The 68,254-nt window shown below is 47.5% G+C and overlaps 8 protein-coding genes across 11 annotated transcripts; 6 read left to right on the top strand and 2 right to left on the bottom strand.

The window, feature by feature from the left end:
• Positions 1-99: 99 nt before the first annotated feature.
• On the top strand, positions 100-4,524 carry LOC101772827 (cytochrome c oxidase subunit 6b-1). Its single transcript, XM_004984092.3, has 5 exons — positions 100-255; positions 2,425-2,673; positions 2,758-2,840; positions 2,939-3,020; positions 4,106-4,524. Exons 1-5 carry the CDS (start codon positions 220-222, stop codon positions 4,157-4,159), a joined length of 504 nt encoding a protein of 167 aa, XP_004984149.1. The 5' UTR covers positions 100-219; the 3' UTR covers positions 4,160-4,524.
• Positions 4,525-5,891: 1,367 nt separating this feature from the next.
• Positions 5,892-8,636, top strand: LOC101773505 (histone H3.3). The gene is made up of 5 exons (XM_004984093.2): positions 5,892-6,043; positions 7,684-7,755; positions 7,845-7,921; positions 8,014-8,104; positions 8,208-8,636. The coding sequence occupies exons 2-5, from the start codon at positions 7,684-7,686 to the stop codon at positions 8,376-8,378; spliced, it is 411 nt and encodes a 136-aa protein (XP_004984150.1). The 5' UTR covers positions 5,892-6,043; the 3' UTR covers positions 8,379-8,636.
• A 358-nt stretch (positions 8,637-8,994) lies between these two features.
• On the top strand, positions 8,995-11,983 carry LOC101774186 (uric acid degradation bifunctional protein TTL). The gene is made up of 6 exons (XM_004984095.3): positions 8,995-9,276; positions 9,417-9,490; positions 9,803-9,860; positions 9,944-10,045; positions 10,455-10,611; positions 11,375-11,983. The coding sequence occupies exons 1-6, from the start codon at positions 9,133-9,135 to the stop codon at positions 11,836-11,838; spliced, it is 999 nt and encodes a 332-aa protein (XP_004984152.1). The 5' UTR covers positions 8,995-9,132; the 3' UTR covers positions 11,839-11,983.
• A 9,023-nt stretch (positions 11,984-21,006) lies between these two features.
• Positions 21,007-23,187, top strand: LOC101772425 (transcription factor bHLH18-like). The gene is made up of 3 exons (XM_004984090.3): positions 21,007-21,575; positions 21,658-22,032; positions 22,788-23,187. The coding sequence occupies exons 1-3, from the start codon at positions 21,009-21,011 to the stop codon at positions 22,869-22,871; spliced, it is 1,026 nt and encodes a 341-aa protein (XP_004984147.3). The 5' UTR covers positions 21,007-21,008; the 3' UTR covers positions 22,872-23,187.
• Positions 23,188-27,543: 4,356 nt separating this feature from the next.
• Positions 27,544-29,205, bottom strand: LOC101772022. The gene is made up of 4 exons (XM_004984089.3): positions 29,016-29,205; positions 28,679-28,927; positions 28,448-28,598; positions 27,544-28,356 (listed from the first exon to the last, which is right to left on the bottom strand). The coding sequence occupies exons 1-4, from the start codon at positions 29,067-29,069 to the stop codon at positions 27,797-27,799; spliced, it is 1,014 nt and encodes a 337-aa protein (XP_004984146.1). The 5' UTR covers positions 29,070-29,205; the 3' UTR covers positions 27,544-27,796.
• A 2,922-nt stretch (positions 29,206-32,127) lies between these two features.
• Positions 32,128-33,990, top strand: LOC101771619 (E3 ubiquitin-protein ligase Os03g0188200). The gene has a single exon (XM_022823001.1). It carries the CDS (start codon positions 32,206-32,208, stop codon positions 33,769-33,771), a length of 1,566 nt encoding a protein of 521 aa, XP_022678736.1. The 5' UTR covers positions 32,128-32,205; the 3' UTR covers positions 33,772-33,990.
• A 6,816-nt stretch (positions 33,991-40,806) lies between these two features.
• On the top strand, positions 40,807-45,135 carry LOC101770418 (phospholipase D alpha 1). Of its 4 annotated transcripts, none has more exons than XM_004984085.3 (4): positions 40,807-41,066; positions 42,384-42,443; positions 42,538-44,431; positions 44,517-45,135. In XM_004984085.3, the coding sequence occupies exons 1-4, from the start codon at positions 40,965-40,967 to the stop codon at positions 44,960-44,962; spliced, it is 2,502 nt and encodes an 833-aa protein (XP_004984142.1). In that variant the 5' UTR covers positions 40,807-40,964; the 3' UTR covers positions 44,963-45,135. The 4 variants fall into 4 exon arrangements, with proteins under 4 accessions (XP_004984142.1, XP_004984144.1, XP_004984143.1 ...); XM_004984087.3 differs by having other exon boundaries at positions 40,808-41,060; XM_004984086.3 differs by having other exon boundaries at positions 40,808-41,060; positions 42,535-44,431.
• Positions 45,136-50,877: 5,742 nt separating this feature from the next.
• On the bottom strand, positions 50,878-54,395 carry LOC101770012 (transcription factor bHLH144). The gene is made up of 4 exons (XM_004984083.4): positions 54,151-54,395; positions 53,058-53,452; positions 52,827-52,970; positions 50,878-52,738 (listed from the first exon to the last, which is right to left on the bottom strand). The coding sequence occupies exon 4, from the start codon at positions 52,710-52,712 to the stop codon at positions 51,771-51,773; it is 942 nt and encodes a 313-aa protein (XP_004984140.1). The 5' UTR covers positions 52,713-52,738; positions 52,827-52,970; positions 53,058-53,452; positions 54,151-54,395; the 3' UTR covers positions 50,878-51,770.
• Between the last annotated feature and the right edge of the window lie 13,859 nt (positions 54,396-68,254).

Genomic DNA, 68,254 nt, shown 5'->3' with positions numbered 1-68,254 from the left:
GGCCTCCGTTTGGAAGTTTGGATGCGATTCGGCGGCCTACTTCCGCTCAGATTTTGAGCCCATTAAAGTTTGGAGGCCCACTCTGAGCGCTCTGTTCGTCGTAACCACCACCGCCTGGTCCAGCGTCCTCCTTTTTCAATCGCTTCCGAGCCCGTCCGCCGCCTCCTCGTCACTCTCGCAGCCGCCACTTCTAGAAGCTTCTGCGCTGCTGCTGCGCCCATGGCCGCGGAAGCCAAGACGCCGTCCCTCGCCGAGGTACGCAGAACCCCGACTCCTGTAGCCCCTTCTGTCCTCTGGTGCACGCAGTTCCCGATCTGGATTGCGCGACCCGGTGTGGGGGCGGATCTAGAGGGCGGCCCCAGATCTGCGGTTCTCCGATGATCCCGTGGGGGATTGGGATTGGATTCCCGTACAGCGTTCGGGTCTAGGTCTGGTGGCAGGGGTCGTTTGTTTGCCGCTGTCGATTCCGAAATGGCGATTTGGTTGGTCGGGAAAGTTTGGTGGGATTGAGGACCTGTGTGCGTAGGTGGTAAGGTTTTTAGTGGAGGAAGATCAGGTTAGCTGCTCCTAGTTTGAATTTTGTTTTGGAAGTAGTGTTAATTAGCTCCTGTTGAATGCTGCTAGATTCGAACTTTGTGTTCGTTATGCTGTAGTTGGTGTAGGTTGGAAGGTTTTAGTGCCTAAACGGCTAAACGTGTAGAATTTTTTGAGTGGTGCTGTAGATTTCAGGATGAAAGACCTGAAGATTGATGGGGCTATAAGAGTTTCTGGTAGTCTAGAAAAAGCAAAGACAAATACTGATCGTGTAAATGCTCCAGAGGATTTGGTGATTCTGCAACACCGTATGTGTTTCTAGGAGTCTTATGATATCAAAATAATAGGAACTTTTCACGTGATTAGATATTTTGGGAGATTTCTTGGTGGATGTTTGCTTTGTAGCAAGAGTATTGCAACTGTGCCAATTTCTTTTTTTCTTATAAGGGAATATGTTTTATTATCTGGTTCTTTCAAAATGTCTAACTTATGGAAAATTTATAACTATTTACTTTATGAATTTTCTAGTAGAGAATTTACCGTTGAAAGTTGCAATTCACTTCTTCTAGAATGTTACAAGAATCATTAGTTGTTGCTCACTCGTTTGCAAATAGGCGTCAACTTTGACTTTACTATTCAATCTTTGGCTGACAATATATTTTTTTTTCAAATACGTAGTGTAAAATGCAAAACTAGCATTAGACTTGCCATCAAAATACTTCAAGAATTATACTTCTAATGAATATGCATGAAAACTTAAACCAGTCAAAGTTTGAATAGTAGAGTCAAAGTTGTCAGTGATTTGTAAATGGAGGGGGTACTTCTCAGGAATTGTTTTAGACTATATAGTTTTAATCTGTCAATGGATTGGGTTGGATGGGAATCATAAAATAGGTCTTCGCTTACTGTTTTTAGGAGAATTGAAGCAGATGTTGGTGGTTTAAAGATAGTGTCAAAGGCTTTGCGCATGTGAATCAGAGTTTTATAGAGAGGATATTCATGTTATAGGTTTTTGGTAGGAAGCTCAATGGTGCAGCTTTTTGAATATAAAGCACATTTTTATTAACGATTTTTGACAGTACCTATAGGGTCTGTTTGTTTTTTGTATCAGTGTTTCAGAAAGCACTAGGTGCTAATTGGGCAGGTTAGACAGCGCCTATGATGGCCAATTTTTGAAACAATGTTCCATGCAAGAACATTCTCATGCGTATATACCATTTTGCTTCTGTGATCAGCATCAGTCATTGTTTATCTATTCTTATTTTGATCTTTTGCTGTACTATGCTTATTAGATCGTGGCATTGGGTGTACTTATATTTACAACTTCTATAATGAACATGATGCACATAGTTTATCTGATTTTCGTGTTTTCACTTCTTCTTTGAAAAGTTGTGTTCTTTGTTGAATTATTTATGTGGTTATATATTTTTAACAATTTGATCTGATGACTTTGGTTTTATGGGTTTCAAGTACTGCTTATAGTGATCGCTACCATGCGCTAGTTGTATGAGTCGGACAGCTTAGTCGATTATTAAGTTGGGTTAGCAGTTTGGCTTCTGCATACATTTCCCTTGAATACTGTTACACTTGCTGCAAGCATTTCTGGTGTTTGTGGCTTGCAAGAATTTGCAAGGAACCTCAGGTTTCCATCATGGCTACATGTGTATCAAAGAGGTTCCTTTCTGAAAGTAATATGCATGCAGACTTCTGGTGTGTATTGACCAAAAATCACTTGGTTTCATGTTAGATGCAAAATTTGATTCATTTTGATGTATTTTACTAGGATAAAGTTGCTTGTTGAGCTTTCCTACAAGTTGATTGCTCTTTGATCTGCTACTTTTGATTTGATGATCTAGAATCAGCGTTATTGACCTCATATTTCATCTGTAGGAATATTCACTCCCCCCAGAAGAAGTTCCGGCAGAAAAGGCTGCTGAGGAGAAGCCCTCTAGTGGTACTGAGACTGAAGCTGCTCCCTCAACGAATGATGAAACTCCTCCAGCTGTAGAAGACAAGAATGAAACTCCTGAAGTGCAAGATACTGCTGACAAGTCAGAGGCAGAAGAAACCAACCCTGTAGCAGAAGAAACGAGTGAGACTGCTGAGGAGGAAGAGGCTGAGGAGAAACCTGAGATCAAGGTTTGGTGCTGCTGAAAACAACTGATGATATCACTTCAGTCTCATGTTGATGAATACTAAGCATTTTGAACTTCCAATATACAGATTGAAACAGCCCCAGCAGATTTCCGTTTCCCAACAACAAATCAAACAAGGCACTGTTTCACACGCTATGTTGAATACCACAGGTAGGGTTTGTCATTATGGTATTTCACAAAGTCGAATATGTTATATGTGACATTGTTTTATGTTCAGCCATTCTTAGTAACTGTGTTTATTTAATCAGGTGTGTAGCTGCAAAAGGAGAGGATGCTCCAGAGTGTGATAAGTTCGCAAAGTACTATCGATCCCTTTGCCCAGGTGAATGGGTATGTATTTCTTGCTTTCACCACTATAGCTTGCGTTCTGCCCTTGTTGCCTGTTCTGGTGTTGGGGTTAAGGATGTAACTTTTTGAGGCATGTGGAGTATGCCTCAAGATAGTGAAGTCTTCCACTTTACGGTAGCAGTACTCTTTTAATAAAATAACATTACGGTAGTAGTGTAGTTTTGTTAATATATTTTTCCTGAAAAAAAAAATCTGTACTTTGTGACAAGATTGCGTATGGTAGCTCACCTTGGCTAGCAAAGTTATGGTGGAGATGCATGTTTCATCTCTTGCCTAGCCTTGCTTTTGAGTCAGGTGAGAAAGAATTTCTTTGCTTTCCAGGCAAGAGTGAAATTGGCTCTCTTTTCTTAGCGAGGTTTCTATTTTCCCATTATCAAGTCTAGGCAAAGTTTACAAAGAGCCCAAACATAGCCTTAGGAGTTCATGATAAACCTACTTGTTTAGTGCTAATTTTTTTGGAAAAAAAAGTCCATAGTGTTAGTTTTTCATAAGTTGCACCCGTTGTAGCTTGTTAAGTTGAATATGTTGAATTTTCATCAGTCAAAGCCTCAAAGGTTAAGCACCTGAACATAACTGGTCAATAGATATTTGAGCATTAAATATGTATGTCTAGAGATTTTTTCCTGGAACAACATCTACTCAATATAGCTTCATACAATTGTCCATGTCACTATATAAGATTTTAACGATGCTGGGCACTATTAGCATTTGAATTTGTGCAAATTGTGAATATACGAGTTCCTAGTCAACGTGTAGCTTTCAGCCCAATATCTGCACTTGTTGTTGGCTTCACTACTTTTGGCTTTGACCTGTATTGATAAAAGTGAATCGATGGTTCAGTATTACAGCAGTAGCATAGTAAATCAATGATAATGTTGCATACGCTTTCTTTTTGCTATATGCATATAATCATATTAAACAATCAATGATCTAAAGGTATTTTCTGATTTCAAACTGTCTGATCGCACCTACTACACAAATTAACCATTTCCAAATGATGCATAGTCCCTCAAAATTTGAACCTGGGGATGTTGGTCTTGAACATGACTGTAATGTTTCATACGCAGGTTGATCGCTGGAACGAGCAACGCGAAAACGGCACCTTCCCTGGACCTCTGTAATCCCATCGAATGGAGAATGAACTGGTGATGTTGCGCCACCCTCTCTTCCTTGGTGACTGGTGCCAAGTTATCAGAAGACAGAGAAATCTTCTTTTTTGGAGAACACTACGAAATAAAATGATTCTTTTTGACTTGAGAAGCATGACTTGTACTATCTAACAGTCATGTTCTGCGTTGCTGAGAAATTCGCATCACATCTATAATTTTCCTTACACTTGAAAAGGATTCCTGTTTTCCCATCTTTGCACTGTAACGCAGCTTACACATTTGATGCACTAACATTATGTTTCTCTGGCAGCAGATGGTAGTCTGATACCAGAAAAAGTAATCCGTGGCAATAAGCTTGACTGATGTCTTAGTACCCACGGTTTAGAGTTCTCAGTTCTGCACTAATGTTGCTGCTGCATTCTGTGTTTATTTACCCAATTTTCCAAATGAAATTTGGATTCGTCTTCAAAAACTTAAATGGCTTTTCTCAGTTGGGTTCAATTTATATTTAGGCAAACGAATTAGTGGATTTTTGACACTCAAATTATCACAACAGTTTGATTTTGGTCCTCAAATATAAATACCGGACAACCTTGGGCCCTCAAGCTATTCTGTGCTTAGACAATGGTTTGTAGAATGCAACCTAAGTAGCCACTGCGAACTCTGATTTTTTGAGAAATAGGCCTATATATAAATTTGACTTATTTCGAGCAGTACGTTACCTAGTTCGAAAAGTTTCACTTTCTCTGTAGAAAAAAGAAAAGAAATGCTTTTGACTCTGCCGTGGAAAATCCAGCTTTGATTAAGGCTGAACTCCGGCAGAATATGTAGACACGGCAATGATCCGACTAGAGTCCAGACTAATCCTACTCACTGGCCATCCCCTATTGAGATAGCTGTTTGAAAAATCTATGGCTAGACAACATTTTGCCAATGATCCCAAAATCTTATTTCATAATTATTGCGGAGTGCTTTTGTAGTTCCTCAATACATTAATCTCATCCTAATCGAACTTTGTATCGGGTCACAACTCCCCTCTATTTGGAGCGGGTTGGATAGATTATTGGTTTATCTAAATAGTTATTAGGAAAAAAGGTAAAAAGATCTGCTAAGCACTGTTTTTTCATCTAATTGAATTGGAAAACGGAGATCTATCAAACATGCTCTAGCTACCAATCACTTGTATTAAGACGCACCTTTTCTCTATTCTCCTCTGCAGGCCGAAAGGATCGTTTCCCCTCGAATTACAGAAGGTCAAATAGTGAATAGGATTACTCGTCTAAAATAAAGGTAAAAAATGATGAAAAAATTGTTCAGCCATTCCTGAGGTGGGTGAGAAATATGCAGGCGAACTTTCACTTTCCTGTTTTCGTTCGCAACGATATCCTTATAATTAGTAAATTCGATACCTATCTTCCTATGATTCCAGTTCCAAATGGAAGCTCGAAAAAGCAGCACATGCCGGAACACACCAGTCACCCATCCTGTCTGGGCCCCCACCAAATCCGACGGCCACTACAGCGACGCCGCAGCCTCCCCGTGCTCAAACCAAAACCCCCCTCTGACACCACAAACAACCTCACGTCACGCGCGCGAACCCAAACAAGTCCGGGATCCGCGACGTACCGGCTCCGACCAATCAGGACCCAGCGTTCCACGCTGGCGATCCGCGCCAAAAGACCCAAACCCCTCCCGGCCGTCCGATCCGCCAAGAAGAAACACACCCACAGCCGATCCGGGCCGCCCACCCCTCGCGACCCGGATATACCACGCGGATGCCGCCCTATAAATAGGAGGCGGCGGCCTGACTTGCTCATTTTTTCCGGCCTCCCTCTTCCTCGCGCGGCGCCTGCCCCGATTCGAAGCGTGCGAAGAGAGCGAAGCCAGCCCGGAGAGGTATGCCCCGCGAGCCCCTTTTCCTCTTTCCCCTCCTCGGCGGTTTCTAATTCGAGGAGGCGTCGTTGTCGCGAGAATCGCGGCCGTGCGGATTTTTTGCTTGTTTCGATTTCGAGGTTCGTGGGTTGGGGATCGGATGGGTTAGGGGCTTTGGGGGTTGCGCGGCAGCGGCTATGGGGTGTTAGGGTTTGCTCGGCTGATCTGATTCGATTTGGGCGGAAACTGCCTGCTGCGTGCTGGTCTGTGCGGTTTCGATCGGGATTGGGGTATTGTAGCTATTGCAGGGGCGATTTCGGTGTATTAGCTATTATTTCGTGCGGAATTGCAGCCCTGTTGGAACTACTGGTGAATTTAGGGGATTTAGTGCTCGTTCGCATGGTTCCCTCTCCCTCTGGAATTTAGTGTTGCTGGGAATATAACGTATGGATGTTACGAGGGCCTACTGGGATACTCGATAGTTCGTGTGGTAGTTTATTGCTGTATAGCACTTCCGATTTTGCGTTCTCTTGCAAATTTAGTGGGTTCAGTTAACAATACTTAACATTATCACCTTAATTGATGTTCCCTAGTTTGAAAAGTCCCGGTTCAGTATGAATTCGGGCTTCGCTGTGGAAACTTTATTAGACACATTGTTGGTTTGAATTGTGCATTCTTGCTGGAGTTGATACTTATTCCCTCTGTCCCAAATTACTATTCGTTTTGGATTTTCTAGGTACATAGCTTTTGATATGCACGTAGATATATACTATGTCTAGATACATAGCAAAAGTTATGTATCTAGAAAAGCCAAAACGAATTGTAATTTGGGATGGAGGGAGTATGATTTGGAGTACTCTTATATGCTATTGGGTGTTCCGATTGTGCTAGCTGTTGAGATAAGAAGTAGAATCAGATGTCATCTGTTGGCTACGGCAAGCACCATATTGTTGTGTTTGATAATTATAGCCATTAAAGTTGCTGCTGAAGAACTAGTGGTTGAATTTGAACATAGGACAATGATAATATTTGTTATTTGACTGGTGGTACTTGTTATTTGACTGCATTGCAAGAATCCTACGTTCCTTTTACAATTGTTGACAATTGTGACATGTATGTTGCAGGTTCACATGCATGTGTGATTCATTTTGTGAATTCATGCATTTTTAATAGTTGCACTGTAATTCCATTCCATGTTGATAATGTTCACTAAGTAGATTTGTATGGTTTGGCTGTATGATTCTCAGAGACCTAGACTGTAATTGTATGTTACATCTGCAATGTCATTTATTCCTGGAACATAGGTGGTTAGATGCATATATTTTGATGTTGATTTTAGTTTGCATGGGCAATGGTCACTTAGGTATTTATGCTGGCCTACTACTATTTCCCGTTTTAACTCATTACCCAAAAATTCACTGCTAGAAATATGTTTGCATAATCTGTCTGGTTCTAGTTCTATTGTACCTTTCCCTATTCTGTATCCAGTCAAAGTCTATAATGATGACCACATTGTGCATGAGTGGAAATGATAATAGCTGACAGAATTATTTGGACAAGTAGTTTATTTTCACATTCTGAAATGAAGATTTATCTGCATATTCTTTACTGATTCAATTTGGATTGTAATTTGGGGGGATGTGATTTTTTCTTTCTTATTGCAGATGGCCCGTACCAAGCAAACTGCTCGTAAGTCCACGGGAGGGAAGGCCCCCAGGAAGCAGCTTGCAACTAAGGTAAGGTTCTTCAGATATGTATTTGTTTTGTCGTAAGACTTAGGTTTCAAGCTTCAACTGAATATGACCTTTGTTGTATTGCATCATAGGCTGCCCGTAAGTCAGCACCCACCACTGGAGGAGTGAAGAAGCCCCACCGCTACCGCCCTGGAACTGTTGCCCTCCGGTTTGTAAAATAACACCCTTGGATTTTTCACCTGTCCAGCCTAGTATTTTGCTGCTTGATTGATTTGCTGTGTTGCAATTGCATTTTAACAGTGAGATCCGTAAGTACCAGAAGAGCACTGAGCTGTTGATCAGGAAGCTGCCCTTCCAGAGGCTTGTTAGGGAAATTGCACAGGACTTCAAGGTTGGATATCTGAGCTTAACTTGTATATGAGATTTGTGTTTTGGCACTTTATTATATCGTGTTATTGATGACTGGCTGATCGACCCTGTTTTTTGTTTCACAGACTGATCTGCGTTTCCAGAGCCATGCCGTACTTGCCCTCCAGGAGGCTGCTGAGGCGTACCTTGTTGGTCTGTTTGAGGACACCAACCTGTGCGCCATCCATGCTAAGCGTGTGACCATCATGCCCAAGGACATTCAGCTGGCCAGGAGGATCCGTGGCGAGAGGGCTTAATCCCCTCAATCATTGTGACAAAATGAAGAATCTCGTGTCGTAGTAGTGGCTTAATGTGGTGCCATGTTCCGGACATCTGAGTAGGGCTTGTTCTGTGGATCATAAGTTTCTCTTCTGCTGTTTGCTACTACCTTGTTGGTGTTATTACTAGGGTCGAATACTTAAATCGTCTAATGTTGGTGCCGCGTTGACAGTTTGTGACATTTGTGCTGTGGCTGATCGTTCGTTAATGTCAAGTACTGCGTTACAGTGCGTGTATTTTTTCGCCATTTTCCCTGCATATCTCATGCAGGTACTTCGCATTATCTTCACGTTTTACATTTTCAGTTCATATGCGGATATGCCAATAGCATGTCATCACTAACCCGCCCCTACGTCAAGTGGTATATGACAACCTGAGTAACCTGAGATGAGATTTGTTTGATCGGCGCTTTAAAAATGAAGAGTAAAATCATATCATTTACTCGTTGGTTAAACGGGACGAAAATACGGAAATTTGATTAGATTCGTTTTCCACTGACGTTTTTCTGCCAGATCCGCGCGTCTTCGCACTAACTCAGAAATTTTCGAGCTCAACGTGCTCTCTCAACAGTCGTAGTGCGTGGGATCTCATCGGATTAGCTTCCCTTAAACGAACGGAAAGGAGAGCAAGCAAAGCCACCTCGCGGGATCAGTCACGAGGCCCGACTGACCAGAACCACCTCCACCGCATCCCCTCACGCCCCCGCGCGCTGTCGAATTGGCCGCCGGCGAGATGGCGACGCCGACGCCTCTCACCGTGGAGGACGTGCTGCGCGTCAACGGCAGCCGCCGCTTCGCCGCCGCGATGGCGGCCGCCTCCCCCTTCACCTCCCTCGCCGACGCCCTCCTCGCCGCCCGCCGCATCTGGCTCAACGAGGTGGGTCGCCTACTCGCCTTCGCCTTGGCCTCCACCCCCTTCCTACTTGAAATTCTTCCCACCAGGCCATCTTCTCTCCGTGTACTGATGATGCTTCGCTGCCTCTGTGCGCGCGCGGCTCATCGCTCCATCGGATCAAGGTCGATGTCAACGGATGGCTCGAGGCCTTCGCGGCGCACCCGGCAATCGGAACCACCTCCCCCTCCGTCTCCAAGTCGGTGGAGTGCATCCCTCCTCCCCCTCCTGTCCACGCAATCCCACTGTTTACTTTCAGTTCTCGTCTTTCTGTTGTTGATCGTTCGAAGCTCAAGTAACTGTGGCTGTGTGTATCTTTTAACCGGCGTACTAATAATTACTCCTATATAAGGCATGAAAACAAGTACATGACATGCTTGCGCGTTATGTTGAATCCAAAGCATTAAAACGCGGAAATTGAACTGATGGATTCTTTCACTCGACATGACTAAGGACAAACAAAATGGCACCAGTCTCTGTGTTGGTAATCTCTGTTAGCTTTTTGGTTTAGGTGGAGCAAGGAAGAACAATCGGCAGCTATCTCCACAGCCACAGATTCGACTTCCCAGGTGCCTTTTACATCAGCTCTTTGGTTTCCTTGTACTATCGTATATGATCTCTGGACTTAATTTGCTTTCTCCACCTGCTGCAGGAGCTGGCAGAGTGGAATGCCAAGTACAGGGAGAAATTCGGCTTCGTGTTCATGATTTGCGCGTCTGGGAGGACTGCACCTGAAGTCTTGGCTGAGCTTAAGGTCTGCACACATCACCTCAATCTTTCAGATTCCAGTGTTTGTTTTCCACAGTAGATATTTGTGCTACAAATTTCTGGTATGGTCCTCCAGATTCAGTGTTTCGATTTTTGATAAGTCCTCTGGAAATACCAAGTTGAAACCCAAAGTATAATCAGGACCATTCCTGCACATATCTGTAATCTTTGAAAATAAAAGACTCGATGAATCTGAAATCTTCTTATCCAAACTAAAAGCTAGAACGATATTGCTTTTGACTCTGACAGGTTTTTTATGTTTAATGATTGCTTTGGTATGCTTCACTGTGTTGGTAATATCATGGTCCATCGCTGAAGGATTAACTTAAAGAATGTATGCAGTTTTTTATTTCTTTCATTGTAATCACCTTCATATTGTCCTGCTGCTATTTCAGAGACGTTATGTGAATAGGCCAATTGTTGAACTTGAGGCTGCAGCACAGGAAGAACTTAAGATAACTGAACTGCGTCTTGCAAAGCTTTTCTCATCAGAGCCGACTGTTCCCTCTACTACTACTAAAGCCCCCAACATCCAATCAGATAAAGCAGCAGGTATCAATTCCATTCTATCTGTTTCTAGGTTCTACAGAAAGTCTGCCTTTTCACGTTATTTGTTTGTGCAGTATTGTTGTATCTATCACATATCTGTAATTCTGTATGCAAGCCATCTTATGCTCACAGGCCCACACCTTGCATACAGTGGTATACTAGAAACACCGTTGAATCTGTTTGATTCTTCCTTATCCGGAAGATCTGTTATTTCATTCATATCAATATCATGTACCCCGTGCTTGAGCAGCTGAACTTGGCATTTGTTCTCCCCCTCCAAATGCTAGGGCATTGACCATTTGTGATCTATTTTGATTAACAATCACAGTTTACGAAATACTGCATAGTGCTGCAAATGAATATGTCCATGGAGTTAGTGCTAAGATCTTCTTATTGTTACCCACTTTGTTAATTTAAATAGTCTAATGAATTTTCTCTCAATAATAGAAATAGAATACTAACAATAATGCATCTACAAAGACTTAACATATCTTGCAAGAAACATTTTTGAAACAAGAACAAAATAGTTCACAGCAATATATAAACAAATGAGCTGGTGTTACTGAATGGGTGTGCTGTTTGGGAGCATTGATTTCATCTAGTTTACAGTCATACTACCATAATCAGAATCCGTACTTTCATTATCATTCTCATTGCTTCATGCGCTTTGCTAGCATAGAAAAACATTTTTCCTCTTGGGTTTAATTATTTTGCATACATATACAATTTGGTTTATTCTGCTTCTCATCAACTAAATTTTCAAAAGATCGCATACGGATTATTGGAGCACATCTTGGAGCTCTCCCCCAGCCTTGTGCCAATAAAGCTCCTGACATTACAGGTAGCTCCAACCGAAGTCGGCCCCCCATTACAACCCATGTGCTGGATGTTGCCCGTGGATCCCCTGCTTCTGGAATCGAAGTTCATCTGGAGATGTGGAAGGATGTTTCAGCTCCTCCGTCGTTCAGCAACAAAGATTTCAGTGGATGGGCAACTCTTGGCACTTCAGTTACAAACAATGATGGCCGCAGCGGTCAGCTGATGGACATTGTTGACAATGCCGCTCCTGGTTTCTACCGCATAAGCTTCAACACTGGCAAGTATGCGCCTGCAGGGTTCTTCCCTTATGTCAGCATCATATTTGAGATCAAAGAGAACCAGACGGCAGAGCACTTCCATGTTCCTCTCTTGCATTCCCCTTTCTCCTTCACCACTTACCGTGGTAGCTAAGTTGTTATGTACGTGTAATTACCTCAGCTTGTTGGTGTGTTTAAGACAGCCGTGTAAACTTGACACTTCCATTGCGATGAATAATCTTGTTCCATGTAGGCAGGCTTTAAACTTTAAATACGAATATTGTTGCTGTTGCTGCCTATGATCAAATGACTAGTACTGTCCTCTCCATCCGTTTTAGTACTGTCCTCTCACTGTTCGGTGATGTGTTCGCCATTGTAGTTGGTGATACGGCAAGGACGTCATTTCACGCAGAAAAAAGTTGGAAACATTCGCATAAGAGCGTGAATAAATGGTAAAATAATACTATGTAATGTATGCCAATGTTCCAACTTCATATTATATCGCATATTCACGTGAACTAAGAGCAATGTTTTGGCTAGCATTGTCTAAAACAGATCTTCGGTGTAGATGTCATTCATTCAAATTGTATTTGTAGGTTGTTTTGACTTTTGTAGATACATTTTTTCTATACATCTATATATATATTATGTCTAAATGCATAACAAAATATATCTATCTGGAAAATTAAAACGACATACAATTTAGAACAGAGGGAGTAGTATTTTCTGGGAAAGGAGTGATCAATTTGATCTCGACCAAAATTTGTTGCCGCTTCGGCCTCATACATTTGTTTGGCCTCATACATTTGTTTGGGCCAGATTCAGTTAAACTGAGCCTGATCATTTGGGTAACTTCAACGCAGAGATGCTTTGGGATCATGGATCCTCTGGAAACATCGCAATGCTTGTGTCTTTGATGGATCTGCTCCAAATCTACATGGAGCTCTTCAGGCCTTCATAGATGAAGCACATTTGTGGCAGGTAGCTGGAGCCAAGGGGCTCACTGCTCTGCACCTAGAAAGGGTGGTGATCTGGAGTTTAAAATAGGGGTTTAGTCCGATTAGGTCTTTTTTTTTTACGTAAGAGTAGTGCCAATGGTTTACATCCCTCATCCTGGTTCAAGGTGGGGTGATGTCCTATAATTTGGATCTTTATTCTCTCTTAATCAAAGATACGCAGCTCTCCTGCGTGTTTGAGAAAAACTTCAATGCAGAGATAATAACCCCTGTAAAACAGGAAAGTTGCCATACTCTATTAGAAGTCAATTCGTTGCACATATACCCCTCAACAAGTGGAGACTTTATCTTCCATTGATAAAAAAAACTTGATTTCCTTTTTTTTGCTACATAGATACACTTACATACATGTGCACATCGAATCTATTACAAACTACGAAGCTACTAGCAGATGTCCGATGGAAAATTTCCCATCGGACACGCCGTCAAAACATTTTAAGGCAACAACTACAACATAAAAAATTATTGTGTGCAACATAATAACCATGTATAAAAATGACTGTGTTATGCAATTCTGAGATGGAAAAATTCCCACCGCAACATAACAACATGTTTCACACAACATCCACTGAGAGCATAAACAATGTTTGAAACATCAAAAAGTGACATATGCAACATTAGAATTAAACATTTGAAACACCAAAATTATACACACAAAAATAGTTCACCTGCATCTGATTTGTGAATGATCTTCACTCTTTGAACTATCGCACCAAAAAAATAGCATGAGATGACTTCAGATCATACAAATCGAGTTTCGCTCCTATATATAAACCACAACATTAGCCACAGCTATCGAAAAGTCATGATGCAACAAGTCAAAACTCCTATTGCAACACGCACATAATACAATCTCAACATCCCAAATAATCTGTTCAAAATCGAAAAAAGCTAAGAAAATGTACTTCTACTATCATCACAATCCCCACTACAACATATCAAATCCACCTTTGCAACATCCGAAAACGAATATCAAAACATCACAAATCCCAGATAGCTAGATGCAAGCAGGAAGGGGAACGAGATCGTCGGCGACTTCCTCCCACCAGCTGCCTTGCAAGAGCATGGGGCCATCGAGGAGTGGTTGCAGGAGTCAACATATGTCGCCCGTCTGGATGGGATTGTAGCACCTCGCTTGGTGCCACACACCTCGTGGGGATTGATAACGGCGACTAGCCAGATGATGAGGAGCGAACCAGCATCACCAGAGGGAGGAGGGGGCGGCCCGGAGTAGCGGGAAGCAGATTGGAGATAGCTAGGGAGGAGCTGTGCAGTGGGCCAGCAGCACCATAGTCTCCGTCTCTGCTGTGTTGGAATAGGTGAGAGAGAGCATAGATATGATGTGATGAGAAGAATGAGCGGTGAGACGTTGGGAAAATATCTAATGAGTAGATGTGGATGTCGTGCGGCCACGTAGCGTCCGATTTTATTAGCTTCATCGGACGCACGATCGTTGAGCATTACCGTAAAAACTAATAACTTGCAATTTTTAAATGTTAAGATTCCAATCATCTCACAAAACTTTTTTTTTAAACAACAGAAACTATTGATTCTTAATTTTTCATTGTATATATATACCTAAGCTGATCACATGGACGAAAACATATAAAATGAAGAAGAGATGAAACATGACAAAAACACAACCATTTGAAATAAAAGTATTGTCCTAATATTCATCAGAAGGAGAAATATGGATATCACCATGTTCAGCTTTATCAGCTGCTGGGTCTCAGGTAGTAATCCCCTTCTTCTTCTTCTCTTTCTCAATCTTCTCATCACATTGAAAAGGGATTGCTAGCGGGTTGTTTGGTTTGAGGGACTAAAGTTTAGTCCGTGACACATCAAATATTTAGATACTAATTACAAAACCAATTGCATAAATGAAGTCTAATTCGCGAAATGAATTTATTAGACCTAATTAATTCATGATTTGACCATGTGATGTTACATTAAATATGTGCTAATCATGGATTAATTAGGCTTAATAGATTCGTCTCGCGAATTAACCTTCATTTATACAATTGATTTTATAATTAACCTACATTTAATACTCCTAATTAGTATCTAAATATGCGATGTGACCAACCAAACACCCCTAAATCTCGCCCGGGTGTTTCAGAAGCTGGGTAAGAGCAACTCCAAGAGGCTGCTAATCTTACCCCCAATACCTTTTTTAGGAAAAAAGAGAGAAAAAATGAACTCCAACAATCCACCTAAACCTTCCCTAATTTTTTAGCGACGCTAAAAAACAGCCTGCCACCGCGTATATTTTAGCGTTGGCGTTCCTCCCCCAATCCTGATTCCCGCACGCCCGCGCGTCCCTTCCGATGGGCCCAATACGATGACGTGGCCTGTGTTTGAAATATTGGGGGCTATTTATTAGCGATCTGCTGTGGACTAATATGTTTTTGGGGGAAATTTTTTTTAGGAGAACCCCCAATACATAGTTTTGGGGAAGAATTTTTTAGGATACTCTTGGAGTTGCTCTAAGAGCCTAAGAGGAAACGATCGAGAACACACTTGTGAATCATGATGACGTTATAGCTGCACCTGCTTGCCCCCACTGTTGGGACAATCTAAGGGGGTGTTTGGGAGGCATGTGCTAAATTTTAGCACATGTCACATCGGATGTTTAGACACTAATTAGGAGTATTAAATATAGCCTAATTACAAAAATAATTGCACAACCCCTAAGTTAAATCATCAGACGAATCTATTAAGCCTAATTCCTCCCGATTTGACAATGTGGTGCTGCAATAACATTGAAAGCCTTCTGCAAATAATTGTGCACTAAAAATTCCTCCCGTACTTCACCCCAGAGGTCCCCCAATTAGTTTTGTAACTTGGCTATATTGTTGTCTCGGAATGGACGATCTGTAGACATCCGATGTGACAGGTGCTAAAATTTAGCACCTGCTATCCAAATACCCCTTAAGAAGGCGATGCCCTGAACCCGTGGCATTGTTCCAAAGATGACGTTGTGCGGCAGGAGGCTCTGCTCGTGAACTGCTAGCCCCTGACATTGCCTGACGGACGTAGACGATGACCCAGGCCGGACATTGTAAGCCTTCTGCAAACAGTTGTAGAATAGAATCTCCTCCACTTCATCACCCCTGACGCCCCCCACCAACAGCCCGACGTTCCCAAGCGCGCTGTCCAAGACATGGACAATATGGAGCGGCGACGGCCGGTTCGCATGGATCACGTGCCTCAGCCGCCAATCCTGGGCGTCGTAGTCCTCCACCACCCACACCTCCACCGCCGTCGACGACGACGCTAGGCCGGCGAGGAGGCACAGCTTGCCCGCCAGCGTGCTGATGGCCTGCTGCTTGACAGCCCCGGCCTCGTGCAGCCGCGGCAGGGCCATGCGGCCGAACTCCTCGTCGGCGGCGTGGAAAACCAGCAGCTCCTCCTTGTCATGGCGAGGCCGTGTCTGTGACCGCGCCACTCGCCAGTGCAGGCGACCGTGCACGGTCACGGAGCTCTGGAGCCTGAGGCGGCCGACGACGGTCTGCAGCATGGCCGTGCCGGCGTCGCCGGACATCGGGACCTCACGCCAGGTCGCGTCGGGGGAGTCAACCGTTTGAAGCCGGAAGCGAGGCGTCGTCTGCTGCTCGCCGCCGCAGCCGGCCACGGCGCTCCCCGACGACGACGAGTGCAGGAGGTGGAAGACGCCCGTGACGGGGTGCGAGTAGGCGCCGGCGATGTAGCCCCGGTCGAGACGGCCGCCGGGCTCACCGACACGCAGGGTAGGGGCGGAGGCGACAGTGCATGCCCTGGAGATCGGGTTGAGGAGCAGGTACGAGCAGGGGACATGCTCTGCGACAAACGGCGGCGGCTGCGGCCTCACCCACATCTCCACGCACAGGATCCCGTCCCACGATCTCATCGCGCCGGAGATGCTCGGGTAACGGGCGGTGAGGACGAGGCGGAGGTCGCAGCAGCGGGATCGGTGGCCATGGTCGCCGTCGTCGTCACCGGCGGCGGCGGAAGGGCGGTCTCCGGTGCGACGGCCTCGGTCGTCTTGATCCTGGTGGATGCGGAGGTGGACGGTGCAGTCCCTCGTGTTGTCTCGTTTGGTGACCGTGTCCGACCAGGTGAGGAGGAAGGGCGAGGCGGCCGTGCGGGCGGCGTGGGCGCGGAGGAAGCTGGGCTCCGAGGCGAGGTCGCGCCAGGACCTGCACACGGCGCGGGCACGGCAGAGGCACCGGGCCGGCAGGCGGAAGAAGATCTCGCGGTGCACGTCGCCCGGGAGCGCGGGCACACCACCGCCGTTGGTGCCCACGCTAACATCCTCCATTGGTTCGATCCTTGACAGGGAAGTGTTTCTGTTGTTCCCGCTGCAAAAGCCAGGTTTTATCGTTGCTTCGTCCCAAGATGGAATCCGTTCAGTTGTCGACTTGCTCTTTCTCTCTTTGATGGAATCCGTTCCATTTTCGGCTTGCTCTTTTGTTGGTTGTTTCGTAATCAACGTGTCTGATTCGGGAACTTCTTTTTGCTTGCAGAGATGGACACCCACCCTGGGAGAAGTTAACAATTGCAGCACGATCGCTCCGGCCCCGTGCAGCCGGGACAGGGCAAGGCCGAAAACCAGAAACTTCGCCTGACCGGTGACCGCGGCCTGTGAATCCCGGACACCGCCAGTGCAGGTTGCCGTGGACGGTCGCGGAGCTCTGGAGCCTGAGGCGGCTGACAATGGTATGCAACTTCGCCGTGTCAGCAGTTTTCCACCCTAAGAAGCTGAACTCTCGAACAAACGGTCACCTTCTGAACTTTTCGAAAGCTAAAACCCTACAGAAACTATGATTACGTGGAAAGCCTAGAAGCAGTGAAATGTGAGCTTTCCAAAGTTTTCATCGTGAAAATTACCCACCTGCCATCGTTTATATTGCGAACCAATCATTTTTCTTTCCTCAGCTCCATCTCCATCTGCGCCGTCTCCCTCTCCTCTGGCGCCCGAGCCATGACCGGCGCGCGCCCCTCTTCCTACGAGCAAACGGCTATCACCACGACGATCTCCGCGCCAAGCTGAAGCCCCACAGTTGGTCCTTGACGTCTCTCCATCGCTGGAGTGCAACCATCCATGAAGGACCGCGCCGGATCAGAGCCAAGTGCCGCCGGAGCTCGCTTGGCCAATTCACTGCGACCGCCACCCGTCCGAGCCAGAAGAAGACTTTGCAAGCTTCTTGAAGCCGAGCTGCACCTGCTCCGCCAGTCGACGCCATCGATTCGCCACTGGAGGAGCCCCGCCGCATGAAGTTTGAGCCGGCCGCTGTCTTCACCGCATGCCACCGATTCCAGCCATCTATGTGAGTCTCCCAGCTCGGTGAGCACTTCCACAAGATCTCCTGTTACTCCTCTCCTTGATGCACCACCTGTCGGAACCTGTAGCCCCCTAATTGCCGGCAATTTAATCGCCCAATGCCGCCTGACCGCCATGGCTATTAGAAGTCACCGAGCGTTTTGCGATTAGGTCCCTTGGTGATCCTATAAATTTTAGAAACACTCCATCCCACCATTTCAAAAGCTAGGTTGCCAAACGGTGTTAGCTTTCCAAAAGCTAGCTTTCGAAAAACCACCTTTCTAAGGAGCAAAAGCCAAAAACTAGCTTTCTGGAAAGTTTGGAAAGCTAAAGCTCAAACAAACATGACCTTGGTTAGCTACCGGAAGATAGAAATAACCATTTAGATTTCAATACGAAGTGGTTCGCCGCGGGAGTAGTAATAACACAAGGCGGAGGTCGCAGGCTCGTAGCGGCGGTCGCCACCAGCCGCCAGTTCTCGCACACGGGGCGGGCGCGGCAGAGCAGCCGGGCCGGCAGGCGCAGATAAGGATCTCGCGCAGCGCGTCGTCCGGGAGCGAGGGCAGGCCGCCGCCATCGTTGCGCACTTCTAGCTTCAATGGAAGTCCGGATCGAGCGCCATCGGCACTCGCCGGCGGCCGGGCGAACCATGGCGTGCGGCGGAGACAGCGTCCTGCCGACCCAGGGGACGGACGGTGTTTCAGAAACTGACCGGGTGGACGGTATTTCAAATACCGTCTACCCTTGGGTGCCTACTGGTCGTCAGATCGAGCTTCTGCGGTCCACGATGACCGAATCGCAAGAGTCCCTTCCTCGCTCTCGACAGCCGTCTACAATCGCTTTGCTCGTCGGAGCTCCGCCGGCCCCACTCCTTTACCCGGTACTCCTCGATCTCTGCTGCACGGGACACTTACGCGCTGTCGAGAGGCGGGACATTGGCGACGTGTGCAACGTAGCTAGCACACGGCTAGCCCGGCGCAAGTTCTGGCCGCTGGCCGGAGTAGCAGAGCACGAGGAGCACTAGCGGAGACGCCGTTCCCGCGGCGTGACGGTGGAAAAGGCACGGCCGGCCTGTCCGCCTGCGCCAGCTCCGGCTTACAGTAGAGCGGGCGGAAGGTGTTCGTCCAAATGCCGCGTGCAGCGAGAGTCTGCCGTAGCGCTGCCGGCCGGCGCCACCGCTTGCCATGAACGCAGTGCCAAGGAAATCAAATTTGGCTTGCTCACCGTCGCCATATATTGATCACGCGTTGGAGTTGGAGCTTAATTTCGGGTTTCTGATTGAAGCCATGCATTGAGAATCTACGGAGAACTACTCTATAGTAGTACCAGTGTGGCAGTGACGACTATGCTCTTAGGTGAAATAATTGGCCCAATTTATTATCTTAAGCTCATGCAGGCTGTAGCATATCCATATTCAGACTAGAAGTTCGCTCATGCAGCATAGCTGAATGCTGATGCAACCATTTCCAATTGCAATAGCCTGAGCGGGAGTTCAGGCCACCGATGTCAGAGACTCAGAGATCCATCCCCAATTGCGCTACCAGCGCGACCCCATGATTGATCACTGTAATTATTGGCAAATTTCGACCGAAATCCCGAACCCTGATCTAGTGTGCTTTCTCCATGCATGTACGCCTCAATTTACCAATTATATGTGCTTGGTGAAGTATCAGAGCATTTCTCATGCATTTGAGCTGATATTTTTTTATAAAATCATGTATGTATGTGGCATACCCTTTTTTTCATTGCAAAACATAGTACACATGTGCGTGCTTTTTAATTGATATATACATGTCCCCTTGCCATTACGAGAACACGCAAGCACACAGACTTTACCCCACGAACACCTCCAAGAAAGTGGACTGATAGATCTTGAATTCAGAAAGTCAGCACAATTAGATATGGAGATGGTGACAATTCGATAGGATCTCAATTAGATATGGAGATGGTGACAATTGCACCATCCCCTACACGTAAAAGCGAGAAGCCCATGACAGCCGCATTCTGCATAGTGTGCTATGTATGCGTCAGAGCAAACAGTTTCGACATCTTCAGGTGTTCGTCGCAACCATAAAAAATACGGGCACACCCAACCACTGGAAGAGATATTGGAGGCGTCCATCAGCTAGCTGGCAATGCTGCTTAATTCAAGGGAGTAAACTTTTAGCTGCAGACAAAACAGCCATCGCTTTACACGGAAAGGCAGTTTTAATTATCTTTATCATTTTTGTAGCAAGTTTCATTTCCAAAACTGCCATGTTAATTATCCAGAGTGAAATGGAACCACCAAAAGGTAAGAGAGCTCAAATGAATGAGGTGGGGTATGTATACGCCTATACGGTAATTCTGGCGATTTTTACACGCACTGGATGCTCGAGTGCAGTTAAAAAAACGACCATTGGAGCTTACTGTATAGGCATACTGACATCACTATTCAAACTAGCCATTGATGTAGATACAAGTCCGGTCCTCGTATCCGGTATCTCCAGTGCACCCACGGAGCTTACTCTGTTCTAATCTATTCAGCGTGCTTTTCTACTTTTAATGAACTGACCTGTTGTGTTTTTTTTTTCAGTCAGAGTTCAATTATGATCTACGCAGGTTGATTGGCAGCATGATTGGAGTTACACAAAAAGAGTAGTAGGTATTACTGATCGATCTATGTATGGCCTAGCTATAGCCTGTCCAAACATATAGAGCTCACCTGATCTTGATTCGGATGGGACGGCAAATCAGCAAATCCTGAATTATATTGTACGTTGTATTTTATATTACCTCATTTATCACCTTTATGTGGAGGTACAAAACATCATTATCACTGGATTTTGGCCACATAACCAGAATCCAAGGGTATTTGTATTCTTTTTCGTAGCTTTTGGATATGGAGGGTCCTCGATCAGGTGGCTAAACATGACAGAGATCGACAGTACAGGAGCAGCAGTGCGCGGTGGCGCTCACTATAAAAGGAGAGATCCCCCCTATACATCTTTGAACACCACGAAATACATGGAGGACTCGATCCTGTTCATGCAGTGGGCGATGAACACGCTGCAGCACGAGCACCCGGCGCCCGCCGTCGTCGACGAGGCAACCTCCCCGTCGCTCCAACCGCTTCCCGAAGCCTCTTATGCAGCTGAGACGGTCCAGGAGTCGCTGATCACGGCAGCCCACGCACACGCAGCAGCAACAGGCTGGAGCTCCCGCGACACCACCACCCGCGGCGGCCATGTCTTGACAAACTCTGCCTGGCACGCCGCCCCGACCGGCGGCAGTAGTGGCAGTGGCACCAACAACCTTCCCGTGAACTGGAACTTCAGCGCCGTCTCGGCAGAGCTTGCCAGCGACGGCACGCCGGAGACACCCATTTTCACTACCAAACGAGGCTTGCCGGAGCTGGCGGCATACGGATCCCCGATGCCGCTGATAAGGAGAGCCGGCCTCAAGAGCACGGGATCCACGCCTACGTCGTCGGCGCCGTACGCACACGACCACATCATCGCGGAGCGGAAGCGGAGGGAGAAGATCAACCAGCGCTTCGTCGAGCTCTCCGCCGTCATCCCCGGCCTCAAGAAGGTCCGATCTTGAGTCCCAGACAGAGGTTGCAGTTTCACAGTAATTGAAGGCTAATTAACTTGTGTTGTGATTGTGATCTCAGATGGACAAGGCGACGATCCTCTCCGACGCGACGAGGTACGTGAAGGAGCTCCGAGAAAAGCTGAACGCCCGGGACGCCGGCGGCGTGGTCATCAGGAGCTCCGGGACTGTGGTTCTGGTTAAGAGGCCATGCTATGCCCCGCCAGACGACGAGGAGGGGGCGCCGTTGTGGGCGCCGGCGGCTGTGAGGAAACCGCTGCCAGAGATCGACGTGCAGCTCTCCGGGAACAATGTCATGGTCCGGGTCCTCTGCGAGAACGGCAAGGGGGTGGTTGCGAGGGTGCTCGCGGAGGTCGAGGATCTCCACCTCAGCATCGTTGATGCCAGTGTCATTCCGTTCCCGGCTTGCGCTCTAAACATAACCATCACGGCAAAGGTAGGTCTTTCTTTGTTTCTCTCTCTCCAATTTGACTAGCTGGCGGTCTTTTTGGAATTTTAGTGTGTGCTTACTATTTGGATGTACCATCATAGTTGTACTATGATGCATTTCTTAAGAACTTTATTCTGATGGGCCCTTTTTTTCTTCATGGACTGTATAATTAAAAAAAAGCTATGCTGATTAGAAATCGCAAACAATCAGTCGAAGATAATGGTCAAGTCGTCAGGATAATGCAAATTAGTTGTTAGTGCTATTATTCACCCATTTCGCTTATACATATTCCATGTTTCGGAATTCAATTTAAAGAAAAAGTAAGAGCATATTCATTATATTTTTATTTTGTCAAGAAGTGCTACTCCAAATGGCAAATGCTCACTTAGCAGTTAAATGAATTATATGTGTGCTTTTGAGGTTGGAAGAGAGAAAATACGAGTTGTTTTATGTAGTAGGACTTGTTTCGAAGTCTTGAACTCCTTGTATTGATCTATACATTCTTATAAACACTGAAACTGGTACGACATGAAACAAGGACTATCACACCGATGAGATATCATGACTAAGAGTGCTTTCCAGCTCCAAGAATTCTTAGAGCTGGGTATTTCTATCTCCAAGAATTCATAGGACATCTCAGACCTGTGGGCTCTTAATTAATCTTTTCACCATCATATGTACTATTCTCTATTTGTTTTGCCCTTGTTTCAGGTCAACATTTTTTTAGGGAAAAGGATGGACTGACTGTTGGTTAATTCCAGGTGGAGGCGACCTTCATTGTCACAGCGGAGGAGATCATTGGCCGTGTCAGCTCTGCATTATCACAACAGCAACACAGGAAATAAACTACATGCACATTGTGATGCACTGGGAAAACATGGATGTATATGAAACTTAGCATGTGGTCATGGATTTGAATGCATTCCCAATTCTGCAAGTTTGGAGGTCAATATGCATTAAAATATATTTATTTATGCACCAATATCATGTGTCACTGTTCATCATGATCTTATTGTGCATACAGCGACATTGTTGTATGCACATATTTTTGGGGTGAATATATAGTTCATCAATTAATACTCCAACCATTTTACAATATCAGATTTTCTTAGATTCAGAGCCTCTGATCTTTGTGGGTTGGTTAAGCGCAAACATTGTGGAAAGGGGATATATTATCTACTATATATTGAAAATATTATATGGTTCGTCGTCGTTGCCAGGGGAGCGTAAAGTGTCTGCTTCGGCGATATATATACTCTTCATTGTTTTCAAGAGTGTAAGGTTTATTTCTGTTTTGTTTCATTGTTGTTCACTATTGAGATTGCTGTATTTTGGTGTCTATACTACCCATGACCATAGCTGGTGTTACATCCAACATAGCACTTTACTAGTAGCGTCTTCAAACTCTCATCTGTGGCGATTTCTAATAACATTTGCCGTCACCAAATATGCAAACATGAATATGCTTATGAGTGAGATAATTGGCGAGGATGTCCACAAAAGTATATTTGCAATGAAGAAAGGGTTAACATAAATATTAAAAAATGTATGGCATTTGGATAGATTATTTTAATGTGAGACAGCATGCATTAGTTTAGTTAATACTCCATTTGGACGTTGGCCCGGTTTTTGCTCCTTATTTTGCGCGTACTATATTCTTGGTGAGCATTCATAATTGAAAATTCGACGTCACTAGACAGCCCTCCATGGTGCAGGAGCTTTTAGGTTGTTCTAAGGCTATCGTGGGGTAGCGTAAGAGTTTCATTCTCATTTAATGATACAACACATCAGCATTTTTGATGACATGGTAGGCTAATTATGAGGAGAGAGAGGGAAAGAATTTCATTAGGATGAAGCTCTGCATACATTGTTTCCAAGACTATGAAATCTGATGAAACTAGCATTGGGGACTAGAGAGTTTTATTTCATTTCATCACACCCAATGACATGCTTCACAATTAACTGGTATGTCCGTCCTATGAAACTGTGAAATGAAACTCTCCATTGGAAGATCTTGTTTTATTCATCTACTCAAATATTTTTCGACGACATGTCATTCTTGGAAACCGCAATATGAAATAAACGTACAAACATTTTTCATTTCCATTAGGGCACCAGCAATGGGGTCGAGAAGCTCTCTAGAAGAGAGCCACGTAGGAAAGAGAAAGGGTTGTACCTATCTTCGGAAGACCTAGAGGAAGCTTCGGGATTGTATGATGAGATTTTGACCGCCATGATATTGTATAGTCTATTTAGAATTAAATGGAGAAGTTTGAAATAGCATGACATTATGATGCATATTTTGGGCTTGGTTGAACTTGAGTTACATGGATGGGGTCCCCGTTGTGATCAGTTGGTCAGAACGAATGCAGAGATAAGCCCAGCGGCGGTGACTCGGCAATGAGCCCCATGATGATTTAAGTTAACTAGCTGCAAGAGTTGTGGGCTGATTTAAGTTAACTAGCTGCAAGAGTCGTCTCATTTGAAAGGGGCTCGGAAGGTGCCAGAGTACCGAGAGGATAAAACTTGCAATTCAAATTTGAAGTTGGCAGCGCCGCGGTCGTCCTTCATCCACGGAGCCATCCGCGAGAAGCGCTCGCCCTACAACGGCAGCGCGGCGGCGCTCGGCGCCCCCTTACTCCATCAGCTGGCAACCATACCTCCTGCCTATAAAAGGAGGCCCTCGCCCTCTCATCATAGAGACATTCATTCTTCACCACGCCGGTGCCCTGCTGCTTCTGCACGCCGCCGGACATCCATTCTTCACCACGCCGGCGCCCTGCTGCATCCGCACGCCGCAACTCCATTCCACTCTCTTCTCCACACACAGCACACTACACCACCAGCCGGAGGGCGCCGTGATCTGGTAAGTGCGGCCGGAGATCCGCGGGCAGTTCCTTGTAGCAGCCCGCCCGGCACCGTCGCCGCTCACTGCAACATCGACACCACCATGGCCGCCCACGTCGAAGGTGAAGTTCTTTATATGATTCAATGATCTCTGTTTAATCGAGTTGCATAGCATGTGTTACAGGTGTGGCTCACGATCTCTGCACACGGTCGATGGCGGCGGAGTACACCAGCGCCTGAGTGGCCGCGTCTCTGGCCATCTCGCTGGATCGGCGACCGGCAACAATACCTGTGCTGCAAGATGTGTCATGCAGCTAGCGGCGGCTCGACGGCGAACTCGCCGGCCGCCCCCCTTTTCATTGATGTATGCGGCCACGGCAGCCCGGCAAGAGAAACGCCCTCGACGGCGATCCATACGACGGCGCCTGGCAACGACTTTTGTTCACTAGAACGCAGCGCCTCAACGGGCAGCAGACCTGTGAAGAGCACTTGGTTTTCTGCGGCCGCGAGCGGCGGCCCGGCGAGTGTTACTCCGGCGAGATCTCCGGTGACGTGCATGTCATTCTCGGCGGCGAGCATGATGGCTGGTGACAACTCCATTCCAGTGATATGTGCGGCAGCCATAACAAGCACGTCGTTCTCAGCGGCGGCATCAGCGGCACGGCAGTAAAGGAGCCCGGCACAACTCCGGCGAGCGCGGCGGCCGGTGATTATTCTCGATCGCGATGACGCATGTGGCAGTCCACGACGAACAGGCCGTTCCAGGCAGCGGCCCGGCAACAACAGATGAGCCCCGGCAACCCTGTGCGCCCTCAAACTTCCATGCATGTGTAACAATGAAGAAACATGTAAAACATACGCACCAGCAAATGTGCATAAGCACCAGCAGCCAGCAGCTATAGGCCACGCAAGCACCAATTTGGCCCTGACAGTTCAATGCGGCCCATTAAGTGGCCCATGACGGCTGCAGTCCAGTTGATCGCTACCACACAAGTAAAATTATTCTAAGTCCCACAGTATGGTCAAAGCTAGCACAAGTGCATAAGTGCATGCCATCAAAGAGTATGAGCCGGCATACGACTAAGTGTCCCGCCGATGATCTCAGCAGTTTACATGAGGAGAAACCTCCTGAGTACAGTCTGAGCACAAGTCTACTACTCACCATAACAACCACCTTCCGCACCATCAAGACCGGGGAACCGTGTGAAGTCCTCTTTTCCCTGACCGACGAGGCTAGGATGTTTCCTTTTCCGTGACCGACGAGGCCGGAATTACTTTGTTCGCGACCGACGAGACCGAACACTTTGACTTCATTATGGGATCCGCACGACGAGGCCGGATACCTTTCGCTAGAGGCCGACGGGGCCCTAGCACTTCACCACATTTATTCTTTGTGCTTATGCATACTCGGAGATGACTTTATTCTACTCAGAGATGACGACTATTGGCATAGCTTAATCAGAGATGTTCTGCAACCCAATGCTGCAGATATAATTAACCGGAGGCCTCACGAGGCCCCGGAACCCACAAGCCACACAATTCTCTGCTGCTTGGCACAATTTATTATATACTGCAGGAAATTGTACTCTGTAAACTTACAATGATGAATAAAAAGATATTTCCCGTATGTGTTCTTGCACGTTTACTATACTTTGTATGTGAATTTATACTAGCACACCTTGTACAAATTCCTACTACGTACGACCCGCAGCTTTCTAGAAAGCTCCTTGGGGGAGCGTTTCCTCTCCGCGAAACAGGGATGATAGGGTAGCAGGTACTGGTGGCGGTCTCCTCTCCGCGAAACAGGGATGACAGGGTAGCGGGCGGTGGTGACGGTCAAGACAGCGGCAAGGTGGGACGGTGGTGGCACCGCCTGCCGAGGTGATGGTAGACAGCCGATTGGGCTGTGGAGGGATGGGGACGAACAACGACGAGTTGATGTGGGAGCGGTTGAGGTGGGCAGGGTAGCAAGCGGTGGTGGCGGTTGAGATAGCGGTGAGGTGGGCGGCGACGGCGCCGGAGTGGTGGTGGACAGCCGATTGGGCTGTGGAGGGGCGGGGGCTGGGATGGTGGTGGACAGCCGATTGGACTGTGGAGAGGCGGGGACGAGCAGTGACGAGTTGGTAACAGGAGCGGTTAAGCAGTGACGAGTTGTAACAGGAGCGGTCAAGGTCAAGATGGTGACCGCGACCGGAGTCGGATTGGACTGTGGGGACTGTGGAGAGGCGGGAACGAGCAGTGACAAGTTTGGTACATTGGACTGCGGAGAGGCGGGAACGAGCAGTGACAAGTTTGGTACATTGGACTGCGGAGAGGCGGGAACGAGCAGTGACAAGTTGGTACATTGGACTGCGGAGAGGCGGGGACGAGCAGTGACGAGTTGGTACAGAGCGGTCAAGATGATGACGGTGCATTTGGCGACCGGAGCCGAAACCCTTTTGGAAACTGTTTTGAAAGAGGAAGAAACCCTCCACACGGCTAGAACAGCCCTTAACATTTCCAGCCCTTAACATTTCCGGCCGGCTTACATTGGTGGCGGCCGACGTCGGTTCCATATTGGAGACTTCAGCGAAGTTCACATTCACGCTAGCGGCGTTGTTTCAATTTCAACGGGCTTGATCACTACAGGATAATGCATCTCTCATGCAGTTGTGGTCATAACCACTCGAAACACGGTAATTCGGTTCCAACTTTAAGTTTGAACCCAACTTTACACTGCCATGCTAAATAGCAGTAAGCAGTTAGTACATCCAAACAACTAAAACTGCAGCAAGCTAATTAAACACCTTCCTACGACAACGACCTCCTTCCTAACTATGGAGAGCAACAAAAGCGCCATCTCCATTGATCAAAGACAAAAGGCTGGAACGAGCGCACGCGCACAATGACACCACGTCAGTGGTCGCGTGGCCGGCCGGCCGGCCTAGTCCCAGCTCCCGCTCAGCAGCGGCTTCACGTCGGCCACCTCGCCGAACATCTTCACCAGGTCCGAGCACCCGGCCGCCCGCTGCTCCTCCCCCTGGCTACCCTCCCCCTCCTCTCCCTCCGCCTCCCCCTCCAGCTCCAGCCCGAGCTCCTCCTCGACGTCGTCCGACGCCGCGATGAGCAGCAGCTCGCACCCCTCGTAGTTGAGCAGGTCCGGCGGGTCCGCCGGCGCGAACCGCCGGCTCCCGAACGCGCCCTGCAGGTGCGCCGGGAACGCCGCGCGGCGCTTGCTCTGCAGCCCGCGGAACCCGCCACCGCGGCCGCCGGAGGGCGGGTCGGGGTTCTTCACCTGCACGAGGAACGACGCCTCCGGCTCCACGTTCATCGCCTCCTGCGGCTCCCCGTCGCCGCGGGTCGGGAGCTCCAGCTTGTACACGAGGTGGGTGTGCGGGGAGCGCCGCCCGCCCGGCTCGTGCCTCAGGATACGGTACACGCCCTCGCCCAGCGCACGCGCTGCCGGCCTGCGGCGCTGGCCCTGCGTCGCCGTGCTGTACTCCTCTGCATGCCACAACCGAGCAGAGTAAAAGCTTCAGATTCTTCTGTCATTTGACACCGTCTTACACTCTTACACAAGCACAGTATTTCATACCTTCCTTGAGCGCGTCCTTGATGTCCTGGACCTTGGTGGTGACGAGCTCGACGTACCCCCAGTACGGGCGGCTGTGCTTGGCCGGATCCGGCAGGCTCTTCCTCCCCATGACCACCAGCCGGAGCAGCGGCTGCTCCTCGATGTTAACCTCCTGCGCGACCAATCGAGATGCAATGCAACCACGTGCCGCAGAAACTAAATCGTCATGGCGTGTTCTAGCCGTTTACATACCTCCTTGCCATGGCCGCCTTCGTGGCCTTCCTTCGTGCTCGCCCCTCCTCCGGATCCTCCTCGGTCGCCGTCGTCCTGGTGGTGGTGCTTGCGGCCCTCCTTGCCGGAGTCCGGCGCCTGCTTCTCCTCGACGGCGCGGTCGCCGGACTCCGGGCGCAGGACGATGTACATGCGCTGGACGTCGTCGGGGCCGCGCGCCTCGTCCTTGCCCACCTTGGGCCTGTAGAAGAAGAAGATTTCGCCTTTCTCCTGCGTCCATGCATGCCACCGGTCACGGAAGAATCGCAACGGAACGAGACCGAATTACAGGTCACAGGCTCACAGCAGGCTGGCGCACCTGGATCTCCACTTTGGGGTCGGGCCGGGTCTTCACCTCCTTGCCTTGTCCCATGGCGGGTTGGATCGATCGATCGAGAGATGCTACAGTACTGCGAGCCGAGTTTGCTTGTGTCGTGCAGCAAGCCAGCAATTGATGGATGGAGACGGAAGCGATCGAGGCTACCCAGTAGCTGCGGTGAAAAGTGGTAGTGGCGATGCAACCGTTGTCGATCGGTGGCGTAGAAAAAGGACGCGTGCCGATTGATGGATCAGCTTATTACACGTGCGCACGTACGTGGCCGGCCGGCTAGAAGCGTCCAGTCCGTCTCCGGGCTTCACCTCTGTCTCACCTCACCTCGAGTACAGCGCCGGGGTGCCGTGTCACCGGTGATGATCTAAAGCTCGGTGGCGCTGCTGTGCAGAGCGCGCGGCACGTGCGGACGTACGTGCCCATGCGTACGTGTAATAAGCTGGTAGCACGTTCCGACGAGCAGTAAGTACATAGAGGAGGGGCCTAGCTAGACTTTCCAGAGAGCGAGCGCGCTCTAGATTTTGTATAAGAGGGAGGAAGATATATGGGCCACTTAAGGTTGCACTCGGAGCAACGGCCCAAAAGCTGTTTGTTGGGCCCAAACCATGTTTTGCAAGTTTTGGGTCGGCGGCAGCCTTGCCAGTGTTTGCGACGGTCCCTGTCGTCCCGATCCCCATACATGTCGTCGTCGTCTGGGCGCACGCGGCACGCGCCAAGCGTGCGGTGTGATTCACCCCGGAGCCGGTGCCCGCGTTCTCGGCGTCCACATACCAAAGTCTCCGATCCCGCGCGCCGCCACCACCACCGCGTACGAGTGGCGTTGCACGGCGCACGAACGATCCTGCGGAGACGGGAGATCTCGCGTACGGGAAGAGGGGGGCGGTACGACGACGTTTGTTGCCTCCCCGCCTCCGACGATCGATCCGTCGTCGCTCCGGCACGGCACGTACGTACTCCGTTCGTACGCGCGCCCCTCGGACGACGACACCACCGGCCCGCGTCTTCGGACCGGACACGTACACACGTTAAGTACACCGTACCGGCTACGTACTAGCTCGTCGGCTCGTCGCTCCGGCACGACGCTCGCGTCCTGTCCTGACCCGACGACCCACGCACCGGTATCCACACAGGGGGATGCCAGGGGAAGCTCCTCGTCGTAGTGTACAACGTGATCGGAGGTCATACATGATGAACACGAGTTGTACTTTGCTATACAACAAGATCCATTGAACGTCACGAGCAGCCGCAAACTTCGTTCGGACCTGAAAACTTGCCCTAGAGCTGAGCCAGCCCGATCGCCTGCTTGCCTCCTCAATCTTCATGGCCCGTGCGCACAAGCAAGCTCCACTCGTGCAGCCGTGCAGGCGTCTCCGATGGATCTGACGCCTCCGTACGTGGTGCGGCGCCACGACGCGTGGCGGCCGGAAAGCGGCGTCGCGTGGCGTGCTCGCAGCCTCCACGCACATGATCGGCATGACCCACCGGGCCGGGACGGCGGAGGCGCAGGACAGCCGCGACGACGACGTTACCTGGTCCTGGTGTGGGTGCATACGGCCCATCATGGGTACACAGTAGTGGAGCTGCAGGTGACGTCGACCGGCACGGCGCCACCAAGGCCAGGTGCCCTGTGGTGCCGCTCGCAGAAAGGGGACGCCCCGCGCGCATGAGTACGCGTCAGGGCACGCCTGGCGCTACAGCGGCTGTGGTGCCCAAGGTCACTCTCCTACTGCCGCTTCTCACTCTCAGGCCCTCAGCAGAACTGATGGTCCATCGCGAGGGAACTATAGCACCCCCCAAAAAAATCTTACTCAGAAAATACTCATTCCAGTGCTGTGGCAAAAATCAGAAACATCCTACAACCAACTTGGTAAAGTCTAATCATTATTAATGGTAATATCCATCGTTTTTTTAAAAACAGCAGCTGATAAGGTCAAAATTAGAGTCCCAAATCAAGTCATGGCATAAGAGCTGAAATAGCCCAAGTTATGGTTTCAATCAAACACATATTAAAGAAATAGGATGGTGCAATGCAATTGGGAAATATAGGGTATGTGTGTGTGTGTATGGGTATTATGCTACAAAATAAGCCAAAACAGAGAAAAATAAGCAATTTCGATTAGCTATGGGTTTTAAATTTATTCATGAGTTCACTTCTAATTTTCATGTACCATCGATTTAAATTTGAAATTCATGCGCAAAGTAGTTCTAATATGAGCCGCTCATCTAAAAATGAAAGGGTTAAAAATAATATGAGTAAATTTCATAGCCGGTCCTTAAACTATTGTGCGATTCTCATTTAGAACTCCATACTATGAAATTCCATTTTAGAATTTGTAAACTATTTAAGTTGACCATCTAGATCCAAAACCAGCCACCACACCACACCCCATAAGCTGAGATGGCATGCTAATTGTGCAACAACATGGATCCTAGCATGTGGGACCCGCATGTCAACCCCCCCTCCCTCCATGGCGCTGCCGGCATGCACCTCTCCTTGCGCAGCTGTTCATTGCCGGAGAGCAACCCCTCCCCGGTGCTCCCTTCCTCCGTCCAGGTACCCACCATCCCGATCCGCCGCCCCGCCGCTCACCGTCGGCGCCCAAGCCATCCCCCATGGGCAAGCACGATAGCTGTCGCCAAACCCTGGCCTAACGCCTCCGCTGACCGTGCTCACTACCAGCCGCCACTTCCGCCTGCCGAAGGCTGCAACCGAGCCATGCCCCACCTTCCCCAAGGCCAGCAACGTCGCCAGCAAAGCCATGCGCCCGCCAGGCGCATGAGAAGCCGCCACCAGGAGCGATTGCCTCTGGCGCGCTCGAGCGAGGAAGCCTTCGACGCGGCCGCAGAGGGGTGAGGTGAAGAGCTCGAGCAGGGTGCGCTCTAAAATAGGCCGCATGTGGTTGGACGCGCTCGAGCTTCACTGGGCAATTTTATTATGAGGATCTGGATGAGAATCGCTCAATAATTTAAAGGTCGATCATGAAATTTACTCAAATAATATCAAAGTGTTGGAAAATCTCGCAATAGCCCCTAACACAAACATTGCTGTGCCGCCTGATGATGTGAGGACAATGTGCGAGAATGAAAGTTTGGTGCCCGCGAAAAGCTTTCCCATCTACCACGCGGCCGGCTCATCACCAACCCCGGGATGTGGGGTTTGACTTTGGCCTAACCACACATGTCTGCATTGAGCTCTCTGGCGTCCTCCTGCATTAACAATGTCAAACGCAGACCCACACACACCATGGATTTGATACTCACCCCTCTTCGTATATATACTCTATTCTATGGTTGGCCTCAAATGAAAGCTCTGACCCAGGGACCCCTCCCTACTCGTCCTCACGTCACTCTCCGGCTCTCCCCTCGCACGTCTCCAGCTCTCCTCCCGCCTGGCCGCCTCTCCATTTGTTTTTCCATCACATCGCCGTCGTCACGCGCACACCGCCCCACTTCCCACCGCACCGCGCCCCACCTCCCCTCTCCCGAAGCTTCCATGGCGCCCGCGCCGCCGGCTACCACGTGGCCCCACCGCCACGGCACATTCCTCCGGCCACTGGCCCTCGTGCTCGCCATGCTCCGGCCGGTCACGTCGCAGCTCCTCCAGCCGCCTCCCGGCGCCACCTTATCCGCCGCGTTCTCGCCGCCGTCGCCGCCCGCCGACGCTGGAGGCGGCGGCGGCGGAGGGGGAAGGTTCAGCCTCACCACGTCGCTCCTCTTCGTCAGCCTCATCGCCGCGCTCTTCCTACTCGCCTTCTTCTCGGCCTACCTCCGCCGCTGCTCCGACGCCGCCACGGCCACGGACGCCGCGCGGCGACGCGCCCTGAGCGCCAACGCGGCCGTCGCGGCAGCGGCGGCGGCAGCTTTCGCGTCGGCGGCCAGCGTCGGCGGCGGCAGGAGGCGCGCCGCCGTGGGGCTCGACGCCGCGGCGATGGAGGCGCTCCCCGTGCTCACGTACGCGACGGCGCGGGCGGTCAAGGCCGGCCGCGGGGCGCTCGAGTGCGCGGTCTGCCTCTCCGAGTTCGACGACGCCGGCGAGAAGCTCCGCCTCCTCCCCGGGTGCTGCCACGTGTTCCACGCCGCCTGCATCGACGTGTGGCTCGCCGCGCACGTCACCTGCCCCGTCTGCCGCGCCGACCTCTCCGACCCGGCCGTCGCGGACGCCGGCCACGTCCTGGCCGCTGACCTCGCAGCCCAGGCAGAAGCGCCCACCGACACGATTATCAACATCGACATCGAGCCGTCCGAGTCAACGCCAGAACGGGGCCCCACATCGTCCGACGAGCAGCCAGCGGAGACGGCGGAGGAGCGGGTGGACCGGTACACGCTGCGGCTGCCGGAGAGGCTCAGACGGGAGATCGACGAGGCGAGGCGGCTCCGCCGGGCAATGAGCGCGGTGACCGCTTCGACCGCGTTGCCGAGCGCCTCAAGCGGGCGGTTGACGCCGGCGGCGGCACTACGGACAATGTCGACCGCGCGCCAGAGCCGGCGGTGGTCGGGGCTGTTCCGGGCTCTGTCGGGGTCGCGGCGGCGGAGCGAGCCGGAGGGCCACCGGAGGGTGGTGCCATTGCATACCGGCGACGGGGAGGTGGAGGTGGTGGTGGTGCAGGACGGTAACGTGGAGAAGTACTACGCGCACAGCCTCACGTTCGCTGGGTTCGTCATCGACGGCGACGTCGCGGCCGGCGACTGGAACCCGGAGGTCTTCCAGGTCTCGACGGCCGGCGCGGCGACGTCGCAGCGGTGAAGCCAGCATTGTTGTTCATTCCAGCGATCCTATAGGTAGAGGTAGAGCGATTGCGCGTGGTTTGATGAATTTGACAGCAATCAGCAACTGTACATTTAGAGTTATTAGTTGTCATCTGGTTGATGGGAAGTGCTCTCTGTACTGTACATACAGTATACAATTAAGTTTTTGAGCCTCATGGAAATACTTCTGTCATGGCAATGCAAATATGGTTACGGATTTGCTGGTTTTCTCCTGTTCATTTTTAGTTGACATGTAAATCTTCATCAGAGGCTGGCTCCACTCCAGTTCATCCATCGTCATCGCCGACGATGTTTACCTGAAGCATGCACATGTCTTTCTGTCCATGAACCAGCTGGAGTGCACGCACCAGTCATCACGGAGTTGTTTACAACTCTCGAGTAATAAAGTAGTACAAGAGCACAATCATAAGTAACAGATCCATCTTGCAAATGAGATATATGCAGAGATATATGCTTTCACAAGGCTGACGTGATCCTTATTAGCAGTAAACCATGAGACTGACACCAAATCATGTATCCACGCCAGTCAAAGACTAACAAGTTGGAACTGGAGATGTTGTTTATGCCGCTAGAGGAGAATTGACTTTGTGGCAGTCCATGAGTAGATCCATTTCCCCCGTAACAATGCTAAAAAGGAGGCTTCTTAAACCTATAATGCAAGCAAGCTTCAAGCTTTATCATGCAAGAGATGCAGATGCAGAAAAAATTCTTATAAATCATACCGACAGAGACATCTTCAAATTATGGATATTAGTATCCAGCATCTTGTGTCCAATCCTTTTAGAAAAAAATCTGTTAGTGTAAGCACATTATAGTGTTGTATACAGATGTAGCCAGTTGGATACATCCAGGTCAAGACAGCGCACTAGAATAACCAATGCAGGTCAAGAAAGACTTGAAATTTGAGTACCTAAGCAGCAAATGCAACCAAACCTGTAAGATTCTATTTAAAAAAGTCCAAGTGGCATTTGAATACATAGCGTCCTCCCATCACATAGCCAACATATAGCAGGCAAGATGTCAACATATAAGAGCAATTATATATATTCCTAACAAACTCGAGTGTCAAGTACAAAAAGACAGGTCGTTGTAGTCAGCTCCTGCGTATTTATTTTTTTTTGAACCTTGCCAAGCTCCACTTGTGCCAGATGAGTGGAGGAGATCAGCTAGGAAGTAGGAAATTTTAGTTCCCAATAATACAATTTCTCAGGTTAGAGTCAATCAAAGCTCTCTGATTACTGTACCATACTCCGGAGAGGATTCCAATCAGGACGAGCAGAAAATGAACAGACCCAGGTAGCTGCTGCCACTCGTCAGCACCTAATCATGGTGTGTGTAAAGATTAAACAACCGCACAGATTTCTTGTCCTTCTGAAGAAATCAGTAGCATCGTGCGTGCGATCTCCCAGATATTCATCACGCTGAGTCAGATTTCAATCACCTGCTGATCATATGACTTCCTGTTCCTGGAAAGAAACAGAATTGTGCTATTTAACTATACCCTAATTTCATAAGGAAATCTGTCGAATTTCTTACCTCACGGTTTTGTGAACAGATTCATACTGAAATTCTCCATGTCTCACGAACTCCATCTATTCCGGTGACACTTTAGGAATAAGGTTTTGGCCTTGTTAGGGGCTAGGGATGGTGGGGGAGGTCATGGACCCGACGGTGGTGGCAAGTGTAGAGCGGGGTAGCCTAGGCATCACTTGGCCGCGGTGAGATGGCTGGCAGGCGTTGGGTTTGAGTGGCGTCAGATGGGGGATGGAGATATGCTGGATCTTGATCAAATGGACCAAGATTTTCAAAGATTTAACCATCTAAATCTGCATGTGTAGATTGACCCAAAGAAAAATTAAGAAATGTTGTTTTCTTTGATTCCCTTCGATTATAAAAACAATTGCTAACCACGTAGAACTCCATCACAGCTCTCTAATTATTGTATTATTATGGTTTCTAGAGAGGATGAGGGGAAATGTGTACACCGGTAGGCAGATGTCGTTACTCTAGCAGCAAATACAAGATTTTCCAAATGGATTTATGTTTGTTTCTAAATATATATCATTCTAATATATTTTTTCTAAGCAAGTCAATAATTATTTCAAATAGAAATAAAGATTAACTAACTATCCACCAAAAAATTAACAATTATAAACATACAGGAGAATGCAGGTGATCTCCATTGAAAAAGATCATACATAATATTCATATTTTGTTTCTAAATATCGGAAATATTGGCATGCCACCGTGGGTAGCAGCGTACCCACATGAGGATGATGCTACGCTAGGGACAGCAGACCTTCATCAACTTTTCCTCGAAAAACGATGGCTGTAGCTGGAAGCCTCTTCACCGCCCTTCATGTTGCTCAGCAATGAGAGCACAGGGCGACCTCCGACTTTCAAGTGCCTGCCCATTTGTTCTATCGAGGCTTTGAACTCTAAATTCTAACATGTTCTTTGCATTTTATTCTCTGAACTCTAAAGTCAAGCATGTTCTCACAGGTTAAAAATTAAGTCTGACCTCAAATACAATACTTTATTACTTGCATGTCACATTTGCGACCAGCCAACCAAGGTTTGGTTTCATAGTTTGTCCTACCTTAAAATTGTTAAAGGATGGAGGGAGTATATTTTCCTTTCTCCTTTTATGCTCATAGATTTTACAGTAGTTTGGCTTCCACCTAGGACTAAGAGCTTGAGGCGCAACACAATGGCTTCGCTGGCAAAGGCGACGTTGGCCTATCGCACAAGAGGAATTTTTGAGCTGTAAACTTAAACCCTTAGAGCACTTCATTTTTCTTTTTGTTCCAAAGAAAAGTCATGAGTTTTTTAAGTGAAAAATATTCCAAGTACCATCTGATTCATCATGGCAAGCATTAAACTTCCCAGATACTCCATGCCTAACCACCACGATATGCTAAATCGTACTATGTGGGAAATGAAACTTATCTGCAGCTTGTACTGGATCATTTTTTCATGCCAGACAAGATGAACAATGATGTCTATCAATTACTACCATGTGGATGCAAAATATCATTTTTTATCGATTGACTACATTATACAAATGACTTTCAATCAAACAACAACTAACAACACTTAACTCTATCTAGATCCGCTGTCTAAGCTAGTTTTGGTCATCAAGATCAATCAACAATTTTTAACAAATAGAAATAAATATTTCTTAACAATCCATTGAAAAACTAACAATCCTAAACACTTAAGAGAACACAATCCCAATATACATTCCAAGTTGTCAGAGTTCATGAGATTTTTAGGATTTCTGTGCTTTCTCACTCCGCTCTCTCTTCAAATATGTCACAACACATCTCAACAAATGTCATGCTCACTTCTAGACTTCAACAATGGAAAAGTGTTTATCAGATTGGTTCTGTTAATATTTAATAATCAATCATAATATAGTTATCCTACCAAAAATATAAAAAAGTTACTAATACTCTTATATAACCATTTTTGAAATATATACACTATCATTTTTATGTAGCATGGAAAATATCTTTTGTGTATAAATCTTTTATCTAGAAACATCTTTAGAAGTATCAAGTTTTATATGATTTCTATATTATTTGTAAGAGTTATATATCTATTTGATTTAAATAACATTTTAGAAAAATTTTCTTAGTGAATTAGAGATTTTTAGAGGTGTTAATTGTCACGTTATCTTAAGGTGGCAATTAACCTCCTTCACTGTCGAAGGGGTGCGTCACGGCATCAGACACACCAAATCTCCAATCTTCTTCATTTCCACATAATAGTGCGCTCCGGGTGTACGCAATGATCCTCTACCATCGCTAGCCAACGTGTGCCCTTCACCCTCATGCTATTTCACTCCACAACCAGCTCGGGACAATAGTCGCCATCCCCTCCGCCCATGATGTTAAGCATGTGGAGGTAGAGCCCATCAAGCACCAATCTCTCGTCCAAATATATGCTTATAATCTTTTCTAATCTAGAGTAGTTAGCAGCGCATCATCTTCATTCAAGTGTAATAGCTTTAACCATTTACCTTGAATGAGCAATTGTGTCCATGGTGGTTCAAGTTGGGTGTGCCATCGTTTCTTCGTGCCATTATCAAATGGTGTTGATTGTTTAGCTAATTCACAAGAAGAACATAGCTGGGGGGAACTTGTATAAAAAGTGGTGATTAAACTATCATGTTGTTGATGTTGATTCCTCAGTAATACCCTCTCACCCCGTTTATCCTTAATATTAGAAGGAAGATAACATCATTATCATTGATCATACCTCATAATTAGACTGTATTCACATGTAGCTATGTTTTTAGAGTATACCGTAATTTCGCAGAAAATTGGCCCAATTTGGACCATTTACATGAAAAAAACAACATCCAACATAGAAGAAATGAAGCTCAACAACCCTAATGAGGTTGGGCTGATCATTTGGAAGGAGCCCAAGGCCGATTGGTCTAGTCTAGTCCATCACGCAACCACGTCCAGATTCAACAAATGACTATTGTCAAAGACTTGGGGTGGATTTTGAAAAGATATAATCTCAGAGATCACGTCGTAGCAAACTAGTGATTGGAAGATGATCAAATATATGAGAAGAACCATTCATATCTAAAGGGATTTCAATAGCCAGGATGAACATGCAATTGGCCAATACTTTCTGGAGGACATGGGAACAACTTGGTGGTGATGATACGTGAATAGGAGGAAAAAGGAACCAAGACGATCGGCATGGACCCCCTTCCCCTGGCTAGTCAACCTCTAGCATTCCTTTTCTCGAATTTGCACATTTATATCACGACATTTTCAAGGTATAACTACTCACCTTCTTGATCAGCGCATCATCATTCTACCCAAAAGTCAAGGAACTTGAGGGACAACCATATGTAGAAAGTTAGGATAATGAAAATTGTCCAAAGGTTAGCTTAGGCTAGACTCTGGCTGGTGTGATCACCTTGCGAAGAAGATCCATGCCGGAGTTTTGGAACTAGGAGACACAAGTTAGAGGTACGATCTAAATGGTGATCTTGTGATGAACATATTGCGATAGCAATGTAATCACATCATGTTCTGATTCAATTGCATACCATATGCCTCCTTTTATATTTTCTACTACCATGATCATGCTCATGATCATGGTTATTCTAGTATAATAACTAGCTAGATTGCTCGGACTACTTTTGTAGTCATGGTGAATAGAATTGCATATCGGATCTATCATGATAGCTAGACATGTGTCAGATGTCTCCCTCTGAGCTCTCCATGTTCATGTTTAATTTGTGGACTATCTCGTGTGGAAGGTAGGATTATCTGGACCTAATAGGACGGTCAGTACGTACTCGAGGGATAGATTGGAGGTGAAGATCTAAAGATGTTTTAAATGAGGGCAACATTTTTGCACTTTTTATATGGTATCATTATCAACTACTCAAGTTTTAGTAAGATGCATGATTGAGATAAGTAAGTTTCTGCACGTTCTTGAATGAGTTGTTTGAAGTGTGCGAAGCTAGGGATCCGAGAAAATACATTTCGGTCCTTCTTGGGCCATCGCCAACCACCCAACACAACAGGCTGACCTAATTAGGTCCTCATAGACTATTTATTTTGTTTCAGCTCAACTATATACAGCTTTAGCTCTGTTACGAGTATATCTATATGTTTATTATAGTAAAAGATTTTTTGTATCATAATTATTGTACATCCATGCAACTCTGTGTTCACCTCGCGTCGCTCAACAGCGAATACTCATGGCTTGTTCCTTTCTAAGGAAATTCTCCTGCGATCTTCCAAGGTATTCAGCAGGTCAGGTCAGCTTAGAATCTCCTGCTAAGCACAAGACTTCCTTGTGCCCAGGGTAGAAAAACTAAAGAGAAAGCACACATGGCCTGTCATCCAGTAAGGACTAGAACAGAGCTGCAGATCTCTTGGCTACTGATCGAGATCTCGCTGCCTGCCAAAAGGAGAGCTTGTGACTATTTCAGAACTGCCAAAAGGATAACATTTTTGTACTGGAGCTTTTCGACTCATGTGTCTTGAACTCCTGTGTTTTAAAATAGACCTTTTTAGCTATGTGCCTATGCAGGAGATTTAAATCCATGTAGTATTGTCATCTGGCTGTTATCATGTGTTGCTCTCGAGCTCTCTTTTTACATTTCAACTATCATATTGTCATGTATCTGAGAAATTAGCGAGAGCTCTTGCCTCTTGGTTGTTATTAAAAATCTGTTTGAGACCATGTTTGTTAGTGATGGGCTGAGACTTTATTTCTATTTTTTATATTTGAAAAAATGATTGAAATTTGAATTTTCATTTGAAATCATGAATTTAAATATGGTTCATTTGTATGCATTACAAATAATTTAGTTTGAATTGTTGTTATATGAGATGGAGAGTATACATAGTGGATATGTGGAAATAAAAGAGAAAAATAAGTAGGGCTGAGAAGGAGGGATCTTTACTGGAGTTGTGTGAAAAACAAGCTCCACTATAGAAACCTGAGAAACCTAAAGTAGAAGTTATTGTTGGAGTTGCTCTTAGTCCACTAATGTGCAGCATCTGAGAAACCTGAAGTTGAAGCTGTTAATGTGCAGCATCTTGAAAGCACGCATGTTCTGACCGGAGCTGTAAAACCGAATGGCGGGCCCCCAGAATCAAATCTTCAGCACTTTTACGCACCTAGAATAAAAAGGCGAGCCGGCGCATCTCGCGAAACCCCAATCGAAATCCAGCATCGCCTCGACGGTCGACGAACTGGTCGCTGTCGAACTTGTCCTTTACTTTTCTTGCATTGCTCTGCGCGTGCTCGTGAAGTCACGGTAGGATCCCTTGCCTCGATACCTTCCGGCAGCAAGCAGCCCTCTTTTCGGCTTCATTCCCTTCTCAGATTGTTCTTGAAGCAAGGAAGGAGGGAAAGCGCAGGTGATGAGTGACCCACAGCACCCTGTTCCTCGGCGCTTTCCTCTCCATGGATATACTTATGATATTGTCCTTCTTGCAGCTGCAGCTGGCGTGCTTTCTTGGGGTTCCGTAGAGCCCAGCTTGCTCTATCGGACGGGAAGGGCTAGTGTATATAAACTGCGCGCACACCACCTTCTTGGCCTCGTCGGCTCGCTCGGAGCAAGAAGCACAGAGGGCTAGGCCAAGGCGGCGGAAGAGGAGCTCGGAGACCAAGGCGCCGAACGCCATGGCACAGCTGCTGCTGCACGGGTTGATCGACGCCAGGATCGTGGCGGCCGACCTGTCCGTCACGTCAGATGGCCAGCTGCAGCCGACCAAGAAGGTAGAGGTAGTGCTGCTGTATACTCTGTTTTCGAGAAACCTAGTAAAATCTTACTTGAGCGTTTTAGTAAAATCTTACTTGCAAAGAAGTGTGGTAGAGAACCAGGTGGAGTTTCTGCTTTCGAGTACTTGCCTAGATTGCCAGAGAACATTTCAATTTCATCCTAAAATTCTCGATCGAGGCGGATTTAAGTTTGGACAGGAAATCAGAAGGCTCAAATAAATCCGTTTCTTTTTGTTCAAAAACAAGGATAAACCCTTAGTCTTGCTGCACATCCTAACGATGGGCTGGGTCCCTTTTGATATCATGCATGACACGCCTTGTTCTCTGCTGGGCTGGGCCTACGCACTTGGGAGGTTTGGACTGCTTTCTCAAAGAAGTACCAACTTTTGCAAAACTATGGGCTCTTTGACAAAAGTACTAGTTTAGCGACAGTTGTGTCACATGAATTACATATTTAAGCCTACATATCATAAATCCATGTGTGAATTGTCGCAAAGTACCGTCGCAAATACTTGATGCTTTGATCAAAATTTGGCCAAACTTTGAAATTTTGGCCGTCAATAGTTGTCATAATATTTAGTTTGGGAACATAAGCATCATATGCTTAGATTTTTCTTGCAAAATACTTTTGTAATCTCAAAGGTTTATTAGATATTGTATCTATATATTCTAATAAAAATATTGATCATAGTTATATATAACTAAAAGACTACAAATATTCACAAGTGTCAAAGTATTTGTGACGCGGGTGTATATAGGCTTACGAACTCTAAATATGTAGTTTAATGATAACCCAGTTTAAATATGTAGTTTTGTAAGAACAAAGATACTCCCTCCGTCCCAAATTACTATTCGTTTTGACTTTTCTATCTAAAAAGTCAAAACGAATAGTAATTTGGGACGGAGGGAGTATATACGTAGTCTTGCAAAGTCTATCATTCAAAAGAGGTATTACTATACAAGCCTTCCTCGGAATAATCATGGACCCTACTTTCTCATAGGATAATGAATATCACTCTAATTACACAAATATAAGTTGTTAAAGACACCGACATTGTCTACAAGGTACAACTCTGACTATTTATTATGAAAATGTTATTCAAAATGAAATGGATTGTTTGTCATAATGAAAGTATCTTTAACGATGAATCTATTAGCATCAATACTTATTGTTAATCTATCCACTATTTATGTATTGATGATCGGAGTTGGAAAAGTTTGACGGGTAGAAAGACGATTTTTATGATTATAAATTGCATCGCAAATCGAAAATGCCATTGGTTAACAAATTTTTCAAATTTTGATCTTGTCTGAAACCAGACTCGGATGAAGAGGAAGGTCTTCTCATGGATCAGCAAGCTGCCCTTCTGCAAATGCCAGGTTTAGCTCATCCCAGCTGGGTTGGCCATGGTACCACACCTGCCCATCCTTGCCATCGTACATAATCCTGACGCTGCTTTCGCGCTCGCAGCAGCGGCTGGAGAACGCCATCGGCCTCGGCACGGCCGGCAAGCTGTACGCGACGGTGGACATCGACAAGGCCCGTGTCGGGCGGACGCGCATGCTGGACCCCGTCCACTCTCCGCGCTGGAACGAGGCCTTCCGCATCTACTGCGCGCACGACGCCAGCAACATCATCTTCACTGTCAAGGCCGACAACGCCATCGGCGCCACGCTCATCGGCCGCGCCTACCTGCCCACCAGGGACGTCGTCGCCGGCCAGAAGGTGGAGCGGTGGCTCGACATCTGCGACGAGAAGCGCCAGCCCCTGGAAGGCGGGGACAAGATCCACGTCCAGCTCCAGTTCACGGACGTCGCCGCGGACCCCGAGGGCGGCTGGGGCGCCGGCGTCGGCGGCGCAGGGCCGTACGGGGGCGTCCCGCGCACCTTCTTCGAGCAGCGCCGCGGCTGCCGGGTCCGCCTGTACGGGGACGCGCACGTCTTCGACGGCTTCGCGCCGCACGTCCAGCTCGACGGCGGCAGGCCGTACGAGCCCCGCCGGTGCTGGGAGGACGTCTTCGAGGCGATCAATAACGCCCGGCGGATGGTGTACATCGCCGGGTGGTCCGTGAACACCGGCGTCCAGCTAGTGCGTGACCCGCGGCGGCCGTCGTCGGAGACGCTCGGGCAGCTGCTCATCCGGAAGGCCGACGAGGGCGTCACGGTGCTGATGCTGGTGTGGGACGACCGCACGTCGGGGGGGCTCGGCCCGATCAAGCGAGACGGGTTGATGGCCACGCACGACGAGGACACGGCGGGCTTCTTCCGCGGGACCAGGGTGCACTGCGTGCTCTGCCCGCGGAACCCCGACAAGGACCGGAGCTACGTGCAGGACGTCGAGACGGCCACCATGTTCACGCACCACCAGAAGACGGTGGTCGTCGACGGCGGCGGCGTCCCGGGGCCGAACGCGCCGCCGGGGCTCGTGAGCTTCCTCGGCGGCATCGACCTGTGCGACGGGCGGTACGACACGCAGGAGCACCCGCTGTTCCACACGCTGGGCACCACGCACAACAAGGACTTCCACCAGCCCAACTTCCCCGGCGCGTCCATCAAGAAGGGCGGACCCAGGGAGCCATGGCACGACGTCCACTGCCGCGTCGAGGGCCCGGCGGCGTGGGACGTGCTCGACAACTTCGAGCAGCGGTGGCGGAAGCAGGGCAGCGGCGACAACCTCCTGGTCGCGCTGGACAAAGCGTGGGCGCCGCGCGAGGCGGCCGCCGGCGACGCCGAGTCCTGGAACGTGCAGGTGTTCCGGTCCATCGACGGCGGCGCGGCGGCAGGGTTCCCGGAGAACCGCGACGAGGCCCCCGACGAGGCCGCGCGGCGCGGCCTGGTGAGCGGCAAGGACCACGTGATCGAGCGCAGCATCCAGGACGCATACATCCACGCCATCCGCCGCGCCCGGGACTTCGTCTACATCGAGAACCAGTACTTCCTGGGGAGCTCCTACGCGTGGCGGCAGAACGACGGCGTGACCGTGGAGGCCATCAACGCGCTGCACCTCATCCCCAAGGAGCTGTCGCTCAAGATCGTGAGCAAGATCGAGGCCGGCGAGCGGTTCGCCGTGTACGTGGTGCTGCCCATGTGGCCGGAGGGCGTGCCGGAGAGCGGCTCCGTGCAGGCCATCCTGGACTGGCAGCGCCGCACGATGGAGATGATGTACAGGGACGTGTCGCTAGCCATCCGCGCCAAGGGGCTCCAGGCTGACCCCAGGGACTACCTCACCTTCTTCTGCCTCGGCAACCGCGAGGCGCCGCGCCCCGGCGAGTACGTGCCGCCGGAGCGGCCGGACCCCGACACCGACTACGAGAGGGCGCAGCAGGCCAGGCGCTTCATGATCTACGTCCACGCCAAGACGATGATAGGTAACTTGCATCTTGGCCGATTAATTTCAAGAACATCATGGATTTCATGTTGATCGATCGTTGCTTTCTCGATGGCCGTTTGCAGTCGACGACGAGTACATCATCGTGGGATCGGCGAACATCAACCAGCGCTCCATGGACGGGGGCCGCGATACGGAGATCGCGATGGGTGCGTACCAGCCGAGCCACCTGGCGACCAGGAACCGACCGGCGAGGGGCGAGGTCCACGGCTTCCGGGTCGCGCTGTGGCAGGAGCACCTGGGACAGGCGGCGGCGGCGGCGGCGGGAGAGCTCCTCCTCCGGCCGTCGAGCCTGGCTTGCGTGCACAGGGTGAACCAGGTGGCGCAGCAGCACTGGGACATGTTCGCGAGCGACACGTTCCAGGGCGACCTCCCTGGCCACCTCATGGCGTACCCGATCGTTGTGGGCGACGAAGGCAAGATCACGGGGATGACGACGCAGTTCCCGGACACCAAGGCCAAGGTGCTCGGCAGCAAGTCCAACGTCCTCCCGCCCATCCTCACCACATAATTTAATGATGATTTGATGCACCGTGAACTGCAGCCTGGGGTGAAATGTTGTTCATTGTTGATGTATATGTGCAAGCAAAGTGTGTGACTGGTATTGCAACTGGTGTGTGTGAGTAAAAGATGTGGATTGCAATTTATATGTGAATGGAATAAAGCACAAATGTGATTTCTATTCTTCCTATTTGCAACCATACACTTACGATTCATCCTGAGAGGAACTATAAGAGAATTTTGTTAAAAAGAAAGTATACATCCAATTTCAAACTTGGGTCATGGGTGCACACTCACACCTCATCATCCACCAAATAAGCTAAGTTTTCAACTTGGATCGATCTAATCATACCCGCATGAGGGTGGCCCTGACAAAAAAGCATGGCACAAAAATGATCTTATAGGTTAATAAATGTATATAATGTTGGTTAGGTGAGAAGATCTATTCTATGTATTAACAAATACTCTCATCCCAAAACAACAAGCACTACTACACAAAACGTTATCACCACCGGTTCCCAAATGGCATCACCGCCGGTTTGGGAGTCTGGCGGATAAAGGTCGGCGATGATGCTCAGTGGTATCACCGCCGACCTCCAAACCGGTTGTGATGCCATTTTTAAAAACTAAAAGAAAAGAAAAAAAATACACCTGTCGCCGCTGCCGTACCCACCGTCGCCCCGCCGGTCCTCACCCACCGTCACCGTCTCTCCTCGCGATGCCCACATCACCTCGCTGCGTTGCCGGTTCTCACCCACCGTCGCCGCCGTGCCTCAGCCCCACACAGACCAGATCTGGGCATTGAGGGAAAGAGGGAAATCTGAGCGAGGAGAGAGAACTCACCAAGTGTTGCCCACCGCCGCCACTGCCCAGCGCCACTATAGCTCACCCGTGCGCCATCCTGCGCCACGCGGCTCCACCACACGTCAAATCCACCGCCGTTGCTCCTCACTAGCAGAGGGGAGAGAGTTGAGGGGGGCAGTCGCAGTGGCGCAGGGGAGGGAGGAGAGGAAGGGGTGAGAGGGAGAGAAGGGGAGAGATCAAGTTGAGGGAAGAGCGGGGTGTGGGGAAGGCAAGCAGATAAGGGAGCCGCCGGGCACGCGGGGTAGGGAGACGGGTTGGTTTCAGGACACGAGGCAAGTCAAAATTGGAGTTCATAATAATTTCAGGTCCGCGAACCCCCCATCACCGCCGGTTTGTATGACGAGCTGGCGGTGATAGGATATTATCACCGCCGGTTTTAGTTTTCACCGCCGGATCATGTAAAAATTCGACGGTGATAACTTATCACTGCCGGCTCGTCGAAAAACGACGGTGATGGCATTTTTTCTAGTAGTGAAGCCTCCTAGCATCATCTCATATTCAATTACTTTAATCTCTATAGGCCACCATGTTGTTTTCCCCTCAATGCATATACAATATGGCCATTTATTGGGCATCCTATAGTCTAACGCCGTGACATGACCTATATTGCTTTAAAAGATATTAAACATTGAATCTTTGATAAAATATTTGAACAAATTATCCACAACACACTAAATGATCTACATGGAGAGTGATAACTCCCATCACATTCTCCCTAGCTATGTATGGCAACAAACTAAGGGCATGTTTATTTGAGCTGCGCCTTTTGGAGCTTTTATGAAAAGTTGGTACTGGTTTTTTTTCTAAAAAAACAACAATAGCTTTTCAAAGATGTTTTTAGCTTTTTGAGTAAAGAAAGCTATGAAAAGCTCGGCTTCTGGCTTTACGAAAGCTGCACGAGAAGTTCGATGTTTGTTTGAACTTCTGACTTTTCACACTAAGAAGCTACCCATAATCTTGAACAAACAGACCCTAAAAACTCCTATCTGCACTTCAAGCTTACAAAATGCATTATCCCATCATAATTTCACATACAACTTGATTGAAAATCCTCAAAAAATGTAGTTGTTTACTTATTTACCATATTGTACTATTGCAAGAAAATATAAAAGAGTCAAAAAAAAATTACAAGGATCATGCAAGCATACATAGAGAAGAATACACATATTAGATCCACATACACGTTAGTGTGCCTCCTTTTTCTATCGCAACCTACAAACAATTCACTAAAAATGTTTGCATGTGCGTAAATCATAGAAAACATGACTAAAATCCATGTTGATGGATTCGTACCTATGCAGCTTCACTGGACAAAGAACTTAATACTTTTAAATTTGCTTCTAGACATAGATATTTATCTAGAACATAGACTTGCACTATTATATAGATTATAAGTTTGAGCTTAGTCATATCAGAGCATAATTATTTTAATATAAGGAACCATGTCTATTGCGTTGCTAGAATCAAGGTTCCATATTTGAAGCCAGTGAAGCTTCCCTTGTGGTACAATTATCTTCATGTTGAGATCCTTTCTCCACAAAGAAAAGAAAAAATTCTTGATAATGTAATCTCCACTATTTTTTGAAAATAAAATGCAGAAGAGTGGAGTTGAATGATGTCGGACTTCCTACTCAAATAGAAACTGATAATGTGTCGTCTCACCTATTCATTGTTGGAATCCTTAGCCATTCAAAAATCATTGTTTTCATGATTGACAAAAATCATTGTTTTCATTACCGTAGGCAAATTAAAAAAATAGTAAATATATATCTTTAGTTAATATTTTCTTTTGAATGTAAAGTATTAGAATGATATGTATTTAGGAGCAAAACATAAATGGTAGAATGTTTGTACACCCATATGTAACGTTTTGTGTTCGTCACTGACCCATGTAGAAATATGAAGAAGAATATGAGAAAATTGCAATTGAAGTTATTTCAATTTCTCTATTTCTTGTTATTTGATCTTTAATGTTATAAACTCACCTTCTAACATTCAATTAGAAGATATGATGATAGTGAGAAAGTCTCCATAACACTAATCAATAGTCAGGGATTGTGAGAAATGTGTATAAAAAATGATCATAGCCCTAGATAAAAGATCTCAGCCATATCCTGGAGAAGATATAGAGAAGTTATTGAGAAATTTTAATAGTTGTTGCTCGCAATCTCTCATCAAAATATTCTAGGTTTTCTTTGTCCATATATAGTTTTTTTTGTTGTCACTAAAGGTCCAACACTAGTATTAAAATATAAATACTTATAAATTCCAAAGCGAACATTTAGATTAAATTTCTTAAAAAATTACGAATCTAAATATTTGTATTAACCTAGAAAATGTTCCAAGTTTAGAATAAAAAATTATTTGAGCTTCATGAGAAAATGTTCCAGGTTCAAGAAAGTTCCTGTATAAAACTGTTCCAACTTTGGAGAAAGTTGTTCTAACGTTAAGATTTAATTTATTTAAAATTTAGGAGAAAATTTTCCAATTAACATGATGTTCCAGCTCCACAAGGAAAAATATTCTAACTACACAAGGAAAATAAAGATTAAAAATTAAAAAAATATCCACGTTGATTATTATTTGGTTGCATTATTCCAAAGAGCATAAAGGTTCAAAACTAATTTAAAAAATAGATGTATAATTTAAGAGGTAAAAGGAACTAAAAGTTTAACAGGAAAGAAAAATGTGTTCTGCAATAGAATTGCACGCAGCTACGTGCACGAAATATAGCACTAGCCTTGGAGGTGGGTGTGCAAAATACCAGTGACATTAACAATAAAGAAAAATAAGAAGCTAAAATGATGTTTTTTTTAAAAAAAATAATTCTCAGTTACGAATTGAGCGGAGCTCAGCTGGTTAGCTTCTTTTACCCGAAGTCTGAGAGGAACCTCAACCTACTTTTTTATTTCAGACATGTTTAATTCGCTCTCGCAGAGATTCAAACCTAAGTCTGTTGGATATTACTCATATGCTTTAACCACTAAGCTAGAGGCTATTTTGCGCTGGTTAGCTTCCTTGCAGTGGAATCTGCTCACCCGGGTGCTCACAATTTTTTAGATTTATATTATGCTATTATTTTAGTGGTAGTTGACGTGTCAGCGTCTATGGTGATTTTATCAATCTCAACTTCTCGAGGTTTATCGGCTCTGGCTCTCGTGGGGTTACTCGTAATGTTTGGGCTGCATGCATAAGAGTTGCTCGTAATGTTTGGGTTGCATGCATGTATGCGTGTATGGTGATTTTATCAATCTCAACTTCTCAATATCTGTTGGCTCTATCTCTCATGGGGTTGCTCGTAATGTTTGGGCTAGATGCGTGTATTTATAGGGATAAGTGTATGTGTGTATGTGTGTGCGAATCTACGTTTGTACTATGTTTGGATGATGATACTATTTGACTTTGAAAGAATTAGTTGGACCAACTATTTAGAAGGTTCGTAGAAATAGTGAGGGAGAAGGGGAGATGTAGTGGGCTTAGGGGCTCCTATATAGCTTTCGAATCCAGATCATATACATATAGTGGTTAACTAGCATCTTCAACAGATTAATCATTCTTCTCCCTAATACTAAAAAACTGTCATTTTGGTGATGAGAGGTGCTCCAGCAGATTACCAATCCGATCCCTATTAAAAAATAATTTGGTAATCACCAAAACACACCTCCCTCTCACCTAAATGAAGGGGGTTCATCCATGTACCCGATTCATGAGTATGAGGTGTTTTGGTACTCTGCTGCATCACTAGTTAAAAATAAGAAGTTATTGATGAGGGAAAGAGAAAATATATTGATGGAGAATGAGTAATTTGATGGAGATGCTGGCTTCCCCCCCCCCCCCCTCCCCCCTCCATTTACTTAGTACGAATTTTAAACGGTGAAAGTTTATAAGAAAAAATAGTTATACAGGATTTCAAAACTTCCGAGTAGAATACCTTCCAGCCTGTGTTATCATCTCTCTCTCCTCGTCTTCCTCTGTCTGTTGTAGTCTGTACTACTAGGTAACTGGGCCAGGCCCATCGCAAGCCTGCAGGGAGGAGACGGCACCTTTGCGGTTCCTATCTAGGACGAATTCGAGCGCAGCAACGCACGCAGCACTCAGGGAAGAGCGCTGCGGGCGCGGGGTTAATCTCGAGGCACCCCGCGCCTACGCGGCCACGCCACGCAAGTTGTGGGAAAAGGTGGAAAGCAAAGGCGCTCGGCGCTCGGCGGCGGGACGGCGGCACACGCGGGACCAAGGTGACTGACAGTGGCAAGCAAGCAGCCGCGTGCCGGTGCGGCCGCCGATCCTGCTCGTCGCATGCCAGAAAGCTGCTCGGCCGCTGCGCACTCGGCCGTCCCACGTCCCGGTCCCAGCGCGCGCTTGGGCATGCATGCATCCCGGCGCAGGGTGGGGAAAAAAATCACACGCCTAATAACTTCCTGGCAGCCTTTTTCCCCTGACCCGCCGTCCCTACAGCTGCGGGCCGACGATCTCGTACGAAGCCGAGCTCCATCCTCCGGTAGCACAGAGGCGGCGTGGAGGATCCCGATCTGGGGGCAGAGAAGGCGCGGCGGCCGGCCGGCCGGTCTTCCATGATGTCAGGCGAGCACGAGCCAGCGACGGGCCATCGAGCAGCGGATTGCTGCCACTGCCAGGATCCCTCCACGGAACCTGGGCCTTTCCCGCTCCATTCCATTCCGCTTTGGCCGGGGGGGACGGCCCCCACCACACTCTGGCAAAGCAAAGCAGAGCCGGCACTCATGCCCGTTGCGAGGCTCGCCGCACGCCCCGTCCCCCACGCGTGCTGCTGCCCCGCGCACTCGGAATCCGCTATCCCCCCATCCCGTTCCCCGGCACCGGCAGAGCCTCCCAACCTGGCGCCGCACCCTCCAAGGGCAGTGGACGAGGGGAGGAGAGGACTCAACTCATGATGCAGCCTCTCTCTTCCAAAGCAATCATGAGAGCGATGCACACTCAATGAACAAGGCTCCAACAGGGGAATCCTTTGAGGATACTACTACCCCCTCGCTGCTGCACGTGCACGCGAACCAGCGCGCCATTTTCCAACCGCATACATGTCACTACGACAGGAAACTACTGCAATAATACGTACACCAAAGGTACCAAAGCGTTTTGCTTTGGGTCCCAGCCAAGGCGTATAAAGCCGTGGCAAAGCGAGTACAGAGACGGGCACACATATATGGTAGTGGGCGTACGTAGCGAGGAGGGAGAAAGAAGAAAGCAGGGGGTTGATGAAAGGCGGTGACGAGGTTGAGCTCCACACAACACTTTGCTGAATGCAGGACCGGTTGGACCCCAGGAACTCCCCACACAACCTAACCTTGAGCTATCCCCCCCCCCCCCCCCCCCCCCCCCCGGTAGTTGGGTCAAAAAGCCATGGGCGCAAACAGCACAACAGTGCCCTTTGCATGGAATGGGCTCCTTTAGGCCCCTTTGCTTGCTTTGGATCCCGCTCAGGCTCGGCGAAAGATCTTTGTAGCTTTGCATAACATATTGCTCCTATCAACGCCATGAGGGACTTTTGAGGAGGGTGGTGATGCAAAGGCACCGAGGCACCACCGACAGGGAGTCTGGGACGGAGAAGATCACCGAAGCCCTGTGGCAGAAAGATGGTGGTAGACTAACTAGCTCACCGGAGAGTGGTATGGCGAGCTAGTTGGAACTTGTGGCCTCCAGGACTAGCACTCCACCGCAATGCAAGAAAGCATTCCATGCCTTGATTCAGTTTAAGTGGGGTTGCAATGCTGCATGTTCATTGTCCACTCAATCATCAAAGCCTCCTGTTATTGGTACGGGCCATGCCAAGCAAGCGCCACACCACTGGATCCTTTTCTTCCAGTGCATCCTCTCAAGCACCAAATTGTTCTTTGGCATCTTCACCTTATTACTAATACTGGCACTTCATATATGCACAAGCTAGTGGCTTCATTAACCAAATCACAACTGCCCAGGAGCTAGAGGGAGACAGCTCCCAGCGTCTTGACCTTCAGTTTCAGATACTGCAGGTAGCATATTGCTTCATCGAGAACAGCTGTGGCATCTTTGGCGATGCCCCCAGGAACAATCTTCCTGAGTGCAGCAACAGTCTCTTGGATCCTCTCTCTTCTTCGATTCTGATCGTCGGGGTTGTCACCCTCAGCTGCTTCACCTTCCCCCAGAAAGAACTTGTGATCACTCTCCACTTCACCAATGCAACAGGACTGTGCATCAGAGTCATTAACAAGAAGCTTCTGTTCGATGGAATGATCAAGCCTTGCTGAACTGGCCGTGTCCACAACAGACTTGTCAGTGCCAGAGCTGAGTTTTCTCTTCTTGGCCGGTCGCACAGAACCTGCACTAGCACCAGCACTGGCCACTGATTCCACACTCAAGGTGTCATTCTCAGCAGGAGATGGCTTCCTAACTCTGTTGAGTTCTTGAACCTTTTCATACCCTTCATCTGAGTCAGAATCGAGGAGTGCATTGATCTCATCTGTGTTCTCATGAATACCCTCAGTTTCTTCTGCTCCAACATCAGTTACATTAGTCTCATTGCTACCTTGGAGCTCTGGCACAGGATCCAGTGTCTGCTTGCTTATCAAAGGAGCTGCAATAGGAGTATGATTCTCCTGGTAGAAAACCAGAGATCTCTTATGCGAGGGATACAGTGCAGAAAATTCAAAACTCGGTGCCAATTTTGTGACAAATCTTGGAGCCATTGGAAGAGGTCTGTCAGCAACTGATGCTGTGAAAAATGGCACAGGTGCAGCAACAGTGTTCAGATATGTAGGCAATGCCACCGAATTGGAATCAACAAGTCCAATGTCAGGTGGGTAGATATTGCCCGCAGAGCTTTCAGTGTTGAATTTCCATGGAGGATTAGGCCAATGGCACCAAGGATTAACCTTGTCCGCCATGAAGAGACAACCACCAAAAAAATTACCTGAAATTAACAAGAAATTGAGCATTAGTATATCCATATCAAATAATAACAGGTAGCCACAACATGAACGAAAGAAGGATATCATTACCAGCAGAAAGTTCAGATGAACGGGGAATTCTCCCACTTGAATTGTGATGGAGAAAAATCTAAATCAGAAATTTTTCTTCAGCAGCAAATGGAGAGCAGAGCGAAGCTACGTCACAGGCTTGAGGAGATGGCGAAAGTACTCGGCCTACAGAAAATATGCCAAAGCAATGTCAGGACCATCAGGTGAAGAAAGGCAACTCTTAACAACAGCTGGCTTCTTTCCTCACATTACCTGGCAATTCTGCAGCGGCTGGAAGCAAGCTATAACTCTCACAGCGATTCCGTTCTCATGCTTAAACACGCGGAATCTTGTCTGAGCAGCTGCTTTCCACACCATTAGTACTCCACTCCGTTCTCCTCAAAAGCTTTGGCCAAGCAACCACAGCACCTTAACAGCAACACCAGAGACTGGATGGGGAAGTTTTGAAATGCCTTCACAAGCTTATGAATCAGGAATGTCTCCAGTATCCACAGAGGTGATTTACAGAATCACACGGCAGTAAAGGTTCAAGGAGATCCCCCAGCGGAACACGTCAACCGAAAGACCCAGCCATCGCATGCTTTCAGGGCCCCTGCGCTAGAGTGTCAAGTCTCCGGTTCTTCTGCTTATTCTGCACCAGAAATTACCTGCACGAGTGGAAATTCGGTTCTTGGTAAGTATATTGATACACAACCGCCCTGGCATATGCAGTAGACAATCGTATTTTGCACAGCAGTAATCTGGTCCCAGTATAATTTGAGAAAATGAGGCTAATTAAGTGGACTTTGAGAAGCAATGTCCAATCAATTCAGGGTCAAATTGGCTGGCAGCTCTAAGATCCAGGTGTCGTTAGAGCATAATGCGAACCCACAAGTTATCCAAACCGTCGGTTAACACAAGAATTTACACCCGGACAACTGGAAAGAAAAGGAAATGCGGAGGCTTTAGCACGTTTTCCCTCCCGTTGGACACCACACAAATTTTTACTACTGCTAGTGCTTATTGCATAGTACATACGACGCGCGATGAAGCATGAAATGGCGGCGCAACAATCCCCCGAATGAGCCCGGCAAAGTAATAAATCTTGGAAGGCCCGATTCCAACAAGAGTATACAGATCGATCTGCCCATTTAGGCAGACCCAGAATTGAGTGGAATGGGGCGGCAACGTAACCCCAATGCCGAATCCCACGAACACCTTGAAAAAACCCAAATCACCAACCAGTTCGACACCATTCTCAACGACGGCGTCGGCGAATTTGAGACCCCGAATCTACCAGTAGCCGACGAGACCGCAACCAGAATGGCTCCCCCCCAACCCCCACACAGGCAGCCAGGTCACTCACCAGATCGAGCGCGCGTGGGAAGAAGAAGCCGGATGGAGCGGACGGGAGGCGCCACCGATGGGGCGAGTCGAGGGGAGCACGCGCGCGAGAGGAGACGGGACTGCGATTGCGAGGAGGAGCGTGCGCGCCTCGGAGTCGGAGGCGAGGCGTGCGGGCGTCTCTGTGGGCGAGGCTGTGGGTGGCTCACGAGAAAGGCAGGGAGGAGGAGGAGGAGGAGGACTGGAGGAGGCTGCGGGGAGGGGAGGCAGGGCAGGGCAGGCGCGTGGAGTGGAGTCTTATGGGCGGGCCTTGACGGAAATGCCCCCGCGGCGTGCTGGTATTTGCGCGCGTGCACTGTCCGGCTGTCCGAGCCGTGCCACGACAATAGCCCGGTGGCTTTTCGGAGGGCGCCCGGTGGCTATCATTCCTCCAGCTCGGCCACACTCAAGATCAGTAGCACCGAAATTTTTCCTCAATGAAATCCAGGGAAGGTGCACGTCCAGCGTATGATTATTGATTAGTGACACTTGAACCTAGTTTGGTAACATACACCGTAGTGTATTGTTGAAACGGTCATTTGTGGGTGGCCAAATTAAACACGCGGTTTGATTTCAGCGTTTCTTTTTTTTATATAAGTTCCATCTTCAATATTTCAAAAGTTAAGTATATGTATGGTCTACTTTTATTAATTTTGATATCTTTCTAAAAATTATCACTCGTGACAAGAAGAGCTATTTAGGAGAGAAGAAACTAGTCTACCATTATTGCTAAATCTTTCTAAGGTTTTAGTTTTACTATGCTTTTTCTATACCATGCTTGAATTTGATTTCCAATTGTTTGGGCTATTTGGTTTGCATATTAGCAGGCTAGCAGCTACATATAGTCTGCCTCTACCAATGATACTTCCAAACCTTAGCTACTGTCACATAGTATTTATAGTATACTAGGAGCCTGTGGATTTACAAAGTTGGTGCACGATGGGCTAGCAATCATTTTTCCCAATTCTTAAAGATAAAGAAGCTAGAGCGTGGGAAAGATGCGGGCAACGGAATTCGTTGCTTTTCCTCTTTGGATTGGAGGAGGAGGTGGATTTGTTTATCCGGGGTGCGTAGCTAGGTTTGGTAGTGCTACTAGGTAGGAGTAGTAGCTAGGATAGTAGGATACGCATGCTGCATGGCATGAAGTCAGAGGCAAGTCTAGTTCTTCGTGGCTCCGCGGCACCAAACCGTGTCCGCACGCGCAATGGAGGTTGACGAGTTTGCAATACTCGCAACATGATGCAAAACCTGCTGCCCCCCCCCCCCCCCCCCTTTGTACGTGGTGACTGGTGAGCCACCTTCTTCTTCTTCCATGCATGCATGATGCATTATGGGATTGGAACCTTCTAAGGTACCTTAGAACTGTTATGTATGCATATCTATCCCCAACTTATTACTCAACAGATACAATGTGATATCATGGTTATGTCCAATCTTGTGATGTTGATCGAACATTCTTGTGTTGGCAGTGGCAGTATGTGGAATGTTGAACCTTGAAGGTACTGTACCAATCGAAATTGGCTCGTGGTTCCATTGGATGTGAAAAGGTAAAGTAGAACTATGCTATGACACATAAGCATCCTCTTTTTATTTTGGTCTCGAAATTTTGAGCTGGCATGAGAACCTTTATCGTATTTGTCGTATTTGGTCTCAAGAAATGGAGCACTACCTATTTAGTTTCGTCGTGTCACTCTCAAGCAGAATGCGCCACTCCAGTTAAGCCTAGCATGCGGGTGGCGGCGACACTGACAGGAGAGGAAAAAACATGAGAAAGAAAAGGAAAAGGTTTCTCGGCACTCGGCAGGACCATCCCGTCCCTCCCTCCACCACTTGTCCCGGAGATGCCGGGCCTGCCTGCAAGAAAACAACCGCATGCCTCAAGGCTCAAAGGCTCCTCCGAAGCCAAGCCAAACCGAGATGCCTCTGTGCGTGCTGCGTGAGAGTGCAGACGACTTCATTCTTCTCCTTCCTATCCTCCACCATCCAAGGATTGAATTGAAGCGTGCATGGCCAGCTGCACGGTTCCCCACTCTCTCTGGGCCTGAGATGAGCGAGAGTGAAGTGAGCATGCATGCGTGGAGCAAAAGAAAAAGGCAAAGGAAGCAGTAAAGCCACGCGCATTTTGTATGCTAGCCCCCATGTATGCGTATGCGTGTCAGCGTGTGGCCGTGCCTGCTGCGCTGCCTTTTTCTCTCTCGTGCCCAATGGATGGCGGGTGGCAGTGACATGGCTCATGGCTCATGGCTGGTGGCATCAATTATCCTGCAGAGCCAGAGCAGAGCCCGCCCGTCGCCGCCGTCAGTCACTGTGCGCTATCCATCGCCAGCTTTGCGCTGTGCCATCGAGCTCGCGAGCTGCTGCTACCTGGTGGTGGTGCTTGGATGTGTATGGTGGCACTGGCATATTGTTGTGTCGCGGCCGGTTTCCGTGGTGGACGTCTCTGCGCAGACGCTAGCTAGCGGCTCTCGTGGATGGGCGACCGAGATTAGACAATGGCGTATGTACGCCTTCCTTTGCCACACTTGTCATCTGGATGTGCAAATGTGTGAAGCCTTGAAATCCCCCGTGCTGTTCATCACTCACTCGGTGTGCGTTCACGCGGCGGCCGAACAGGACGCTCGCTGGCCCATCTCAGCTCCGTTTTTCCTTCTTCTTTTTTACCGTACGTACGTGCTCCCTTTTCCACAAAGGAAGCCAACAAGGTAACAACTCGATTTCGTACTCGAGTTTAGGTCAAAGCTGGTGGGGGCCGGGACCTAATTTTTGTGCCCATACCGGCAGCTGTACGAGGAGTTGTAGTGCGCCACGCGCGCCGTCGTCGTCGTCCGGCCGCTAGGTACCTTTATTTTACCTGCTACGGCGTCGCCGCTCCCCCATGCATCGTGATTCGCGCGGTACTTGCACGCGTATCCCAAGCGCACCTGTCAGGGCCGTTTTTCCAAGTCGTGCCTGTGCACACCATACAGCCTACTCATACAGCTGACCAATGGACCGAGTCCATTTGCGACTAGTGTCAAAGCGCACCCAAAACGCTACGTTCACACCAAAGGCAGCGCTCCAAGATTTCCCTAGCTACTTTGCATATATACTACTCAACTGCACTGCGCAGGTGGTTTAACTAGGGACTATGGAGTGCACGACAGGCGACAGCACAAAAAGGTTATAACGGCCGGTTCATAATTGATGAGTGTGTATTTCATATGCACAACATGCTTGTCATTTTTCTAGTGCTTAAACATTGCATGTATATGTTATCACTTTACTGCAGTATTACTAGGATAATTTGTTTTTACTATGTAGTTTAGGAGTATCACCAGGAGTGAATAAACGACAGAGACAGTAGAGCACGATAACTCGTAAATATCAAATTGGTTGTAACCATATGTAGACACCTAGTTGGTTTTGAATTTAAAGGGTAACAACAAAGTTGTTTATATCAGTGAGAGCTGCTTCTAGTTTCAGCATTGCTATCTTCATGTGCTCCTTCTCGCACTGCTTCATATTATATCTGGATATATGTCCTAGCAGCAGAAGCGGCAGCAGGAGGAAGGGTCTCTGACGGCGGTCCAGGGGAGGACCAGGCGAAGGGGAAAACGGTCACGCTCACCCAGGCCGCGGGTTGGCCGTGACGCGCCCGGGCGGCGAACGGCACCGCGCGCCGGCAGCGCTCGGCCACTTGTGCCCCGACCGTCTTGCTCGTGCGCCTCGGCCTCCTTGCTCGCACGCCCCGACGGCGCTCAGCCCGCGCGCCCCAGCCTCCGTGCTCGCGCACCCCGGCCTCCGTGCCCGCCCCTAGTGGCGCTCGGCCCCCACGCCCAGACCACCTTGCCCGCGCTCCCTGACAGGGTTTGCTCCAATCCTCCACACCTAAGCATCGGCCTCGCTCGCCCTCCGTGCCCGCGTCCTCCTTCCTCGCCGTTTCCCTCCCGTGGTTACTCCGGCGACTCGATTTGGAGGGCTTGACGGGAGCGCGCCGTGTCGGGCGGAACCGATGCCGTGACTTGAGATAAGGCTGGCCGGTCGTGGGGCCACGTTGTCATTGTGACAGGGGCAGTTTAGCCATTGAAATCAGTGAGAATTTGCTGTTCAGATTTTGGGCCACCTAGTCACTGAGAAGCCACTTAACAGGCTCTGACGGAAGTGAAGGTAAAATTTAAAACAGTGGTAGTGAAGGAAATTCGAGAATTTCGTTCTATAAATTCTAATAGCATTAATGGAATTCTCTCTATATCTTATGCCTTCTCAAAGGGTGTCCTCCATATGACAATTTGTCCAAAACAAAATAAAGTTGACAAGAAATAAAAAATCTCAAGTTATTAACTCGAGACCAAACCATAAGTAGTTGAAATAGACAATTCCTCCAATAAGGAAAAATGGAAAAAGATATCCCAAAATAGTTAATTATAAAAACTATAAGAAATAATTCAGAAATGTCATTCAGATTAATTCTAGCAAAAAATGTGGTAACCCAGAAAGGGAGAGGAACATGTCATGTTTTCTTTTTGAAACAATTTATGCTGCTGGTGAACTGGACATTCCGCCGACCTTTTCAGTCCTCCGAAGAGGTACAATTAGCAATGTAAATGAGTATTACTTGGTAAAAAGAATCTGATTTCTGCTGAATCACTTTGATTATTGATCATCCAGCATACGCATTTGATGGAAGTTTTTAGTAGACTCAAAACAAACTTGTAGTGTTACGATATCCGGCCATGTGCATATATTTTAAGTTGCATGCACCGATATTAGTTCAATACAAAATCTAAGCTGGTGGCGAAAGGTTCAGGCAAACCCAAAATTTGGAGGGTGAAATATACTAATTCCTCCATCCCAAATTACTATTTATTTTGATTTTTCTATATATATTTATATATAAGTAAAAGTGATGTATCTAGAAAAGTGAAAATGAATAGTATTTTACGACGGAGGTAGTAAGATAAACGTGGCCCCATATCAATTTGTAGAGAAACAACCATAGCTTTCTGAGTATTCAAAACGCACACGCACAAAAGGGAGTCCACGCACGCCGATGAAGCCGAATCTTAAGAACCTCTAAAGCAGAAGATTTGGGCCCTAATAGTTTATTTCCCCTCACCGTCGTCATTACATCGGCACTCCTCGTTGCCTGCTGCCCCCTTTATCTGCACTTTTTTCCACTTTACACACACCCTCTCTCCCTCACACACACGCAGAGAGAGAAAGAGATGATTAGCAGGAAGGATTGTACACTAAAGGTGCCTGTAGGCTAAAGCAAGCGTGTGGTTGGCCACTTTAACTAATGAATGGATTGATTACATCTGCTGTTATGTTAGTCGAGTAGAGTAGTGGGAGAACGAAGAAAGAAGGCCGGGAACAAACAAACAGATGGCAACAAAGGGCAATAAGCTAAGGCATGCTGCATGCAGCCAGCCGCGAGCTAGTCAATCCGTGGGGCACACAGGTCTATCTGCTAGCTACTCTTTTGGTCTACCCCTCCTCCTCCCTAATCTGCTTTAGCGTTAGTTAATTACTCTGCCGACTGCAGCCTGTGGTGGTTAGCTAGCTTGCTTAATCTGCAGCACAAAGCATGAGTGCGTGAGAGGGCCGGGCGGTAGCTTTATTAAAGCCCAGCAAGCGCTCTGATTGCATGCACCCGCAGCAGACTAATCCATCCTAGGCGTGAGGGGGCTCCGGCCTCTCATCAGTGATCTCAGCTGTGGATTAGTGAGCCAAGTCTCTGATGGCCTGGCCCTGTTCGTCGTCAATGATGCTACTAACCTCTGTCTTTAGACGACTGACAGTGTGCTTACGGAGCTGTGTCTGTAGGTGCTGACGCGACGTGTCGCACGCGGAGCGCGCGTGCGGAGGAGGATTAAGGTCCTTTGGGCTTTTCGGTTATGGACACAAGGATATGGCGCAGTTTCTGCTTCCTTTGATCCATAAACTATGAAAGGGTGGGTACGCATGAATCTTTGTCAAGTGTTGACGTGAATCACGTACGCAACCATGCGTGCTGCTGCTTCTAGCTAGCTTTAATTTGCTCAACCGACCAAGCTAAGCTGCCTATTTTTTTTCCTTTTACCGGCCCCAATATAATACTGCGCTGGACATTGTACATGCCGAAATGTTGCCCATAATTAAGGTAGGCTCTAATTTAACTCAGCAAATTTAAGGACCGAGCTCAATAAGGACCGAGCTATAATATTATATGATTTTGAACTAAAAATAGACAGAGTTAAGTTGGATTATGAAAGAGGCTGAGCTATGATCCATTACCATCCCTACCCATAATACATCCGAGACCTCTACCCATGGACAGAAACTTTCAACCCAAGGTCCTTGAGTCAGATAAAACAATTGATCTTTTTAGCTAGGTAAAAGAAAAAAATCTTTTAGCCTCTGCCTCAAGGGTGCGTGTATGATGCACACAGCCTAGTCTCTACACTGATTTGGAGTAGAGCTAACAAATCAACGGGATAAAAGCAAACCGAGTGATGCTTGGAGAAGTCGAGCAACACACAGCCTATTAATAAATCTCAACTCATGCTTGACGATTTATTCCTACAATAACGGCTTCTGATCCAAAGAGTGCCATGCGATGATTGTCGCCACCTCTTTCTCCTTTTGCTGTTTTGCAGCAAAGCTCAATGCCCAGTGCCAGTAAGCTCATCTGGAGATTACCAGTACATATAAAAATGATGCAGTTGTTTCTTTCTTTTTTCCAAAGACGGTACCATTCGGACAAAGCCAAATGACCTAATATGCATATATGATATATCCTGAAGTAACCCAACCAAGATTGCATTATTTTTTGGTTTTGATCTTATATCCATAGGCCAATTTGGATAAATTAGAGTTGTGCGAGGATTAATTAGTAGTTGTAATAACTACCATTCCAATTCCAATTTCCTCTAGCAACGAGGTTACCGAACTTTATCAAGAACACAACGGATACAAACATTGTAAGCTTATTATTGTGAAGCAATCAGATTAATAATTAGACTTCAATTTGCGCAAGCTTCATATCCCACTGTCCAAAACTCAACACCATGCTTCCTTGTTCTTTTAATTATCAAGCATTAGCTTTTGATCAAGCACGGATCGCGTCTGAAAGCCAGAAAATAAGGCCGAAGGACGATTATACTTGGCGTACTTGCTATTAACCCTAGCTAGATCAATTTAGCCGCCGTCTAGTTTGACTGCCACACCACACTCCTAATCGGAATGCATTCGAATCAGCAGCGTGCGTGTACGTGGGCTATTGACCGCACTTGGGTTATGCTACCGGCCGGCGGAGCCACTCGAGTCCGGGAGTGGTTGGGATCGCACTCAGCTAGCAGCTCGATCACTTTCTTGGGCGCTCCAGTAGAACCACTTGCTCCACTACTGCACCTGTCGGGGCCTGGAAAAAGGCGCCTCGTGATTCGTGCTCGTCGGCACCACCCTCCAACGAACGATGTAGTAGTGTGTGTGTGTGTGTGTACTATCTCGATCGGTCCCACAACGTTCCATTCCAGCTTCCACTTTTCACACGATGCACGGCTCGACCTGCAAATGCATGCGTGCTTTAGGCCGGGTTTCCAGTGTGTATGGATCGTGGATGTAATCTTTGTTTGACAAAATATGCGACCTTTTGATGCAACACTGCCTGTCACACCGACCATGCAGCGAATATCAAATCACCAAGCAATATTACAATCCCATAAAGTCCACTCTCTAACATGTCTATTTGTTTGTTATGCTAAAGTATTATTTGGATTAGATATGTAGGTTCTATGAGTGTATTATTGTATTCACATTTGTTATTACAGCATCATCATCAAGATATTGGTTTCTCTTGCAAAACATTTAATTTTTTTTTTCAAAAAGCATTTAATCCGTTATCACCAATCATTTCATCTCAACTTAGGTTGGAAGGTTTAGTATCTAAATAAATGAAAGATTTGGTGGTGCACTACTAGGTTTTCAACATTATTTACGGAATGTTCTTTTTTTTTTTTGCGGAACACCGACAATTATCAGTATTCTTTAGAATGTTTTTAAATGGCCAACTGTTTTTTTTAATTAAGACATTTCCTTAGAGTTTGAATGATATTTTTGTCATTATTTCATCAAGGTGCTACTTATAAAAAACCATCAGACAATTTGTTCTAAAGCAGCCCGTGAACAACACAACTGTATTTTTTTTCCTCTGTGTTGCATGTTCTGGAAATTACAAAAGGAAAGAACACTCCTACTAGCAAACTCCGGTTACTCCATGCCTGGCCTATGCTGGCTATGCACTCCAACTCCAAGAGAAAGGGTCGGGCGACAGAGGCGAACATCAGAAAAAAGAGAAGAAAAGAAAGAAAGAAAGAAGAGATAGTGATGGATGGGGATGTGGTAGCTAGCAGAGATTTATTTGCGTGCGTGCATGCGGTGCGGCCGGCCTTGGCTAGCTATCTCCCCCATCCATGAATCCATCCCGAACATCACTCCAGAAAAGGGCCGGAAAAAAGGCTGGATTATTTTGATAGGTGACAAAAGGCGGGCAGGGGAGGGAATCCCGTGCTCCCCCCCCATGCGCAATGTATTGCGGCAACCCCACCAGCAAGCAAAGCGATCGACGCAGCTGATAAAGCTACGGAGGAGGAGAAGGAGGCCTTAACAAAGGCGCTAAGCCCCGGTGATTACCGTAGCATCGGGATGAAATAATGCGCTCGGCAGCAGCCACCTTTTGTGCCACTGTGTTGTGTGGGCGGTTCCGAATCCCTCCCTTTGTTCCCCATCATGCGGCCCCGTTGCCGCCGCTCGCTTTGCTTTGCTTTGCTTGGCGAAGGCGATGCCCTTGTCAGGTCGTTTCTTCATGTGGCCATGTCATGCTCGTCCGATCTGCATTCTGGTTGTTTGTGTTAGGGTTACGTGTGTCTGGCCGGCGGGCTAAGCTATAGTCCAGGGTGGCGAGAAGGCGACAGAACAGAGGGCGTCGTTCACGATTGCCTGCCACCACACATCTCGTGGCTTCGTGGCTCAGCTCGCTCGCGGTGCCTGGATTCCGATCTCGATAGATGGATCAGTGCGCGTTCGTCTAGGGCCGGTGGTGGTGGGCTAAGCTAGCCGGCGGACGGTGCCTGCCGGCCTTTTCCGTTGGTTGCAAAGAAGAAGAAGCCTCAGAGCACGGCAATTATTGTGGCTAGCTACCCTCCGTAGCGCACTCATAATCTCGTGCGTGCGCGTGTGCGCGTAGCCTCTAATGATTTGTTTACGTACGTGTGGTATAATACCGCGTGCTTATTATTATTATTCGGAGCTCGGAGAGATCACGAAAAGCATTGTCGCGGCGGGAATAGAGGAGGGAGTGCCGTTCGGTGGGCGTCGTCGGACGGTGCCCGCGATCCATGGTGAGAGAACGGAAAGACGACGGCCGGGCAGAAATTGCATTGCAAACCCGGCGAACCAACATGGAGGGAGGGCGAAGCACTCGCGTCTGTGATGAGTTTCTAATTCGTGGGCTCCTGCACATCGACTCCTACAGTGGAACGTACGTCGTCGCGTTTCCCAGGAAATGCCATGCGGGCAGCCAGACGCTTATCACGGACCACCCGTAAGCTTCAACTGCTGCTGGGTTGATGTCGTCGTCGCCAGCAAAAAAGTATCGTCAACAACGATCTGCCTCTACTAATTACACTCATTTTGCCGACGGGCCACGGAGAAGCTGAAAAGCCGACAGCCCAACACCCAGACCTGCATGGGCCGTACGTTAGTGCACCTACCACTTCCCCGTTGTTCTGAAAATGTATCCAGCAGTGACATCGAACAGAAGATGGGCTGACTTTAAAAGCTTTTGGACCTTCTCTCTCTAATAACTGAAGGGCGTCGCATCCGACCCATCCTATTGGCTGCTTACTGTTTGTTTGCAAGGCCGAGGCGATGCTGTGTGAGGCCCATGTTTCATTTCTTATTTATACGTGTTTAACCTAGTACACCCTCCATCCAGTTTTATGGGCGTGCTAAGGTTGGAAAAGTATCCAGTATTCCTATAACGGGAGGGCATCGTATTTTCTCTGTAGGCGTCACGAGGATCGCTTCAGATGGGGGTGTAATTAATGCCCGGTCGGCAAACGTTGAGATGGATGCATCGTCAAATACTCCTTGCGCACCCCTCGTTCTCTAACGCACGTACGCATCCTCTAGCATGCGCTGCTCTCTTTCTCTCATTCCTAGCCTACCATCGTTGATGGCACAGGTCTGTTCCTCGCCAGCAATGGGCGCCGCTGCCACTTCGGTGCTTGTTCAAGAAGACAAGCAAGCTGTTGCCGTGGCCGCAGAGGGACTCGAGGAAGTAGTTGCCGTGTCCGAGAACGAGAACCATATGGACCTTGAGGAGTGGCAGCGCGCATGCAGGAGGCCATGCTCTCGTTGTGGTAACCAAGGTGCCTACACATACCAAAAATTGAGCACAATTGATTTGGTTAAAATGCCAATGTTAACTATGGATGCATGCCATACCTCTTGGCTGGTTCGGGCTCTTCCTCTTTGCTGGTTCTACATATATAAAGGGAAATACACCAATTTTACCATCAAATATGCATGTACCATCCATCTAGGCCGAGTAACCACTGTAAGTACCATAACCTTTTCTATGAAATTTTTGCTTTTAACCTCCCTTTGTGGTCTTTCTTCATCATTAGCAAGATAATACTTCTGGTTACACCTAGTCCTATAAAACCACTTCTCATCGATGTACACGATGTTGTACATTGGGTTGAACTTAATAGCATTGGGTATGATGTTTAGGAGCATGGATAAGCAGTACCAGACACCTTTTTATTTTCATCAGTCAAGCTAAACTTTAGGTCAACCTTCCCTAAAACGGTTATGAAGTGTGTTTTTCTTCAAACCAGTGCATTGGCTAGATCCTGGAAGGTTGTTCGATCTCTTAAAGGCACGGATTTGATAGCTTCCATGCCTATCTATTCTCTTGCGACCACAACTTTTAACGAGCTTGTTTCGCACTCCAGATATCCCACCATAATCTTATCCATTGCGCCAAATCTTCGCCAACAACTCTAGATATATGGCGATCTTGAACTCATCCGAATAGAATTTCCTCTTTCTCACATTAGAACCTACAAATAAACAAGGGATCATTTGCAATAGTAGAACATGACACAAAAGACAAGAGGAAGCAACCAGAACTAGACTATGGAAAGAGTACACGAACCATACATGCAGCAGGCGTATGCACATGGCTCTCAACGGTACCATGCAGAAGCTCATGCAGAACAAAAGCTAACGGACCATTACAAAACAAGAAGCTAACAGGAGCTAGCAGAAGCTATACATACGTACTCTGACTGAAACTCTAACAGAAACTCTTAGAGTACTGTGGCAAGAGAAAACTAGAATCACGAACTTACCTTGTTCTCCGGAAGAATTAGCACCTCCTCCACCTTGTTCCGTAGTTCCATCTCCATCATGATCATTTGCATGTTCTGCAAGAAAAAAGAGATACTGTAAGTGCACTGCAGGTGCATCTGAACATGTTTCAGAAAACTCTGAGTTCATCTGCAGGTATACTACTGCTATCTGATAATATCGGCACTTACCCTGTTGTCCCCCAAGTTCTTTTGAGGGTGCATGATCTCCCTGGGCCCCCTCTGCTTGTTCTTCTCCGAGGCCTTCTGAGGGTGCATGATATCCATCATCTCCATCGTTCCACACCATGTAGAAGTCGAGATCATGAGCAGGACCTTCCCAGTCGATGATGGCATCCCAATTGATGGGATCGTCAGTGTCCCAACTTGGCAGCTGATGGTTGAGATCGAAAGTTTTTGGTGCCATTGATTGAAGAGATGTGCAGGGGAGAGTTCACCAGAGAGGGAGTATAAATAGAGCCATTGAGACTCCTGGGCACGATCATGAAAAATTGGCCAGCGTCCTTGAAATTTTGAAAACCACTCAAACTTTCAGCGGGAGTTCGGATTGGCACGTCAAAATTCATTTTGTTCTGCAGGAATGGCATGGCGCTGCATGGGATATGGAGGAACAGCAAACATCACGAGGAAGACAAGATGGCATGCACATCTGATGGCCAAAGAAGAAGAACGTGCGGTTGGGATCGGGCGTGCGAACAGAAGGGTGAGGTTTCGGATCGTTGTGCATGCTGCAATAAAACCGAGAGGTGGCGTTGTGCCTCGTCAAAAGAACTAGGCGTTCGGTTTTAAGAGCGAGTTAACTCCTCCTTGGTCTTGGTGAAACTTGTTTATGCGCCCATGAAACTGGATGGAGGGAGTATAATTCTAGTTGGATTTATATTTGTGATTTGAGGAAGTAGATTTCTTTTGGTAAAACAAATAATAAGGAGAAAAATGACACCAGACTTTTATTCCCTCCGTTCCAAATTGTAGGTTGTTTTGGCTTTTCTAGGTTCATAAATATTTGTATGCATCTAGACATAGTGTATGTCTAGATACATAATAATATCTATAAACCTTAAAAAACCAAAACGACCTACAATTTGGAACAGAGGGAGTATTATTTATCAACCGACAATCTGTCAACTTGGAAACAATGGTTTTCATCAATTTTTTCAGCAATACACACATATCATCCACTATTGTGAACAATATTATGGTATCTTGTGCTAGAACCTTTTCATAATAAGAGGTGCCGCATGTGTCACCAGTAGAAAAACAACTTTCCATCCTCAACAAAAATCTCGGTCATTTTTTACCCGGGACTAAAGAGGCTTTAGTCCCGGGTCTAAATTTCGTGGTCCGTGGAGACCCCTTTAGTCCTGGTTGGTGTTACCAACCGGAGCTAAAGGGTCCCCCACTGGTGAATTCAAAATGATAGTATCCCCTATTCAGCCGAATGTGCTGTGTAGGTGAGATGGTAAGGAAGCTACGTGCGAGGCAAGATGTTGCAGGTTCGAATCCCATGCACCGCGCATATTTCGCATGAAAAATCGCGTGACTTGTGACTTGTGACTTGCGGCGTGCGCGTGAGGAGCCTCCCAAGAATTTAGAATATTCTTTTAGCACAAAAACCCTTTAGTCCCGGTACTAAAGTTTTGTCTTTAGTCCCGGGCGAAAGACCCGGGACTAAAGATGAGAACCTTTAGTCCCGGTTGGATTTTCGAGACCTATGCGTCTCTCCAACTGGGACTAATGCTCAATTTTCTACCAGTGTGTTCACAAAGAATTTAATTGGAACATAGTCTAAAATTGTAGAAATTTAGCCTCCATTTTATTAAATATTTAATCAAGCTGCTGGACTAGGGAATTTTTCTATGTTCGATCTCCTTAGCTAGATCTTGTGACAAATTTTGAGTCTGAGGTTCAAATATCTTGATTATGTTCTCTTTGACTCATGATTAATTTAATTATATGAGCCAAAGGTTCTTTAGTTTTATAGGGCCTCAATATCTATGTTATTTGTTTTTCTTAAATGTGTTTACACCAAATCACTGTACTAGCCTGCTGGGTTGCAACGGATAGAAACATGGTTCTGAAACTTTATTTTGTTTGATTTTAAATGCAGCAGGATTTCATGTTGTTCTCATTTTGTTATGAGCAGATTAATATCTAGGCCTTTGTGTGATACATTTTAACCTTGTCCCATAATTTCTTGATGGGCTCCTGTGCACATGCAGATGCATGACCGTTGCAGATCCTTCTTCCTTCATATAAACAAGTTTGCATGCATAAAATTTCCATGAAATACTTGCATTGAAAACATTCCCTGTTGTTATCTAAAAGATGAAAAAACATGACTTTTATTATTTAAAAACATATGTGCCCTTGATGTTGCAATTTTTTCATGTTACTTCCCGTGGAGTAGAAAGGTATAAATGTAGTGAAGCTTCCATGGTGGATATAGTTGAAGCATAATGCCACCTGATTTTATTGTTTGGATAATTTTTCCCATGCAGGATGATGATAGTCATTTCTTCTTAAGATTGCAGATGATTCCTAAGCTTCAGGACTCCGATAGGAGCAGTGTTGTATTTATTGCTATTGCAACACACAAGGTATGAGTGATCCTCTAGAGCTTTGAGTAAAGTTAAGATTGTGCCATGAATGATTTTATCAACAAAGAAGTTTAGACTTAGGGTGTGTTTGGCA

The sequence above is a fragment of the Setaria italica genome, chromosome IX (assembly GCF_000263155.2).
Source record: "Setaria italica strain Yugu1 chromosome IX, Setaria_italica_v2.0, whole genome shotgun sequence".
Lineage (NCBI taxonomy): Eukaryota > Viridiplantae > Streptophyta > Magnoliopsida > Poales > Poaceae > Setaria > Setaria italica.
The sequence above is the reverse complement of the archived record's forward strand: the minus strand, read 5'-3'. Positions and strand labels throughout refer to the sequence as shown.

What these genes read in the sequence shown, in the direction of transcription:
- LOC101772827 (XM_004984092.3), top strand. Translation starts at nt 220, where the DNA reads ATGGCCGCGGAAGCCAAGACGCCGTCCCTCGCCGAG. An exon ending in CGCTATGTTGAATACCACAG is followed by an intron (nt 2,841 to 2,938) that starts GTAGGGTTTGTC and finishes TTATTTAATCAG; the next exon opens with GTGTGTAGCTGCAAAAGGAG. An exon ending in CCCTTTGCCCAGGTGAATGG is followed by an intron (nt 3,021 to 4,105) that starts GTATGTATTTCT and finishes TTTCATACGCAG; the next exon opens with GTTGATCGCTGGAACGAGCA.
- LOC101773505 (XM_004984093.2), top strand. Translation starts at nt 7,684, where the DNA reads ATGGCCCGTACCAAGCAAACTGCTCGTAAGTCCACGGGAGGGAAGGCC. An exon ending in CCTGGAACTGTTGCCCTCCG is followed by an intron (nt 7,922 to 8,013) that starts GTTTGTAAAATA and finishes GCATTTTAACAG; the next exon opens with TGAGATCCGTAAGTACCAGA. An exon ending in AAATTGCACAGGACTTCAAG is followed by an intron (nt 8,105 to 8,207) that starts GTTGGATATCTG and finishes TTTGTTTCACAG; the next exon opens with ACTGATCTGCGTTTCCAGAG.
- LOC101774186 (XM_004984095.3), top strand. Translation starts at nt 9,133, where the DNA reads ATGGCGACGCCGACGCCTCTCACCGTGGAGGACGTGCTGCGCGTCAAC. An exon ending in ACCTCCCCCTCCGTCTCCAA is followed by an intron (nt 9,491 to 9,802) that starts GTCGGTGGAGTG and finishes TTTTTGGTTTAG; the next exon opens with GTGGAGCAAGGAAGAACAAT. An exon ending in AAGTCTTGGCTGAGCTTAAG is followed by an intron (nt 10,046 to 10,454) that starts GTCTGCACACAT and finishes CTGCTATTTCAG; the next exon opens with AGACGTTATGTGAATAGGCC.
- LOC101772425 (XM_004984090.3), top strand. Translation starts at nt 21,009, where the DNA reads ATGGAGGACTCGATCCTGTTCATGCAGTGGGCGATGAACACGCTGCAG. An exon ending in TCATCCCCGGCCTCAAGAAG is followed by an intron (nt 21,576 to 21,657) that starts GTCCGATCTTGA and finishes TTGTGATCTCAG; the next exon opens with ATGGACAAGGCGACGATCCT. An exon ending in ACATAACCATCACGGCAAAG is followed by an intron (nt 22,033 to 22,787) that starts GTAGGTCTTTCT and finishes GGTTAATTCCAG; the next exon opens with GTGGAGGCGACCTTCATTGT.
- LOC101772022 (XM_004984089.3), bottom strand. Translation starts at nt 29,069, where the DNA reads ATGGGACAAGGCAAGGAGGTGAAGACCCGGCCCGACCCCAAAGTGGAG. An exon ending in ACCCCAAAGTGGAGATCCAG is followed by an intron (nt 28,928 to 29,015) that starts GTGCGCCAGCCT and finishes GCATGGACGCAG; the next exon opens with GAGAAAGGCGAAATCTTCTT. An exon ending in CAAGGACGCGCTCAAGGAAG is followed by an intron (nt 28,357 to 28,447) that starts GTATGAAATACT and finishes TGTGGCATGCAG; the next exon opens with AGGAGTACAGCACGGCGACG.
- LOC101771619 (XM_022823001.1), top strand. Translation starts at nt 32,206, where the DNA reads ATGTCTGCATTGAGCTCTCTGGCGTCCTCCTGCATTAACAATGTCAAA.
- LOC101770418 (XM_004984084.3), top strand. Translation starts at nt 40,965, where the DNA reads ATGGCACAGCTGCTGCTGCACGGGTTGATCGACGCCAGGATCGTGGCG. An exon ending in AGCCGACCAAGAAGGTAGAG is followed by an intron (nt 41,067 to 42,383) that starts GTAGTGCTGCTG and finishes GTCTGAAACCAG; the next exon opens with ACTCGGATGAAGAGGAAGGT. An exon ending in TGCCCTTCTGCAAATGCCAG is followed by an intron (nt 42,444 to 42,534) that starts GTTTAGCTCATC and finishes TCGCGCTCGCAG; the next exon opens with CAGCGGCTGGAGAACGCCAT.
- LOC101770012 (XM_004984083.4), bottom strand. Translation starts at nt 52,712, where the DNA reads ATGGCGGACAAGGTTAATCCTTGGTGCCATTGGCCTAATCCTCCATGG.